Source organism: Monodelphis domestica, chromosome 4 (assembly GCF_027887165.1).
Source record: "Monodelphis domestica isolate mMonDom1 chromosome 4, mMonDom1.pri, whole genome shotgun sequence".
Taxonomy (NCBI): Eukaryota; Metazoa; Chordata; class Mammalia; order Didelphimorphia; family Didelphidae; genus Monodelphis; species Monodelphis domestica.
Window position 1 is genome coordinate 431,094,217 of NC_077230.1, and position 69,365 is coordinate 431,163,581.

At 52.0% G+C, this 69,365-nt stretch overlaps 3 protein-coding genes across 6 annotated transcripts; 1 reads left to right on the forward strand and 2 right to left on the reverse strand.

Moving 5' to 3' along the window:
- Window positions 1–20,440: 20,440 nt before the first annotated feature.
- Window positions 20,441–22,861, reverse strand: LOC130458788 (zinc finger protein 787-like). The gene is made up of 3 exons (XM_056825492.1): window positions 22,729–22,861; window positions 22,072–22,166; window positions 20,441–21,922 (listed from the first exon to the last, which is right to left on the reverse strand). The coding sequence occupies exons 2-3, from the start codon at window positions 22,148–22,150 to the stop codon at window positions 20,808–20,810; spliced, it is 1,194 nt and encodes a 397-aa protein (XP_056681470.1). The 5' UTR covers window positions 22,151–22,166; window positions 22,729–22,861; the 3' UTR covers window positions 20,441–20,807.
- A 5,399-nt stretch (window positions 22,862–28,260) lies between these two features.
- ZNF444 (zinc finger protein 444) lies at window positions 28,261–30,868 on the forward strand. The gene is made up of 3 exons (XM_056825491.1): window positions 28,261–28,995; window positions 29,317–29,652; window positions 29,722–30,868. Exons 1-3 carry the CDS (start codon window positions 28,723–28,725, stop codon window positions 30,526–30,528), a joined length of 1,416 nt encoding a protein of 471 aa, XP_056681469.1. The 5' UTR covers window positions 28,261–28,722; the 3' UTR covers window positions 30,529–30,868.
- A 5,727-nt stretch (window positions 30,869–36,595) lies between these two features.
- Window positions 36,596–47,946, reverse strand: LOC100028088 (zinc finger protein 569-like). 4 transcript variants are annotated; one of them, XM_016427384.2, is made up of 6 exons: window positions 47,795–47,946; window positions 46,787–46,851; window positions 46,437–46,537; window positions 45,608–45,794; window positions 45,427–45,525; window positions 36,596–42,583 (listed from the first exon to the last, which is right to left on the reverse strand). In XM_016427384.2, exons 2-6 carry the CDS (start codon window positions 46,818–46,820, stop codon window positions 39,777–39,779), a joined length of 3,228 nt encoding a protein of 1,075 aa, XP_016282870.1. In that variant the 5' UTR covers window positions 46,821–46,851; window positions 47,795–47,946; the 3' UTR covers window positions 36,596–39,776. The 4 variants fall into 4 exon arrangements, with proteins under 4 accessions (XP_016282870.1, XP_016282869.1, XP_016282871.1 ...); XM_016427383.2 differs by having other exon boundaries at window positions 47,687–47,906; XM_016427385.2 differs by lacking the exon at window positions 47,795–47,946 and adding an exon at window positions 47,044–47,177.
- Between the last annotated feature and the right edge of the window lie 21,419 nt (window positions 47,947–69,365).

Below are 69,365 nucleotides of genomic sequence, written 5' to 3' on the forward strand. Positions count from 1 at the left end.
TGCCCCTTCTCTCTTCTTCTTGATTCTTCTTCTGGTTTCTCTAAATCAACTCAGGGTGAATTTATGATGTCTCCAATGAAATCCTCTTTCTCTTCTCTAGCTTAAGTAAGGGACTTATTGGGGAAGACAGGAAGGGAGGAGGAATGAGGTAAGAGGGTTGGGGATTTCCCTAATACTACAATGAGTCTTAGATCAGAGGATGGTGGAATGTGGTTCAATTGGAGAAATGGCTGACAGGGCTGGAAGTTGAGTCACCATCACAGCAGAGCAAGTCAGAGAGAGAGACAGAGCTGGACTTTGTCCTTCTTTCTTCTGTCTTCCAAAATCAAAGATCAAACCAGCGTTCTTCCCTCTCTCAAGCCAAAAGGAACAGCCAACAGCTGGTCTGGCTTCCAACTGCCTTTCCCAGTAACATTCCAAATAGAACCCTTGTTTGACTGAAGGTCATCACTCAGCTGCTCCAAACTCATTCTCAATTTCTCACTTAATCAAATCAAATCTGGATTTAAATCACAAATGGGATCATTCTCCATTTTCCCTAGAGCCACCAGCTGCCAGGCTCTCCGATTCTAGGGCCCACTGCTTTCAGGGAGCTCAGGTCAGGCCTGGAGATTTCTGGGAGCTGGCGTGCATTCTCCTCTGCCTCTGGTGGGGGCTCCTGAGACTTTCATGAACTGTGGAAATGGCAAGCAGGATGACAAGACAACTGAACATCTTCCTCCCACCCAAACATGGGAACATGTGCTTCTCGTGAGCCCGCAGCGCCACGATTTTAGCATCCCTTGCCGCAGATTTCTTGCTATCATTTCCATTTGGCCAGTGTTGCAATGCAATGGAATACTGTCCAGCTTGAATTGCTAACAAGCATTTCTCCAAAAGGCTTCTCATCTCTGTCTCAGTGAGACTGAAAACGTGTCCACACCTCTTTCTAAAGGCTGAATCCTTGACTTCCACACTAGGTCAGCACAGACACAGTGCTGTCCACTCCTTCTCCTTTCCTCTCTATGTGCTTGAACTTTCTCTCTTTCCCTTCCTTGGACTTTGACCAAAGCCCTTCAGACTCCAAAAGCGGCCCCCCTTGGGACCCTCCAGCTTGGCCCTCTGCTTCCCCCTGTGAGAAAATGTTAAGGAATTGGAGATTATGCCAGCACGTGGTTCAATGTGGGAACTTCAGGAACCAGGACTCCATCTTGTGGCTCAGTCCTGGAGCTCGCTCAGTTCACTTTCTATTCCATGAAGTCTATCCAGTTGTGGGACTTGGGAGAGCCCCTTACTGCTTGTTTGAACCCGGTCCCCATGGCTGGGAGACGGAGCACCTCTCCCAGCTGCTTAGAGACCCTGAGCAAGGACCCGCCTTAGACTGACCAGAAAGGCAGTCAGATGCAAAGACGGACGGAAGGAGTTCTTCCTAATTGTACATCACGAGCAACCCTCGTGTCCTCTCTGACCCCTGGCCCAGACTGACCGATTCCTCTTGTTCCCTTCCTTATTTCCAGACGCCTGGGGAGGAGAGGGGTGCCGCTCTTTCTGGGTTCAGAGAAGTGCCCCTGTTCACCCTCTCCTTCCCCCTTGGAGAGCGCCCAATCCTTGGTCCAATTAGAGGTCAGAGTCCTTGAGGTTATGGGGTTTCCTCTTAATTAATTGGTCTTATTTGATGAATTCTTTAAAACCCGACAACTTTTCTCCCAGTGTGCTCAGGGTCTGCCCTGAAGCCAAGAAAGGGACTTGGTCCTGATTTGTGTGTAACTAGCATCTGTCACCCAAAACACTACGATTCCCAGCACCCTACTCACTTCCTGTCATGCCGGGCAGCCGTAGACAGGCCTTCTGTCTCTGGCTCTTTCCTTCCTGGAGCGCAGGTAGAAAGGCTCAGTCACAGATAACAAACTTGATAAAACAGCACATTAACCTCAATCCTACATTTGTGAGGCACTTGGCATCCATTGCTGTATAACGGAGAGACTCACAAGATCAAACTTCTGTTCCCTCAGGAATTTCCTCTTTTGTTTGCTGTCCTTTGCTGCTTTCCTTTATCCCCATCTGTATTCCCAGCACCTCCTTAGTTCCCAACCACATCCAACTCCCCGGAATCCTTCTTGCCCACATTTTCTTAGCTTTTGTATTCTGAATTGCATACTCTTCACAATCCCATTTGGAGTTTTCTTGGGAAAGACACTAGAGTGGTTTGCCATTTCCTTCCCCAGCTCTTTTTACAGAGGAGGAAACTGAGGCAAACAGAGTTAAGTAACCTGCTTACAGTCACAAAGTTAGTAAGTGTTTGAAACCAGATTTGAACTCCGGAAGACGAATTTTCCCAACTCCAGGTCCCGTACTCTATCCATGGTAATCCCCAACTTCCCTTTGAGTTGCATAACACGTTTCCATTAAGTGATTTTGCCTCTAATTTACCTAAGCAATTAAGTCCTATGAAATCATTCACATGTGAAAATATCACTTGTAAGGGCAACAGGTTGCAAAGTGGAAACTTTGTTTTGCATTCTATAAGCAATGACATGAACTTCTACTAAAACAATGAATCTATCACCTTCCTAAGAGTGATTTTTTAAAAGGGGGTCTTAGGTATTATTCACATTTAATCTTAGTTCTACAAAGCTGCAAATCCCCACCACCAAATAAAATTCCACTAAGATATTTCAGCATTTACAAAAACATTCAAACCACAATTTAGAAATGTATAGTAAAGAGATTACATTTCAGGGACACTAATGCATTGTTGGTGGAGCTGTGAACTGACCCAACCATTCTGGAGGGCAATTAGGAGCCGTCCCCAAAGAGCTATAAAAGCATGCATACCCTTTGATCCTATAATACCATTACTGGGTCTGGATTCCAAAGAGATTTTTAAAAGGTTTGGGGGGACGGGGGAAGGACCGACTTGTACAAAAATATTTCTAGCTGCTCTTTTTGTGGTGGCAAAGACTTGGAAACTAAAGGAATGTTCATCGACTGGGGAATGGCTGAACAACTTGTGGGATATGTTGGTGATGGGATATTATTGTGCTGAAAGGAATGAAGAACTGGAGGGACTCCATGTGAACTGGGACGACCTCCAGGAAGTGATGCCGAGTGAGAGGAGCAGAACCAGGAGAGCACTGTAGGATGATCAACTTTGAAAGACTTCACCACTCTCGGCAATGCAGTGATCCAGGCTAATTCTGAGGGACTTATGACAAAGGATGCTACCTACCTCCAGAGAAAGAACTGTGGGAGTCAGAACGCAAATCAAAGCATACAATTCTTCATGTTATTTCATTTGGGAGTTTGTGAATTGTCTTATAACAATAACAATCATAATACATGTAGAGCCCAGATCAAATTACTTACCGTCTCTGGGAGAGAAGGAAGCAGTCTGGATCTTATGACTTCAGAAAACAGATGTGGAATGTTCTAGTACATGTAACTGGAGAAATAAAGTATCTTTTTCAAAAAAGAAGAGGAACCTGATGGGCGCTCGGGAATCCTGAGGTTCTTCCTTGGCCTCCCAGGAGTCTGAGAATGGCATGATTGCAGTCCCTACTTCCCTTGCCCAGGCAAGATGTCCATCCCAGGAGGGAACTTCTGAGAATGGTCTTATTCATTAATATTCTTAAGTCAACCCATTTTCTCTCTTATTCTACCATGGTGGGTACACGGGGTGTTTAGAGAGGACTTGCTTCTGTCGTGGGAGGGTTTGCAGAGCTATTGAGTAACCATACTTGAGAGGTTGGCTTCGGGGCAAGAATGACAATTTACGGATTTGGCTAGCACTTTGCCAGGAAATCAATAGGTCATGATGCTCTCCAGGACCAAGATCAGGAAGTTCCTTCCTGAAGGTCCAGTTTGGACCTCAGTCTTCAGTCCCTCCCTTGGACATCCCAAGCCATCCCTGAATGGTGAGGTGGATTTAGAGAACTCAACTCCTCTCTTCTTCCCTCAGCACAGGGGAGGAGGGTCTTTGCTTAAATAAGGAACCTGCCAGCCCATCTTTCCCCAGCCGTGTGGCTGGCCCAGCTTCCTTTCCAATGGGGCCAAATTCAGCATGGCGGATAAGGCCTGCCTTCAGCCCTTTCAAGGTTTTGTCTAAAGACAAAGGATCGCAGGCTAGTTAACTAATCTGAAGTGAGCTATTTGAGCTGGACCTTGGGAAGCCAAGGGGGAAATGACCTCACCTAGCGATATTACCAATCAATACGATTCAACGAGAATTTTCATCAGAGTCCTCTACGGGGCCAATCTTCATGTCCACCTCCACCTGGCACCCAACTCTCTTCCTTCCTTTGTCCCAAGATTACTTGTTGACACAATTGGTGATATTTGTTTTCTGGCATTTTGTGCTCCATGTTCTCTCCCTTCCTCTCCCTCCTCCTTAAGAGAACAAGACGATGGAGGTTGCATGTGTGTTGTCATACCATGCATATTTCCACGTCTGTCATGTATGGAAGAAGACGCCCATCATTTACACTGGAGAAAAGTTCACGGAGGACGTGAAGTCAAGAGTGGTTTGCTTTCATCTGCGTTGGAACGCCCTCAACTCCTCGTCTGGTGGCAGGTAACCTTGTCATCAGGAGTCCCTGGGACTTGGATTACGGCTGACAGTCACATCACTCATGGGGGTCATCACGCTCTGGTAACCCTTTTACAGTGCACTGGACACTTCAGAGAAATCTTTCCAGCTTCCTGGTGATGTTCTCATTCGTCGTTTCTTCGGACACAAGAGTCATCCATTACGGTCCTGTCCCATAACTTGTTCAGCCATTGCCGAAATGATGGACGTTCTTATTGCCGACTCTTTGCCACCACAAAAAGGAGTTACAAATATCGGTGTCCAGGAAAGGTCTTTTCCCCAATCTCTGATGTCTTTGGAATACCACTGGTCGTGGTGTCGCTGGGTCAAAGGCTATACCGACTCTCACCGTGACCCCGAGCGTGCTCAGCAGCCACACCCCAACAAAACTGCCTCAGCAGACAAGCTAACCTAGGCAGAGGGGAGCTGACATGCCTCGAACAAACCCACTAGGGCCTTGGGGGTGTAAAGATTAAAATTTAGGGGAGACTGAGGCAGGTAGAAATTAGTTTCTCTCTGCAAGGAGTATTATATTTTTAGAGGTTTATTGAAGATTAAGGATTAAAGAAAATACAGGATAAGAAAAAACACATGCCTAGGCCAGAGACCTAGACAAGACCTCACCTACATTATGGAAAGAGCCACGTCTGCTCCAAAACGGAAGTCCAAGAGAGAGCTCAAAAACCTTTGCAAGCAGGTTAAATACCTTCTCAATCTCGGCCCAGGTGAGATTACAAGGCATTCTGGGGAAGTGGACCAAAGGCTTGTGGGGGTTGAAGTCCAGAGTTCGAGTCTATTTTTACAAGGGAGGTCTATGCTGAGCACATGAAGACTTACCCTGGCAAAATGGGCACATGAAAGTGATTCATGCCAAGTGTCACAGAGATCAGGCTTATGGTTTCCAGGACACCATCCATCCACTTCATTCTGTCATCCCCTTCTTCTTTTGCCTTTGATCTTTCCCAGCATCAGGGTCTCTTCCAGTGAGTTGTCTTCTTGTTATGTGGCCAAAGCTTCAGCTTCAGTATTTGGCCTTCCAGTGAATGATCTGACTTAATTTCTTAAGTACTGACTGATTTGATCTCCTTGCTGTCCAAAGGACTCCCCAAAGCATTCTCTAGCGCCATAATTCCAAAGTTTGGACAAGATAAACTTCTAGAGAAAACTCCCCTTGGCCCTGAGAAGGATCCTTTGATTTTCTGGCCAATCGAGGGTGCTAAAATCAAAGGATCCTTCTCTAGATCAAGGATATGTATTTCCTGGAGTTAATCCTATCCAAACAAAGATTTTTAAACTGGGCTCTAGAGAATTGGAAGTCTTTGAAAGGAATCTTTTCCCAATTATCCAGTTATTTTTAATTATCCTAGGTCAGTGATGGTGAACCTTTTAGAGATTCAGTGCCCATACTACAACCCTCATGCCACATGTGAACCCCCCTACTTCTCCAAAGGAGGGAGGAAGTGCTCCCATTGGGCTGGTGGGAGAGAGGTAAGTGAAATGAGAAATGTCCACAGACATGGTGGAGGGGGAAGGGGAGCAGCCCCCTCCAGCACACAAGCCATAAATTCACCAACATGGCCCTAGGAGTACCTTTATTTTTTTTCAAACCCTTACCTTCTGTCTTGGACTTAATACTGTGTATTGGCTCCAAGGCAGAAGAGTGGCAAGGGTTAGGCCATGGGGGTCAAGTGACTTGCCCAGGGTCACACAGCTGGGAAGTGTCTGAGGCCAGATTTGAACCTAGGACCTCCCTTCTCTAGGCCTGGCACTCAATCCACTGAGCTACCCAGCTGCCCGCCCCCCCCCCCCCAGGGGTATCTTTAGAATAGACTGACTACCCTAGGTTTATTTATTTTTAAATCCCTCACAGAGTCAATACTGTGTATTGGCTCCAAGGCAGAAGAGTGGCAAGAGCTAGACAATGGGGGTTAAGTGACTTGCCCAGGGTCACAGAGTTGGGAAGTGTCTGAGGCTGGATTTGAACCCAGGACCTCCCATCTCTAGGCCTAACTCTCAATCCACTGAGCTACCCGGTTGCCCCCTCTAGCCTATATTTAGAACAAAAACTTTTTTACCAGAAACATTTGAGCCAGTATCTGAGAAACTCAAAAGATGAATGCTTTGGAAACAATTTTCTGCCAAATTGGGACCACTTAAACCAATTCACTGAAATCAATTGAACTAAATCTCTCAGACGAAAATGTCTGTCAGTAATATTTCATCCTAATCATGTGCCACAATTTGTTGAGCCTTTCCCCAACTGATGGACATCCCCTTGGTTGCCACCGTAGAGGGCTGCTATCAATGTTTTGTTCTTTTCCTTTAATCTTCTTGGGAAATCGACTCAGCAATATATACACAATTTTATTGCTCTTTGGGCGAAGCTCCAACTGGCTCTCCAAAACGGTTCGATCAGCCCTGCCCACAGTGTGTTCCCACTTTCCCCATCCCTCCCAACATTACTGTGCCCGTTTGCCACTTCCGCCAGTCTCATGAGTGTGAGCTAAAGTCCCCAAGTTCATTTGCTTTTCACTTGCCTAATTAGAGGTGATTTCGAGTATTCTGTGTGTGTCTGCGGATGGCTGGATTTCTTCATCCAGAAATTGTCTGGTCGCATCTGGTGCCCGTTTATCCACCCACAACTCTGAGCAAAGTTCGAGTGGAGGCGCTAGAGAACTTCCCGTTTCTTCTGCTCCTTCTAACCTTGGCAACGTGCTTTCCCTGACCAAAAACGTGTCACTTCATGTATTCAAAAGCTACCGTTTCCATCTCGCGGTGCTTGACTCCAAGTCCTCTCCCATCCACAAATCTGAGAGGGAATGGGTTCCCCGTCCTTGTTCCCGGCTTCTCCCTGCAGGTCTAGATCAGGCACGCATTGCGGTCTTATCTGGGGGATGGCGTATGATATGGCTCCAGAACGAAATCCTACCAACAACTTTAACCAAATACTGATTGATCTCAACAGCCTGGATCTGTCTCTTGGCCAAATACAAAACTGCTACAATCTCTTATTACCGTTTATCGTGGGGCTGTTCTGTTCCACTCACCCACTGTTCGCTTCATTAATTCTTTTGCTCTCTTGATCACTGATTCTTCCAAGTGAATTTTTTCTAGCTCAATAAAATAAGTTTGGGGGGGGGGGGGGTTGGGGTTTGGTTTTGTTTGCAATTTGACTAGGATGCCATGGAATAAATAGACTAGTTTACATACAATTGTTTTGATTATGGGCTCTTCCCATTCATGAACAATTAATATTTCTTCAATTATTTATTTTTTTAAACTCTTACCTTCTGTAAGGACTACGAAATGGGGGTTAAGTGACTTTCCCAAGGTCATACATCTAGGAAGTGTCTGAGGCCAGATTTGAACCCAGGACCTCCCATCTCTAAGCCTGGCTCTCAATCCACTGAGCCACCTAGCTGCTCCCTTCTTTGGTTATTTAGATCTGACTTCATTTCTGTAAAGAACATTTTAGGTACATGTTCCTTGGCCTGTTTTATTCTATCTGTGGTTGTTTTAAATGGAGAATCTCTTTCTCTTCTTGCAGAACTTTGCTAATAATACATAAAAATGCTGATGATCTACGTGGACTTATTTTATATCCTATTACTTTAATAAAATTATTAATAGTTTGAACTGACTTTTTAGTTGAATCTCTAGAATTTTCTACACATGCCATCATATCATCTGCAGAGATACTTTTATTACCTCTTTGCCCATTCCTTTGACTTCGTTTTCTTCTCTTTTCACTGTTGTTAGCATTTCTATTTCTATGTTAAACAATATGGGTAATAACAGCATCCTTGTTTCACTGCTGAGAGCCATCAGGCCACGATGTCTTGACAAGGTTACTCATGGTAGCTAAGGAGGCCACACAGTGGCCCTTGGCAAGATGTGACGCCCACTCAGTCCCCCTTGCATGACCTCTCTCATCAATGCCCCTTACCTATGGAATTGACATGATTACTATCCCCCTCGTCTCAGAAGGAATAAGACAAGAGCAAAACACCTGCACCCAATTTCTCCAAAGCATCACCAAAAATCAGACCCTCAAACCCAATCCCAAAAGACTGCTATGGATTAACTTTTACTTAGGTACATAATTCCCAGCAAAACCGCAGCTACAGGCCAAGCCCAGAACTTCCCCACTCACAGAAACTCATTCTCCTGAAGCCAGCACACAAATCAATCATAGAGGCCCATACAAAACGTGCAGGTACACCAAGCTTCATCATGCCTCAGTGACTTGATTCTTCCCCTTGAGAAACTCCCCAGTAAACCCTGAAAAATGATCAGTCTAAGATTAAATCTGAATTGTGTTCCCAGTACCCTCAACCTCAATGATATGATTGTGGAATTGTCTTTAAGAGTTTCCAATTGATTATTTATTTTTGTTAAAAGTAATAAGTAAAGTTCCTTGATTGTTTGTAAGCTCAAAATCCTCAGAGTGATGAGAAAATTAAGCCACTTGTGATGAAATCATTCATCTTGTGTGAAACCTTTATTCTGTCAAGAATTGTAACCACAATACAAGAACATAGAATGTGAATCAAGTGATTTGTTAAAAGTTAATATATCACTTTTCCAATTATCTCTATTTAGATATGTGTGTTAGGTAATGTAACTGTGTGCCAAAAAAAAAATGGGTACAAAAATAAACACCAGGCCTGGGGATGGTGGAGCAGCTATCAGGTGCAAAGCACGCCCATGGATGAAAAATATACAGCCGTTTTCCATTTATTTTCTTGACTGACTGTTGGCCACCTGTTGGGAACCCGTGGAGTGGCAAGTGAGACTGGACCTTGCCCATGCCATTTCACTTTTGAGCTCATTTGGGGAGACTTCTAGCTTATCATCAGTACAAATAACACTTGCCGGTAGTTTTAGGTAGATACTTTGTATCAATTTAAGAAAAAGGGGTTGATCCAGTCTACTTTCCATTTCATTTTTATGGGTGAATTTATCCCATTCACATTTATACTTATAATTACTAGTTGTATATTTCCCTCCATTCTATTTTCCCTCACTATACTTCTCTTTCCCTCCTTTTGCTATATCCCTCCTAGGACATCCAATTTCTTCTGTCCTCTCCAATTTGCACCCCTACTTTATTATCCTCTCTCCTTTTGCCTTCCTGCTTCTAAGTCTACTCATCCTTTCAAGGGTCCTTCCCTTGTCCTTGTCCCTCTCCCTTTTACCTACTATTCTTATTTTATCCCCTCTTCCAAAAGTCTCTCCCTTATCCCCCCCCCCACCTTGCCCTATTTCTTGATATGCACTCCCTTCTAGGAATCCCTCTTTTCTTATATCCTTGCCCTCCTTTCTCTTAATCCCTTTACCACCTAGTGAAATTCTTAGTCTCTTTTTTTATCCTATCCCCTTATCCTCTTGTTTCTAAGTTAAGACTTGTACTCTTATAGTTATATATGTCCTTCCCTTTTTAAACTGAGATCTAATGAGGATGGGGTTCTAGTACTACCAGCCCTCTGCCATTTCCTCTCCTTCTCTACAAGACAGTTCTTCCACTCAGGCTTCTTTGAAATGTGATAATTATTCCATTTTACCTCTTCCTATCCTACTGTGTTATTTTTTAGCTCACTCCATTATATTCAACTTGACTTCAAGTATTTTATCTATCTAGGCTCTTTCAGGCTACTCAAATAATGATGTTATTTTTAAGAGTTATAGATAACATTTCCCACATAAGAAGTAAACAATTTACATTGTTGTGTCCCTTATAATTAGTCTTTCATGTTTGCCTTCTTATGATTCTTGCAGATTGAAATTTCTACTGAGTTCTGTTTTTTTCCCCCCAAGAATAGTTGAGGGGGAAGTTGGATGACTCAGTAGATTGAGAATCAGCCCTAGAGATGGGAGGTCCTGGGTTCAAATCTGGCCTTAGACACTTTCTAGCTACGTGACCCTGGACAAGTCACTTAACCCCCATTGCCTAGCCCTTACCATTTGTCTGCCTTGGAACCAATATACAGTGTTGATTCTAAGACAGAAGGTAAAAGTTTAAAAAAAAATTTAATAGTTGAAACTCCTTTAGTTTGGTAAATATCCATTTTTTCCTTTGTATAATTATACTCAGCTTCAGAATATTGTGTTCCATGCCCTTACTTCTTTTAATGTCGAAGCTGCTAAATCTTGTGTTATTCTGACTTGCTCTGCAGTATTTAAATTGTTCTTTTCCCCCTCTTGTTGCTTATCGAGTTTTCTCCTTCACCTGGTAGGTATGGAACTTACCAATGAAGTTCCTGTGCTGGTGATCAGTGGACTCTTTCAATTTCTATTGACCCTGTAGTTCTAGAACTTTCAAGCAATTTTCCTTAATAGTTTTGAATAGTATATTGTCTAACCTTTTTAAAATCGTAACTTTCCAATAGTCTGATATTCCTTCAATTGTGTCTCCATGATCTCTCTTCCACAAGTGTGGCTTTCTCTTCTTTTATCTTTTGATTTTGCTTTATTTCTTGTTGTCTTAGGGAATCATTAGCTTCCCTAGTCTAATTCCAATTTTTAACGAATTACTTTCTTCTGTGAGTTTTTGGATCTTCTTCCAATTTCGTGATCTTTCTTTCTTCGTTTTCTAGTTTCTCTTCAACTTTTCTCTTTTGATTTTTGAAATCTTTTTCAGCTCTTCCAAAACGCTTCTTGGGTTTATGGCCATTTGCTGTTATTCTTTGCTGCTTTGGAAGTGGGTGCTTCAACTTCACTATCCTCCAGATCTGAACCCATTTTCTCTGTGCCTCTGATAGCTCTCTACAGTTAGGTCCATTCTCTTTAGCACACTCGTTTTCCCCCAAAAGTTTAGTAGCTAAACTAAAGGGCTTCACTGTAAGTTGTACCTGAGTCAGACTCTGTTCCAAAGGATTGGGGCGGGGCCGAGGAGTGATGCCTCGGGTTTTAGACATTTGGGGTTTGTTATGTCCTGGGCTATACTTAGTTCCTCCAAATTCTGTAATCCAGAGCCAGGTGCAGTTCCTGCTCCCCCCCCCCCCCCCACCATCAAACCCTAGCCTGTGATTGGCCTCCAGCACTCCAGCTATAGCCAGCCCCCCGCAAAGCCCTCTGTAGTTCTGCTATTGCAAGTAAACAGCTCAGCTCTCCCCTGGGACAGCAGTCAGGGGCTCGCTCCACTATCTTGTGAATGCCACTGCTGGCAGGGGCCTGGCCCCCCTCTTTGCTGCCTGGGACAAAGCCAGTGTGTGGGCGGTGTGCCTGGGCCCCTGAAGTCCTTCCCTGTTCAGGGGCCCCCCCTCGGCTGTGGGCAAGTAGGGGGCCAGGAATGAAGGCTGCAGTCTGCACTGCTCCTCCCAGGGCTCACCAGCTGCACACTCCACTGAATCTGCCACTGGACTCCCAATAGAAGGTGTGGAGTCCCAAACCTGGCTGACAGCGCGTCGACACCTTTCCCAGGCACTTGCACCACCAAGCAATGCCAGGGCCGGAGATGCTCAGGCTGCTTCACTCCTGGCTTCCATTTCTGCTGCATTTAGATTGATTCTGTGGAATTGTTTCTGACTGTCTGTGGGGGACTTTAGAGAGTGCAGCAGCAGCAGGAGCCCCTCGGGGCAGCTGGCACCTGGAGGAGTGGCAGACCGTGGCCTGAAGATCTCCAAGCACAAGCAGAAAGAAAGAAAGGTTAGAGAGAGTATAGAGCAGTAGTGGACGAAGGCCCCTCCAATAGGACAGGGACCTCTCTGACATCTCGGTAACTGGCATTTTCCCCAAGAGTGAGAAATGAGAAAACAGAATCTATGGGCTAAACCCTCCAAAGGGACCCTAGAATACACTTGGGAAGTTTTGGTTGTATGAAGAACCCAGAGAAAAGGAGGCCAGATGTCATAAGCCAGTAAATACGGGTCTAGAGCCCACAGAAAGAGCAACGAACAATGAAAAAATGGGAGAAATTCTTTTTGGAAAGGGTGGCAAAAAATGAAATTTCCAAAAATGAACAGGACTACTTGAAGAAGAAGAAAGGAGAGAGTCTACTTTACTGACTTAGAGGAAAGAAAAAGGGGGAAAGAATTCTATAACATAAAAGCAGGAGACAGAAAGGAACTAATAAGCAAAACACCAAAGGGAAAGGTAAAAACAGAACAAAACTGAAGGAACATAGTACTGTACAGTAGAAGGGGGGATCAGAACTTTTAAAAATACAATATTAGACAAATGGAATAAAATATAACTCTAAGCCTCATAACTTTATATGTAAATGGGTTGAGCAATCCAATAAAATGAAAAAGTGTCAGGTTAGATATACCCTACAATCTTTGGCTTACAAGAAAAATCTTTTAAAAACAAAGACATACACCAAATAAAACTAAGGGGATGGGAAAAAAATTACTATGCATCAAGTACATAAAAAAAAAAGTAGGAGTCATCCTAGCTGTGTGACCCTGGGCAAGTCACTTAGCCCCATTTGCCTAGTCCTTGTTCTTCTATCTTAGAGTTGTTACTAAGTCAGAAAGTAAGGGTTGTTTGTTTGTTAAGTAAGAGCTGCTATTCAGCCAAATTGAGACTATTCAAAAAAGAAAAAGGGATAAGCCAGGAAATTACATCATTCTGGAAGGAATCACAGACAAGAAACTAACATCAGTAATAAATGTATCTGCCCCAAATGCATCAGCATCCAAATTCATAAAGAAAATACTATCTGAGCTACAAGAAGACACAGAGAGTAGCACAATACTGAAAGGAAGAGATTTCAATATTCTTCTGTTTTGGGTAAGTGCAACAAAAATAAGCAAAAAGGAAAATGGGGAAGTGAACAATTGCTGGGGAAATTAAAGGTAAAAGACTTGCAGTATGTTCCAAATGAAACCACAAAAGAATATAGATATTTCTCAGCACCATATAGAATTTTTGCAAAAATGGCTAATGTACTAGGGCACAGATATATTACAAATAAGTCTTAAAAAGCAGAAGTAGCTAACACATCCTTTATAAATCATAATACAATAAAAGCAGTCACTGGTTCTGGGACCATGAACAGAAGATCCGAGTCACTATAATCCTAAATAACAGATCAAATCACAAATCAAAGAAAGAAATAACAACTGGAAAACTGGAAAGCGGTCTGGCAGAAATTAGACGTAGACAACATCTTATACCACACTCCATAAGCCACTCTAAATGGAAACATGACCTTGATGTTAAAGACTATACTCCGCAGAATGACAAGAGAAATGGGTCTTCTCGTGCTCTGAGTAAAAGATGAATTCCCACCCAAACAAGAGATGAGAGGCAAAAGACAAAATCGGTGACCCCGATTACTAGAAACCGAAAACCTTCTGCACGAACATTAATGTATGAGGAGAATGACCATAGCTAACGTTCATATAATGATGACAATTACCTTTTGTCTCCTGCCTGCTATGTGGCCAGGCACAGTGCTAAGCACTTGAGAACTATCATCTCCTTTGATCCTCCCAGCAGCCCTAGGAGGCAGGTGCTCCTATTAGCATCATTTACAGTTGAGGAAACTGAAGCAGGCAGAGGCAAGGGGACTTGCCCAGAATGACACAGCTAAATGTCTGAGGCTGTATCTGAACTCGGGTCTTCCTGACCACGATCTCAGGCCTCTGGATATTGTGCCACTTGGCCACTCTAATGCAGACAAGGATATAAAAAAGGAAGTGATTGAATGCAGGAAAAAAAAAAGCTTTGTATCCAATTTCTCTGATAATGGTTTGGTATCTCAGATATATAAACAATTTATATGTGCAAATGCGTGGCGATTTTGTTCTTGTTCAGTTGTGTCCAATTCTTTGTGACTCCACTTAGAGTTTTCTTGTCAAAGATACCCTAGTAGTTTGCCCTTTTCTTTTCTTACTCATTTCACGGAGGAAACTGAGGCAAATAACATTAAATGATTTGTTCAGGGGTACATAGCTAGAAAATGTCTAAGACAATTCAAACTCAGAGCTTCCCCACCACCTGTGTGTGTATAATCTACATAAAATTAACAGTCATTCCTCAATAGATAAGTGACCAAGGATATGAACAAACAGTTCTCCAAAGAACTGCAAAATCTTCACAATCACATGAAAGAATGCTTCAAATAACAAATAAGAGAAATGGAAATGAAAATAACCCTGAGGTTTCACCCCACCCTCTGCAAATCAGCAGAGAATTTTTAAAATGGTAATAGTCATGTGGGAAGATAGGCACACTAATACATTGTTGGTGAAGCTGTGAAATGGTACAACCATTTTGGAAAACAATTTGGAATGATGGAAATTAAGTGACTAAACTATCCATGCACTTTGAATTAGAGGCTACAACCCTGCATACCCCTCCAAAGTCAATCAGAAGAAAGTTCCCACACAGACCAAAATATTTAGAGCACCATTTTTTGGCGCGATAGTTAGGAATCGGAAGCAAAGTCACATCCATCAAGTGAGCAATAGCTAAACAAACCACTCCCTCCTCCGGGATCCGGCCTTTTAGGCCTTCAGGACGCTGCTGTCTTCTGCTTCTTTCCTCTCGGAGCACTCCTCAGCCTCCTTTGCTGGATCAGCTCTATTTCTTACCCTCTAAGCACAGGTGTCCTCCAGCTCTCTCCTGGGCCCTCTGCTCTTCTCCCTCTGGACTACTTCCCTGGTGATCTCCTCAGCCCTAATGGATTCTGTTTTCATCTCTATGCTGATGATTCCCAGACCTATTTGTCCACCTCTCTGCTGACTTCTAGTCTGGCTCCATCTGCCCACTGAATGAGTGAATCTTGAATCGGATGCCTCACACTTGTTAAATTCAAAACTGAACTCTCTCTCTTCCCCCCCACCTTTCCAATTATTGTTGAGGGCACCAGTCTTCCCATTCCCCTAGGCTAACAACCAAGGACAGTGATGGTGAACCTATGGAAAGGGTGCCAAAAAGGGCATGCAGAGCACTCTCTTCAAGCACAAGGCCACCCTCCCAGACTCCTACCCCAGTTTGTTACTAGAAAGACATTTGGACTCTGGCAGAGCTGCTCCCCTCCCCCACTCCACGGGGCCTGAGGACATTGTTTCTCATCCCTTGCCCCTCTGCCCAGCAGCTCTTTGAGAGTTCACAGAGGTAAGGTGGGCACTCACCAGCAGCAGAGGAGAGCAGAGTGCTTGATCCTCTACCCTCCCTCTCTACTCACTGAGGACATTCCTCACTTCACCCACCCCTTCTTCCAGCAGTCCAATGGGAACACTTTCTCCCTTTCCTGTGTGGTTACTGACATGGGCACTGTACCCCAGAAACCCAGGGGAACTATTATCAGGGAAACTCCCTGGCTCCCTTCCATCCTCCTGACTGAACCTGGAAGCACCCAAAGACACCCCCCCCACCAGGGTCCTGAGATGTTGCCCTCTTTTGTCCCCTAGATTTAAGATGGACAAAGAGATGAATCCTTATGCCTCCAGGCAGACCCCAGTCAGATGACCACCTCACCCCACCAAATGCCTGAGGGACTAGCACTCTAGGATAGCATCTGTTGTAAAGAGCCCCAGAACTGATGTCCTTGGGGGGAACAGCCTTTCCTTTCATGCTGTCCTCCCAGGGTCTGCTCCCCATCTTGCTGTCCCACTTGCTATCCTCCTGGCCACTCTCAACATTACTCCCTAAACTAATAAATTTCTCTTTTTGCTTTTAAGCTAAGTTTTGGAGTCTTGCATGCTTGCAAAAGGCATCCTTCCCGAACCCCGGGGGTGCCCATCCATCCCCCAAAACAGTTACGAAAGGGGCAGAACACACCCAGGATTCACTGGGGGAAGGAGTATGGCACTTGGTCTGGGAGGTGAGGTGGGGCTGGGGCTTGGCACTCCATCTCTAAAAGGCTAACCATCACTGACGCAGGAGATCCTGAAGTCCTCCCTCTAATCCTGTGTCCAATCTCTTGCCAACACCTATTGATCTCGCTTTCATCTCTTGAACACTCCCTTTTCTCTCCTCTGGCACTGCCGTCACCCTGGTCCAAGGCCTCATCACCTCACAGGTGGACTATTGTACTAGTTGCTAGTGGGTCTGCCTACCACAAACCTCTGCCCACTCCAGCCCATTTTACTGTCAACTTGACCTTCCTAAAGTGCAGGTCAGGCCATGTCATTCCACTGCACTGGCTCCCTAGCACTTCCAAGAGCAAACACAAAATGCCCTGTTTGGCATTCAAAGCCCTTCATAGCAACCCCCCCCCCCCCCCGCCTTTGGGCTTCTTCCCCAGCATTTATTTCCTGCTCCAGTGACACTGATCCCCGGGCTCTTCCTGTACAAGACACTACCCCTCACGGCTCGGCATCACCCCCATGCTTCCCCTCCTCACCTCTGCCTCCAGACCTCCCTGGCTTCCTTCAAGTCCAGATGAAACCCCACCCTCTGCAGGGAGCCCTGCTTAATTAACTCCCTCAATTATTCCCGTTTGTCCCGGGCACATGGCTGCTTGCACGTCGTCTCCTCCCCTGGCCAATGGGCTCCTGGAAGGAAGCCTGTCCTTCGGCATGCTGTGGTCCTGGCACCTGGGCACGGAGCAGGTGCACTTGGGAGCTCTGATCGTTCCCGCCAGGGCTCCAGCTCCCGCACTGGGCTGTTCCTGAAAGCCTCTGGACAGGCGATCCTGGAGTGTGCGTTTTGGTGACGGACGTGGTCTTCTTTCTCAAGGGGGCGGAGGGGCAGCTTTCTGTTGGCGCCACTTTAACTCGGGATCTCCCCCATGTGATCTCGTGTGCCCCACCCACCATCATCACACACGTGCCACGCACAGGACGGGCGGGTTTCAAAGGCAAAGTGAAAACCCGTGGGACAGCGAAGAGCTTGCGCTCTCCAGAGGCTGGCCACGAGCCCAGGCAGGCGTCCACCAACTGTTCCTCGAGGAGGGAGGACGTGGCCCTCTTCTGAGGATCCCAAGAGGTGGTGGGGAGGAATTCGAAGGCCTGTAGACGTCCCCTCCTCGGTTCTGCCCCAAGCTCGCTGAGGCTTCTTCCAGCCATCGGTGAGTAAGACGCTCGAGTAGCTTCCGCTTGGTTGGGATAATCTGTCGAGTGGGGAGGTGCAAGCCGGGGAGATGGTGGCCAAGGCAAGCTGGATGTATCCCCGTCGTGGCCATCGGAGCTCCGCAAACGCCCACTTCCAGCGTCCCTTCTCGCCACTTCTGAGGTGAGCAGGCACGGCTCGATCAGAGGCCCGAGATCTCCGCCACGAGCCAGTGGAGGCAGGAAGGGCCTCCCTGAACTTTGCCCCTGGCCCCGAGTCCGTAGGCCCGGTGCTTTTAAGCTGAGCTGCTCTGGGTCTGGGCGCCATTTCCTGGCCTGGTTACATCTTCTGGGGAACTGTTCCTCCTTCAGCACGAGGTGGCCCGCTGGGGGCAGAGCCTACCAGACAACGGGGAATCGGGGAGCCGCCTGGCCGTGCACGTCTGGTCCACAGAAAGGATGGGGGGGGCACAGGACACGGCACGAGAGCACGGCCACTGCAGGGCACATCCGGCGCGTGGCAGATCCCCCATAGCAAAGGAGGCGGGCACTGCGAGGGCAAGGGCTCGTAAGCTGGAGGCTACTGCGACGGGCCAGGGGTGAGCCGGGAGCCCCTGCTCCTTGCATTGGGAGGAAAGGGCGGGGAGAAGCTGGGCTACACAATAAGGCAGTTCATGAGGAATGGCCTCCATTTCCTCGGGTCACCTGCTGAAAAGAAAGGCCCAGAGTGAGCGTCTCGCTGCGGAGGGATCCTCGGCAGCAGTGAGGGCCCCAGGCGAGCCGTGGCAGCCACCATCAGGCAGAGAGGAGGAAGAGGACGCTGGGCAGAGCGAGCTGAGCAGGGAAGGGAGCAAACGTTCCGGTGCCCTCTGCTGGAGCAAAGGGGCAGCTCTATCCCAAGCTCCTCCCGGCCCGTTCATCGGGGGCCCTCAGTCATCCGTGCCTCCCCCGAGGCCCAGGAGGGGCCACCCACACCTCCCCTTCTCTTCGGCGCAGCGACCACTGCTTTGCAGCTTCGACGTGGCCGGTGGCCGGCAGCCCGGCTGAAGGTACGAAGGGGGCGGCCACTCAGGGGCACCCCAAGAGGCTGGGGTGGCTTCCGCAAGCCGTACCTGGACGAGGGGAGAAAGGGCTCCAAGGCGAGGAGGCACAGGCACACCAGGCAGGGGCCTCTACGCACCTGATGCCCGAAGCCCTACCGTCCACGAGCGGCAAAGGCGCTGGGCCTGGCCCTGGCCCCAGAGGCACGACTGCTCCACTTCTGACCTACTGAGCGCAGCGGCAGGGGAGGCTGGCCGGACGTGGTCCACGCAAGCTTGCTTATCGGCCTCTTTTGGAGGCCCAGGTGCGACCCAAGGCCCTTCTCACGCCACGGGCGCTGGTCGGACCAGAGGATGTGGGTGCCCCTCCTCTACGGATCTGCTGGAGCTCCCGACACTGGGAACCGTCTCTCCCACAAGGCAGCGGGCCCTCGGGGGACAGCGGCCTTCCTACTCCTCGGGCTCCTTCCCCAGGCCGTAATTTGTGGAGGGCCCATCTCGAACGTGACTGGAGTGCATCTAGTGCGGGGCCTTCACGTCCCTGGCAGGACTCTCCTCAGGCCCCGCAGCCGCCGGGGACACGGGGACCGCCATGTCCTCGGCACCCCCGCCCGAGGCCCCGGGGGGAGCTGGGAGGAACGGAGGCGCTCCCAGTGGCCTGACTGGCCCCTCGAGGGACGCGTCACAGCGGAGGTGGGAGGGGTCGGCAACTGCCCTGGGGAGCCGAAGGGCCGGACACACACGCACACGCACGCACACGCACACACGGACAAATAAAGGGACGCACACGGACTGAGACACAACACTTTAGATTGTCAGCTACAAGGGCCCGGCCCAACCTCTCCATGTCGGGGCCCAGCCGAGCTTCCGGAGGGGCCCCTGCCCAACCTCCAACCCCCCAACAGACCCCATGCATCGGGCCCCACCGGTCCCCGCGACTTCGGGGGGATGTCGGGCCTTCGTCCCCCCAAACAGCTGCGAAGCCTGTGCTCCTGGGCGGGCTCCGGTTGTCTTTCAGCACCACGGCTAGCGGAGTGTGGCTGGGGCCCTTGGGAGCCCTCTCCACTCCTCCACACCCCGCAGGAAACGCCTCAGTGGCTCGCTGTCCCGTCCCCTCTCCTCCTCGCGTGGGCGAGGCCCTGGACTGTGGGGGTGGGGAGGGCTAGACCCCAGGAGGCTGGCACTTCCCGCTGTCGGGGGTCTCGCCACCCGGAGGTGCTGGGGAAAGTGGGCCGGGGCAGCGCAGCAGACTTGGGACGGCCGGGAGAGCCTCCTTCCTTCCCACTTGTGCCCCCGGAGATGGTGCCGCCCAGGCTGCTTCCCCCTCTGGGGTGGGCCTGGCAACAGCACCGAGCCCAGAAGGGTCTCCGGCACGGGCCACGCGGCCTCCGAGCTGGCCCTCGCTGGGCTCCCGCTCAGCCCCTTCCAAGGACTTCCTCCTTCAGTCTGAGCAGGGCCCTCGCGCCTCCGAGGTCCCATGAGCCTCGGGGCCAGCCGAAGGCCGCCACGACGCCGGATCTTCGTCCGATGGCCACAGCCCTCCCCACCCGCCGGGCCCACCTATTTCTCCGCTCCCAGGACTCGGGCCAGGGCGGAGTCTCGCCGTGGGGGGCTTCCTCTGGAGTTCTCGTGAGGGGGGGGAGCACCGGCCAAGGCCTCCCCCCTTCTTCCCGCAGGTCCCTTACCCAGACCGGCCGGCCAGTCAGGCCCCCGGGGGCTTCGGGGGCTCCGTTTGCCGGTCAGGGAGGAGCGGCGATCCGGGGAGGGCCCCGAAGCCCCCCAAAGGCTGTCCGTGCCCCTCTCGGCTCCCCGCCGGTTCCGCCATTGCCCCACAGTCTAGAGTCACTCCTGGGCCTGCCCGCTACCCCCGACTCAAGAACCACACCGGGAGGGACAATCTGATGGCTCCGTTTATTGTTCCCGACTCCCCCTCCCCCCACCTGGCTGGGGAGGGCAGATAGGAGGGGGGAGGGAGGGGGCCCTCCAATGGCCTAGAAAAGGGGGGAGGAGAACTAAAGGAAAACGCTAAGCGAGAGAGGAGCGACCCGTCCCCCGGGCTCCCCCTCGGCTCAGGAGGGGCGCCCGGCCGGCCCCTGGGCGTCTGGGTGGCCCAGACTGTGGGGGAATGGAGAAGAGGCCCGCCCCGCCGCCGCCGCCGCCCCTCGGCCGCCCCCGCTGAGTGTGTCTGGTCTGGCTCGTGTGCTCGCTCTCCCGCCCTCTGCCAGCCCGAGGAGCCCCTCCCCCCGGGCGCCGCCGCCCCTACCGGGCCCGGCAGTCGCCGCAGCGGCCCTCGTCGGCCCCCCCGGCCGCCCCGTAGTAGTTCTGCCCGCAGGCGCCGCACACCAGGGGGGCGCCCACGGCGTGCGTCTTCTTGTGCCTGCGCAGCGCGGCGCCCTGGCCGAAGCCCTCGCCGCACTCCACGCAGATGTGGGCGGGCTCCTCGGCGGCGGCGGCGGCGGCCGCGTCCTCGCCCTCCTCGGCCTTGGCCTCGCCGGCCCAGCTGCCCAGGCCGTGCTGGGCGCGCTGGTGGCCCAGGAGCTCGGCGCCCTGCGTGAAGCCCTTCCCGCACTCCACGCACACGTAGGGCTTGAGGGTCGGGGCGCGCCGCGGCCGCGCCACCACGCCGCCCGCCCCGACCTCCACCTTGATCACCCGCTCGCCCAGCTCGGCCGCCCCCCCGCCGTCCCCCGCCCCCGCCGGGTCTCCGTCCGCGGCCCCCCCCAGGGAGGCGGCGGCGGCCGCGGCGGCGGCGGCGGCGGCGGCGGCGGCCACCTCGGCCTCGACCTCGGCCACGACGGCGGCGCGGGCCCTGCGCGCGGCCGCCTTGCCCTCGGCGGCCAGCTCGGGGTGCAGGCGCAGGTGGCGCGCCAGGCTCTTGGCCTGGCTGAAGCCGCGGCCGCAGCGCGGGCACACGAAGGGCTTGAGGCCGCTGTGCGAGCGCCGGTGCTTGGCCAGGCTCTTGCTCTGCGTGAAGCTGCGCCCGCACTCGGGGCACGCGTAGGGCTTCTCGCCCGTGTGGATGCGCTGGTGCTGCATGAGGTTGGAGCTCCAGCTGAAGCGCTTGCCGCACTCGGAGCACGCGTACGGCTTCTCGCCCGTGTGGATGCGCCGGTGCTGCACCAGGTGCGAGCTCTGCGAGAACGTCTTCCCGCAGTCGGAGCACGCGTTGGGCCGCTCGCCCGTGTGCGTGCGCTGGTGCCGCGTCAGCTTCGACCAGTGGCTGAAGCTCTTCCCGCACTCGTTGCAGATGTAGGGCGCGGGCGGCCGGGGCCGGCCGCCGGGGCCCGCCGAGGGCAGCGGGGGCGGCGGCGGCGACGGCTTGGGGGGGGGCCAGCTGGGCTCGTCCTCGTCGTCGTCCAGGAGGAGGATGTCCACTGCGGGAGGGGGAGGGGAGGGTCAGCTGGAGGCCTCCCAGGAGCAGGCAGGAGCGCGGGAGGGGGAGGGGCGGGGGGAGGGGAGGGGAGGCGCCCGCCCGCCCGGCCGGCCCGCCCCTGCCCCGCCTCCCGAGGGGCCCGGACCTCACCTGGGTGCTCGCGGCTGGCCATCTGCTGCTCCGAGGAGTCCAGGGGCTCCGGGGACCAGTCCTCTTCACGCAGCTCCATGCCGGGGATGGAGATCCTGGGGGGAGGGGGGAAGGGCGGTGAGGAGAGGAGGGGGGCGCGGGGTGACCTTGGCCCAGTCACTCCACCCCCCCAGGGTACTCCGTTTCCCTCTGGGGCGTAAAGGGGGGAAGACGAAGCTGCCAGCGGTTCGGGCGGGGCCGGAGGGGGGACCTGAGGCTTGCCCCTCCCCCCCTCGGCCTCAACTTCCCCCTGAAGCCTCCACAGCAGCTTCCGGTCTCGAGGCCAGGCCTGGCCAGAGGGGGGGAGGGGCAGGGTCACGTGTCACTCCTGCCCCTCCCCTCCCCCAACATCCGCAGGAGGCGGGAGCGCGCACCAGGAGGAGCCCGCTACCTGGGGGCGCGCCCCCGAGCGGGAACGTTACCCCGCCCCCCCCAAGAGCGCGCGGGCGCGGCCCCAAAATGTCCTTCCCCTTCCTCACGCATGCGCGTCCCCGAGGCGGGGGGCCTCTATCCAACCTGGGGCGGAGCGCGCGTGCGCGTGCCCGGGTGACCACCCCCCCATGGAGCGCGCATGCGCGTTCCCCAGCTCCGTCCTCCCTGCAGCCCCCTCCCGCTCACCGGCACGGTTCCTGTTCCTGTCCGTGTAGGTCGGGCTGGGGCTGGGCTCCCGGGGCCGCCGCCGCCGCTCCGTTCTCCTCCTCTTCTTCGTCTTCGTCCTCCTCCTGGGCCTCGGGCTTCTTCCTCCTTTTCCTCCTCCTCCTCTTCCCTGACGGCGGCGGCGGCGGCTCCTCGGGGCCCGGGGTCAGGGGGACGGACGGCCAGACCGGAAGTGACCCTGACGTCACGTCCGGCCCCTCCCCTGGACCCGCCCCCCCCGGCCCCGGGCTCGAGGGCTGCTCCAGCGCTGCTGGAGGCCGAGGCTGCCGCTACCGCACGGAATCCACCGGCGCGTCTAGGACCCGGGCCGCCCGGGGGCTCCGCTGGTCGGCGCGCGGGCGACGTCCGCCGAGGTCCCGCCCGCTAGCCGCTTCCGGGCCGCTCTAGGACGCCGAGTCCGCCCAGCCGCCCGCGCGCTCAGTGGTCGAGGCCGGGGGCGGGGCCAAGGCCGGGGGCGGGGCCTCGCGCTGGCCTCTTGCCGGTCTCGGCCCCACCCCCTCAGCGCGCCGACCTTCCCCCGGGGATACAAAGTATAGGCCAGGGGGCGGGTCCGGGGCCCTTCGGCTACTTCGGAGCTCGCGCCTGACGTCACCGCCGGGCGGGCGGGCGGGGGAGCGAGCGGGGCGGGCGGGGAGTCGAGCGGCCCCTCACGGGCGCCGGGCCCTCGGAGGCGGGAGATGCCCAGATGATGTCGAACCCGCAGCCGGGGATGGTCTCGCCAAGCCCCGCCGAGAGACGTTCCGTGGCATCAGGCCATTGGCTCCCGGGCCGCTGGCCCGAGAACGTGGGGGAGGCGGTGGGAAGACCCCTTTCAGCACCCAGGCGAGGGGGCAGGGAGATCAGGCCTCTCCGGGCCCCGCTGGGCAGACACTGCAGTGATTGGCCAGTCCCTCCTGCGGCTCAGTTTACTGGAGGGAGCTGAGACTGGCCCGGGGGCCCAGGGCCTTCCTGACTAGACCCGCGCCTGGAGGACACCCGAGCCGGGGACAGGGGACCTGGCTTCCCCGGGACCGTCCCCAGAGTCTCAGTGCGGAGAGCAGCCCTGGGTGCCCCTTCTGAGTCCCCTGCACTCACCCTGGGCCTCTGGGGAGCTCCTGCTTGGGCCGCTCCCCCTCTAATCTGCAGGGTGTTCCCCCGCGGGGCGAGGGGGTTCCTGGCTCTCCCCTCTCAAGGGAACGAGACCCCCAACCCCTCCCAGGTACCCCGAGAGCCCCGAGGGGTGCAAGAAGCTGGCCAGGGAGAAGCTGGGGAGTCGGGTGACCCCCCCCCCCCCTCGCTCGCTCCTCTGGGGACACGGTGAGAGGAATGAGGGCAGAAGGGAAGAAGCCTCCAAAGGCTTGTAGCCCGGCTTCCTGCCCCGCTTCAGGCCCAACATTTCCCTACCAGTAGGGGAGCCCGCCGGACCTCTCCCTCCCAGCCCATCCTGCATCCCCTCCTGCCCTTCTTCCTTCCTTCCATGGCGGAAGCGCCTGGGAGGGCAGGGACAGCCATTTGGTGATCCCCGGAGAGAGGCGGCCGACCCCCCCCCCCCCAGCTCTTCTGTCCCTTCCCGGCTGCCCAAGTGGCAGTTCTCTGGTTCCCCATTTCCTTCCATCCCCCGCCTGCCCTCCCCCATCTCTCTGGTTTCCTTGAAAAGGCCACTTCCACAGCTTGTCTCCAGCAAGAGGGGCTCCTCCCTCTGGGCAGCCTTTCAGCATTATCCAGGTATGGCCTGGCCAGTCTGCTGCCCCCACCCCAGCCTGCGATCTCCAGTGGGTAACAGTCAGTCGCTTTCTGGAAGGCACTTTTATTGAGCTCTGCAGGGCCAGGCAGCCTCATTCACCTTCCTCAGATACTCACTAGCCATGTGACCTGCACAAGGAATTTAATCCTCTTTGCCTCCATTCCCCAGCTGGAAAATGAGCCACAAGAGGAAATGGCAAACCTCTCCAGTGTCTGCCAAGAAAATCCGCCAGTCAACGGAACAAAGATCTCCCCCACCCCCATCCTTCCTCCTCCCAGGGAGCAATCCTGCAAAGAAAAAAACAATAAAATCTCGTCCTTTTCTATGCAGCCTCCTGCGGAGGCTTTTCCTGCTTCTCTATCCCCTTCAGCAAGCCATCAAGGGCACCCACCCCACTGGCCCCCTCAGGCTCCCAACCAGAAGCCATTCCAGACCACTCCCTTTCTCATCCCCCCCCCACCCCATATTCAATATGGTGCCTTTCCAGCCTTTCTTGTCCACTTCACCTTCGGCCACTTCTCTTGTGCATTTCACCTCTGCAGCTTCTCCTGTCCACTTCACCTTGGGCCACTTCTCTAGTCTACTTCACCTTGGGCCACTTCTCCTGTTCACTTCACCTTGGGCCACTTCTCTAGTCCACTTCACCTTGGGCCACTTCTCTTGTCCACTTCACCTTCGGCCACTTCTCTTGTGCATTTCACCTCTGCCGCTTCTCCTGTCCACTTCACCTTGGGCCACTTCTCTAGTCTACTTCACCTCTGCCACTTCTCCTGTCCACTTTACCTTGGGCTACTTCTCTTGTCCACCTCACCTTCGGCCACTTCTCTTGTGCATTTCACCTCTGCAGCTTCTCCCGTCCACTTCACCTCTGCTGCTTCTCCTGTCCACTTCACCTTGGGCCACTTCTCTAGTCTACTTCACCTTGGGCCACTTCTCCTGTTCACTTCACCTTGGGCCACTTCTCTAGTCCACTTCACCTTGGGCCACTTCTCTTGTCCACTTCACCTTCGGCCACTTCTCTTGTGCATTTCACCTCTGCCGCTTCTCCTGTCCACTTCACCTTGGGCCACTTCTCTAGTCTACTTCACCTCTGCCACTTCTCCTGTCCACTTTACCTTGGGCTACTTCTCTTGTCCACCTCACCTTCGGCCACTTCTCTTGTGCATTTCACCTCTGCAGCTTCTCCCGTCCACTTCACCTCTGCTGCTTCTCCTGTCCACTTCACCTTGGGCCACTTCTCTAGTCTACTTCACCTTGGGCCACTTCTCCTGTTCACTTCACCTTGGGCCACTTCTCTAGTCCACTTCACCTTGGGCCACTTCTCTTGTCCACTTCACCTTCGGCCACTTCTCTTGTGCATTTCACCTCTGCCGCTTCTCTTGTCCACTTCACCTTGGGCCACTTCTCTAGTCTACTTCACCTCTGCCACTTCTCCTGTCCACTTTACCTTGGGCTACTTCTCTTGTCCACCTCACCTTCGGCCACTTCTCTTGTGCATTTCACCTCTGCCACTTCTCCTGTCCACTTCACCTCTGCCACTTCTCTTGTCCACTTAACTTTCGGCCATTTCTCTAATCCACTTTACCTTGGGCTACTTCTCTTGTCCACTTCACCTTCGGCCACTTCTCTTGTGCATTTCACCTCTGCAGCTTCTCCCGTCCACTTCACCTCTGCCACTTCTCCTGTCCACTTAACCTTCGGCCATTTCTCTAATCCACTTTACCTTGGGCTACTTCTCTTGTCCATTTTACCTTTGGCCACTTCTCTTGTGCATTTCACCTCTGCAGCTTCTCCCATCCACTTCACCTCTGCCGCTTTTCCTGTCCACTTCACCTTGGGCCACTTCTCTAGTCCACTTTACCTTGGGCCACTTCTCTAGTCCACTTTACCTTGGGCCACTTCTCCTGTCCACTTCACCTTGGGCCACTTCTCTTGTGCATTTCACCTCTGCAGCTTCTCCCGTCCACTTCACCTTGGTCCACTTCTCTAGTCCACTTCACCTTGGGCCACTTCTCCTGTCCACTTCACCTTGGGCTACTTCTCTTGTGCATTTCACCTCTGCAGCTTCTCCCGTCCACTTCACCTTGGGCCACTTCTCTAGTCCACTTCACCTTGGGCCACTTCTCTAGTCCACTTTACCTCCAGCTTCTCTCCAGTGTTTCCCTTTCCGTCCTCCAATCCTATACCCCCCCCCCCCAGACCCTCACCACTTCACACCTGGATTTTTGCAATAGTTGCTGGGGGAGTGGCCTTCCCTCAGACCTGCCCCCCCCCCCATTCTCCACACAGGTGCCAAAGTGAGCTTCTTAAAGCCTACAAAAGGCCTTCCTGCACCTGCTCCCCTTCCTTTCTCCCCATTTCCCCCAGTTTCTCTCCTGGGCTGGCTGTCTCTTCTCCCCCTCTCCTCTTTCTCTTTCCCCCTTCTCTGCCTCCCATCTCTCTCCCTCCTGGGTCTCTTCTATGGCTTCCTTAAGAAGTGTTTGTTGGAAGGTGAGAGGGAGCTAGAGGCCCTCCTAGGAAAGGAGCCCCAGGACTAGATAAAGGAAGGAGGGGTTGGGGAGCACTAGGAGAACAAGCCCTGAGGGGGACTAGGAGGAAAGAGGACTAGCTGAGAGGGAGGACAGCTGTGCCACTACCCTACTCAAAAAGCTGCCTTGGCTCCCTCTGGCCATTAGAAATCAGTACAAATGCCTGGATTTGGCCATCTGGCTCCAGGGCCCCATTGTTTCCCCCCATGCCTTCTTGTCCGGCCCAACAGGATTTATACTCGAGCCAGCTGGGGCGTCCGATGGGTAAGAACCACTAGAAGAGCTGAGTTCCAATCCTGCCTTGGACGTGAGGCTCTCATTCTGATGGCTTTGTCTGTTTGGTCTGTAAAGGGCATCATTGGAGCACTCACCTCCCAGGCAGTGGGGAGGAGCACCAGAAGGAATATGGGAGGAAGCGCTTAGAGAAGCTCAAGCTAACAAGGACAGGATGCTGACCCGGGCCTGGAGTGGCCTCCTCTCACCTTTACCTCTCCTGACTTGCCCTGGCCAGTCACTCTGCACCCTGAGGGTACCTTCAGCCCCACCTTCAGGAGGGCAGGGGAGACCTGAGAAGACAACCCACTGGCCTGGAAGTCCTAAGACCCGAATTCAAATCCAGCCTCACTCCGAAGACCTGTGACCTTGCCCAGACATAAGCTCCCCCAGGCACCAGCTGGCTGTCCTCCTTCAGGCTGGAGGCCGACTGGGGCCAGCTGGGGACCAGCGGGGAATTCTGGGCCTTCTGCAGCTCCTGCTTCCGCAGGGTTGTGGCCCTCGGGACAAACTGGGACAGACGGCCCAACTGAGGGCGCCTAAGCCTGGCTGTGTGCCAGAGGGTAGGAAGGGGCAGAGGGAGGCCTCCCTGGACATCCGCACTTGGGCCACCAGTGGGAGGAAGGGAGGCGCAGCCATTCTCTGAGAGGGGCCACCGGGCTCCCGAGCCTCCCCGTCCTGGGGGGGGGGGGGGCCGAGGAGCTGCGCTCTCCAGGCTATCCCCCACCCCAAACAAGCCCAGCTCCTTCCCCCCACCCCACCCCCCTTTTCGGGCCTCTGGGCGGCCCTCCGGAGGCGCCACATCACCAACTTCTGCGTCTGACAAAAGGGGATACTGAGGCGCACACGGCGGAAGGGCCTGAGCCCAATCTGGGCAAACACGTCCCCAGTCCAAGGCCAGGGCCCAGGCTTCTCCGGGGGCGGAGATGGGCAGGCTACACTACAGGAACGCAGGCGCGTAAGTAGGCAAGGAGCCTGGAAGGCCACCTTAGGCAAGCGGAGGGAGCCCTGCGGGGATGGGGTCACCTCGGGGCTGTGGGCCTTAGGCGCCCAGGAACCCCACCCCCTCGGCCTCTTCGCCCTCCCCCTAGGGGGCGGGGAAGATTGCGAGCGGTCGTCAGGGCGACCGCCATATCCTCCTCTGATTGGTTGGAGCTTCGAGCGCCGCAGCTCGGGATTGGCCCACGCCACGCCAGATACCGCCCTTCTCCAATCCCTCCTCCGCGGCGCGGTCACCCCGGGGCCCCAGCTTCCGGAGGAGCCACCTCCTCCCTCCCTCTGCCGTCTCCCCGGCAACCGCCCCTCCTTTCTGGGCCCCGCAGCGCACGCCTGCGCCTACCCCGGCTTCCCGACAGCCCCTCCCTCGCTCAGGCCTGGGCAAGCGCGCCTGCGCACTCCCACCGCATTCCGCCTCTCACTGGCGGACGGCCTATGAGGACCCGGGCCACCGAGCTAAGCTTCCTGGGAAAGGTAGTTCCCGCGGGGAACTGGGCTCCCCGCGCCGCAAAGGCTGACGGGACATGGAGTCCGTGGCGTGCTTGTGCGCATGTGCGGACGACTGAGGGGGCTTTCGGGGGCGCAAGGGCGGGCGGGCGGGGGGCCCGGCGGCGGACACGGACGCGGACGCAGGCGCGGGCGTGGGCCCCGACACCGAGTCGGACGCGGGTTGAGAGGGAAGGGGGCGGACGGACAGACGTGCCCGCGGTGAGCGATTTGGGGAGGGGGTGGGGGATAGGGGGGACAAAGAGGAGGGGGCGGGGCAGCGAGGGGGACTCTCGGACCTCGGACCCCCGCCCCTCCCCCTCCCCTGCCCCGCCCCATGCTGTCCCCCTCCCCCTCTCCCCGATCTGCCCCTCCCCCTGCCAGGTTCCCGCCTCTGCCTCTCCCTTCCCTCCTCGCTCCTCCCTCTCTACCCCGGCCTCTCCCTTTCCCGGGCCCCCTCCCCCATTCTCCTTCCCGGGCCTCAGTTTCCTCCTGTGTGAAATGGGGGGGGAGGGGCTGCGCTAACCACTGGCCTCTCCCCAGGCTGCCATGGAGGTGACGCCGCCGCTGCTGCCCCCGCAGGGGGGCCCCGTGAAGCAGGAGGCCCGGCCGGGGGAGGCCCTGGCCCCGGACTCCCCCTGGTGCCGTTTCCGCCACTTCCACCTGGGCGACGCGCCGGGCCCGCGGGAGGCGCTGGGCCTGCTGCGCGCCCTGTGCCGGGACTGGCTGCGGCCCGAGATCCACACCAAGGAGCAGATGCTGGAGCTGCTGGTGCTCGAGCAGTTCCTGAGCGCGCTGCCGCCCGACATCCAGGCCTGGGTGCGAGGCCGGCGGCCCCAGAGCGGCGACGAGGCCGTGAGCCTGCTGGAGGAGCTCTGGGTGAGGCAGCGTGGGGGGGCGGGCGGGCGTGGGGGGCGGCGCTCGCTCTGACCCGTCTCCTTCTTGCAGGGGCCGGTGGCGGCCCAGGAGCGGCCCCAGGAGCTGCGGGGGCAGCAGCGAGACCCGGCGGCCGGCGTGGCAGCAGGGAAGGACGACGTCGGCGGCAGCGGCGGCGGCGGCGGGATGATGGCGCTGGCTGAGCCCGGGAGGGCCGGCCGGGGCGCCGCGCCCAACCTGTGTCTGCCCGCAGGAGGAGAGCCGGCCTCGGGGGCCGCGGCCGGGCCGGCCCCCGGCGGGGCCTCAGCGGAGCTGGCGCGGCCCTACAAGCAGGAGCCGGGCAGCCCCCCGGCCCTGGCCGCGCTGCCCTCCTGCCTGCCCTGCTTCCTGGGCCCGGCGGCGGCGGCGGCCGTGGTGGCGGCGCCCGCCTCGTGCCTGGAGTGCGGCAAGGCCTTCCTGAAGCCGGCGCACCTGCTGCGCCACCGCCAGAGCCACTCGGGCGAGAAGCCGCACGCCTGCCCCGAGTGCGGCAAGGCCTTCCGGCGCAAGGAGCACCTGCGGCGCCACCGCGGCACCCACCCCGGCCCCCCGCCGGGCCCCGGGCCCGCGCCCCCCCTGGGCCTGTGCGCCGCCCGGCCGGCCCGCGAGAAGCCGCACGCGTGCCGGGACTGCGGCAAGACCTTCTACTGGCGCGAGCACCTGGTGCGGCACCACAAGACTCACTCGGGCGCCCGGCCCTACGCCTGCTGGCAGTGCGGCAAAGGCTTCGGGCGGCGCGAGCACGTGCTGCGCCACCAGCGCACCCACGGCCGGCCCCCCGCCCCCTCCGGCCCCGCCACCGCCGGGGGGGGCCCCTTCGCCCCGTGGCCCGTGGGATAGGGGCCCCGTGGGGAGGCGAGCCGGGCCCCGGGCAGGGGGCGCCACGAGGGAGCCGGGGAGGGCGCGCGTGCGGCCGGGACGGAGGCCGGGACGCCCGAGGCCCCGCGCCGGACTGGGGGGGCCGCACGGGCCGGGCCGGGAGGACGGAGGGCCCCGCCCCCTAGGATTGGAAGCCACGAACACAATAAAGTCATTGAAGCTGCGTGTCGCCGGCCACGTCCGAGCCTCTGTCCCGGGGAGGGCCACGAGTTGGCGCAGGCCAGCAGCCGTCCGCGTGCCCAGGAGAGCCCGAAATCACCCCAGCCCCAGAGGAGGGGGTCCCGCCGCCCGGCTGGGAGAGCCCTGGAAATGGGGGGGGCGGGGGAGGCAAGATCTGAACCCAGCCCCCAAGTGAGAGCGGAGGGGGGTCCTTCCCACCCCCCTTCCTGCAGGGCCTGGCTGGGGGAGAACGGAAAGGGGCCGGAGTGAGGGAGCTTCCCAGGGGTTCCCGAGGCCACGCTTCACCTCAGGCCAGCCCCTTCCCCAGCTCTCTGGCTCTCTCTGACTGTCTCTGAGTCTGGCTGTCATTGGGTCTCTCTAGGTCTCTTTGGCTGTCCCTGGACCTCTGATTGTCTCTGGGTCTCTGTCTCCGTGTCTCTTTAGGTCTCGGGCTGTCTCTGGGACTCTCTAGGTCTCTGTCTCTGGGTCTCTCTGGCTGTCTCTGGGTCTCTCTGACTATCATTGGGTCTCCCTGTCTCTGGGTCTCTGACTGTCTCTGGGTCTCTCTGGCTGTCTCTGGGTCTCTCTGACTATCATTGGGTCTCCTTGTCTCTGGGTCTCTGACTGTCTCTGGGTCTCTCTGGCTGTCATTGGGTTTCTCTGACTCTCTGGGTCGCTCTGGCTGTCTCTGGGTCTCTCTGACTGTCTCTGTGGCTGTTTCTGGGTCTCTCTGGCTGTCTCTGGGTCTCTCTGGCTGTCTCTGGGTCTCTCTGGCTGTCATTGGGTCTCTCTGGCTGTCTCTGGGTCTCTCTGGCTGTCATTGGGTTTCTCTGACTCTCTGGGTCGCTCTGGCTGTCTCTGGGTCTCTCTGACTGTCTCTGTGGCTGTTTCTGGGTCTCTCTGGCTGTCTCTGGGTCTCTCTGGCTGTCATTGGGTTTCTCTGACTCTCTGGGTCTCTCTGACTGTCTCTGTGGCCCTGCCCAGCCCCGCAGAGGCATCTGGGAGCCCAAGGGCGGCTCTACTCTAGGAGGGAGCTTTTCCGGAGGCTCCAGGACTGTTCAGAGCCAGCAGTGCCGCCCTCTGAGAGAGGCTTGGATCCCGGATGCAGAGAGAAGCCTGGCAGGAGGCTGCCCACACTTCCCAGCCAAGAGACCCTGGGCAGGTCCCTTCCCCCATGGCCTCCTGGGCAGTGATGGTGGCTGAGGCATCAGGCTGACCCAGGCACAGTCCCTTTTGCTACTCTGTAAAATGGGGCTCATGCAAGCTGCTGCCTCCGGGGCTCTTTCCTGGATGTGGAGGAAGGAGCTGAATGACCCTGGGTGAGCCCTGTGGCCTGGCTGGGCTCAGTTTCCCCAGGCATCCACCTGGCTCCTCTGGAATCCCACGGGGCCCAGCCATCATGAGTGCCACAGTGCACACCAGAGGTGCCTAATAAGTGCTGGGGACTGAGTAGGCTGCACTTGGCCCTTGGCTTTCAGAAGCTCTCCCCTTGGGCTATTCCTCCAGGCTGCTTGGACTTATTTGTCATGCTAACTAAGCATAGGAGAGGTAGAACCCTGGAGGAGGTCCTGGGTTCCAGTTTTGACTGACCCTTTCTATATAGCTGTTTGTGGGTTGTCTTCCCCCCCCCCCCTTAGATTATGAGCTGGAAGGCTGGGAGCCTCTTTTGCCTTTCCTCCACTGAATCCCCCTGCTTCAGCTTGGCATTATGCACAAACTTACTTCCCTGAACCCTAGTTTCACTTTCTGTAAAATGGGGACAACAAAACCAGGGAGCTTAAATGATTAGAGAGAGACAATGAGCTGATCTGTGCAGAGAGCTTTGCAAGCCTTAGGATGCCATCTATGTAAATATGGCTTGGGATTCGCTTTCATTCACAGGGAGAGCCTGAAGCTTAACCACTCCATTTCCTAGTGACTTAAACATCGTATTACTCTCTTTGGCGCTGGTAGGTTTTATTGCCCATTGAGTGGGATAACGGTGTTTTTCTCAGCACCATTTTATTAGCCCCCTGACTTGTATCCCAGCAGTTTCAGGACCCCACTTATACCTCATGAATAAGCCTGCCCCAGCTCCTCCAATTAGATGTCTGGCTTGTCTGTCCTCTTCTTGAGTAGAAGCTTATGTGGCCCAGGAAGAATGCCAGCTCAGAGAAGGGACAAGAGAACCAGGAACAGGAGGTCACCCACCCAAGTCTGGGAGATACCACGTTCCCTGCATATGCATCTCCTGCCTACCTGCGGACAGAGGCTGAGGAATGGAGCAGGGAGCTGAGGGTTCCATCACGTCACGTCCTCGAGATCATAAACGGCACCGGACAGGGTTGGACGAGGAGATGGGGGGTGGATCTCGTGTCAGGATCACTGTGGAGATGTCTGCTTTATACACAGACGCCGCATCTTGCCACTGGAACAATTCTGCCACGTAGGGGTCACAGGTGGAGCCAAGATAAACTTGCTGTCTTACTTCAGTCCCAGCCTCCAGGATGTACTGATCAAAGTGAGGGGCCCATCCTTCAAGACCCCGTCCCACCCGATCCAGTTTCCTCCCAGAGATAGTCAGAAGTCAGAACCCTTAGATCATGCTTGCTTCAAAGCCCGGCACCACAACTGATCTAGAATTCGGTGTGTTCTTCCAGGCTTGATGTCTTGTTGCTGCTCCACTTATATCCACTTTGGTGTTCCTGAGGAACAGACCTTCCATTCCCTGTCCCTGCTTAGATTCTTCCTCGTGACTGCACTTGGCTGTTCTCACCTTTCTCTGCTGTCATTTTTGTAGAATCCTCGTTCTGCAGTGGTCTTCCTTATTTCTTTCCTTTCTTTTCTTAATTCTGGAGTTTCTTGCTGTGGCTCCTAGGGGTTTCTGTCTCTCTCATCTCTCTGTGTCTGTGTGTGTGTGTGTCTATCTGTCTCTGCCTCTGTCTGTGTGTGTCTCTCTGTGTCTGTCTGTCTTGGTCTCTCCCTCTCTCTGTCTCCCTCCCTCCCTCTCTGTCTCTCTGTCTCCCTCCCTCCCTCTCTGTCTCTCTGTCTGTCTGTCTCTCTGTCTCTCTCTTCACTATGCTCTACAGCTCATAGGCTTGCTTTGGTCCCTCCGGTGACTGATGCCCCTCTGTTGGCATAGGAGACAGTGGATCCCTGAGGAGCCTCGTCTGTGCAGCCTCCCTGAGTGTTCCTGGCATTGTCAGAAAGAGCCTTGCACACAGTACCCAGCGGGGCCTTCCCCCGCTGCTGTCCCTTCCTCTTGCCCCAGTCGGCCGGCTCAGTGACTTCAGCGGGGTCAGGGTGAGCTTGGCCGGAGGTGGCCTCATGCAAACTCCTCGGGCTGGAGACTGGCTGGGTTCTCTCCCACTCCGTGCCCCATTGCTGGCAGCAGGGAGCCCCTTCTCTTTGAAGCACATGGGTGTCCAGGGTCCTCTTTGGAAACAGGACAACCAAGCACAATCAGTGGGTTCCCGGACCTACCCCTCCACCATCAACCACCTTCTCCACTTGGGACCTGGGCCACCGTCATGTCTGCTTCCCAGTTGGAACTCTCCATCCATTGTCTGGGAGCTGCTGCCATCACCGGCCGAGCACTGGGTGGCCAATGGAGCACACTTTCTGTCACCTGGGAAGACGGTTAATGGGGTCCTTGAATGCTGGCTCTAACACCCCTGCCCCCACACGATGGAGCCTGAGGGATCTTTGGCAGTCCTCATGGGGCGCCACCAGGAAACTCACTGAAAGGTGTCAGCCCCTCCCCCACTGTACCCACCCAGCCCCAGAAATGATTTTAGCTTTCCAGGATTCTCCTTCTGTAGTTGTTCCAAGCTGTCTCCCCTGGGGGGGAGGGGCAGCAGACTTTCAGCTCTCTTCAAGGCCTCCACTGAGTGCAACATTTGGCGACCAAGATGCATCCTGCAGAGTCCCCTGTGCGGTCTGCAGGAACCACTCAGAGACTCTCCTTCAGGGCTCCAGCAGGTGGGGCCTCGCCCGGGAGAAAGACTCCTGGACAGAGGAGGGCCTTCTGTTCTTCCCTCTGTGTCCGCTTTTGGTGCTTCCTAAACATCGATGGCCCAAAGCAACTGGATCCAAACCTTTGCTGCCAGGACCTTGATCGGGGCTGGGCAGGTACTCAGATGCCATGGCTACCTCCATGGAGGTCCTGGCTGCGGGTTCCCCCAAATAAGGTCCAAAAAACCTTGGGGGAAAGCCTCCCCAGGACAGCCTTTGTCCAGGATGGCTGCTGCCAGGCACCCCGTCCACCCACTTGTGGGAGCTCCCCATGTCTGGATCTGGGGGGCCTTAATCAGTCGGGTCCCACAGAAAACCACCCCTGCTGAGCCCTCCGTGGGGCTCTGAGGGCTTCCAAGCTCCTCCCATTTGCAGCCCCCCACTTGGCCAAGATCCTGCAGATGGCCACCATCTGAGGCTGGATTTGAACTCTGCTCCTCCTGTCTCCAGACCCAGAGCTTTGTCCATTGGACCCTGCGGCTATCCCATTTCTCGTCCTAAAGCCTAGGAATCCCAGCCGTACAGATGAAGGAACTGAGGCAGAGGTGAGGCCCTTCCACCAGTCACAGCAACTGAGTCAGGCTAGGTTTGAACTCCTCCAGATTCCTCAGCTCAACCAAGATGCCTCAGTTTACCAGCCGCCCTTAATGTTCTGGCCACTTCCTGGGACACCCTACCTCATCTGCGCAGGCACAGCCAGTGGCTGGCTCAGTGGATGAGGCAGAGTCACCCCTCGATCCCTGCCCTGCCCCATCGCTCCCTCTTTGGCCCACAGTTGGGACTCTACCCACCCCTTTCTAGCTAGCCCTGGGGGGGGGGGGAGCAAGTGAGCAGTGAGAGAGGCCCAGGGTGGCTGGGGGAGGGGCCCAAATGTCTCAGCTCTTCCTTATGGGGGAAGCGGCTCAGCCCCAGAATTCCTCTGCACTGGGGGGGGGGGGGGGCTGTCTTCCCAGCACTTCCCAATCTGCGAAAAGGTGTGCAGAGGAGCCTGGAGGGGCAGCTCCGAGGAGGGTGCTCCCCAAGGGCCCAGGGGACCCTCAAACTCAGACCCAGCCAGGCTAAAGAGCCCCAGTTCCTCCTCCTCCTCCCAAGAGTCCACTGGGGCCTTCTCGAGTCCTCTGCTAGGGGTGGGGGTGGGGGGCAGACGGACGTGGGGGCACTGGATCAGAGTCCAGGAGGGAGTGGCTTCGGGCTCCACCTGGGGCCAGGGAGAGACCTCCATGAGATGTCAGACGACCAAGGGGGTCCACTGAGAGTGGGGGCTCCTCTTCTAAAGGGCTCTTGGATTTCGGAGGGCCGGGCAATGGCAGTCCAAGTGACCTGCCCAGAGAGGGGGCAGGGTTGATGTGACCCCTGACCCCAGACCACACTAGGGGAAACAATGTAAGCAGCAGGGAGGGGACCAAGGGAGACAGACAGGTGCCTCGGGGAAACCAAGTCATGCACAGGATCAGTGGTAGCCCTTCGGGCCTGGCTTTGAGCAGCAGATAGAGCCGAAGGGGGCCGGGTTGAGCTGTCGGGAATGAGAGACAAAAGAAGGAAATGGGAGAGGCGGTGCCCTAGGGGTCACATGGGCCTGCCCGGAAGTCAGGAGGCCACCCTGGAACCCAAGCCCCGAATTTAGGGTTGGGGTTGCAGCATGTAGCAGTGGGCTGCCCGCCTGAGCTCTCTGCCTAGGGAGCCCCACAGCTACCAGTGTCTGGTGGGACTGGAACCCAGTTCCCACCCAGGATCTGGACGCTGCCCTCAGGGAGCCCCCACTGTAATGGCGGGGGGTGAGGGGGGGACAGGCAAATGAGGCTGGAGATGGGTGAGCCAGGAATCCTGGAAGCCCCCCCCCCCCCCCCACGGCGAGGAAAACAAAGCAGACACAAGCTGGTGAAACGAGCTTTAATTGGACAAGTCAGCGAGCAGCCTCGGGCCCACGTGGCGGCCACGCTGCCATTCACCGGCTCACCGGCTCAGTAGTTCACTAAGTAGGTCGTCGTGTGCATCCGGGATGGGAGTCACTAAGCTGAGTTACAGACAAACACGCAGGCTAGCAGGAGGGGGGGAGGGGTCGGGGCATGAGGGGCGGGAGGGAAGGAGCAGGAGCCCACGAGGGGGCGGGGCGGGCGCAGTCGGGGGGCGGTTCCAGCGGGCCACGATGGCTTCCAAGTGCTCCTGGGCCCAGCATGCGAGGGCTGGCCATGCACGGGAACTCCACGGCTGCTGGCCGGCTCCAATGGAAAGGGCTGCCCCGGCCGGGGACTCCTCTGCGCTGGGCCCTCTTGGGGCTCTCCGGACAGAAGCATAGACACGCATGCACGTACATGGTTTATATACCCCCCCCCCCATACATACATATATACACACACGTCAGTGGTTTCCGCCTTGCGCAGTGGAGGCACTATTTAATTCAGACGTGGCAGCGCACGTCCGCCGCCGCCGCACTGACTTCCGCAACTCTGCTGCCACCTGAGGGCAGCTAACGGAATGAGCAGATGCCGGCCAATCTGTCCGGCCTGCATCCCCGAAGGTCTTCGTGTGGGCGTACCAAGATGGCCCGAGGTCGGTCCAGATTCGAGAACCACGTGATCGCCTTCTATGGCTGTTCTTGGACATAATCGCTTCCCTCCGAGTCATTCCTCGCCAGCAGAGCCCAAGCCCTCCCCCCACCCTTAAATTCCCCGCAGTTTAACAAGAACAACCAGCAAACCAGAGGCAGCAAAGAACAGCACACGGAGCCCTGCAGTCGTTGGCCAACAGCTCCGAACACGGAGGAGGAACCCGGTTCCCTCCCAAGTCTCCGCTCCGGCCTCGTCTATGGCTCCATACACAGGCCTCCTGGTTCCTCGGAATACGGATTCGAAGACAACTGAATGCTGCAATTTGCTCCGTTACTCTCCTAACTGATGGGCATTTCCAGTTCCTCAGTCAACTGCAAACTATAAACTGGGGCCTAGTGGATCGAGTGCCAGGCCTGGAATTGGGAGGTCCTGGGTTCAAGTCTGGCCTCGGACACTTCCCAGCTGTGTGACCCTGGGCAAGTCACTTAACCCCCACTGCCTAGCCCTGACCACTCTACTTCCTTAGAACAGATACCCACATATCTATTCTAAGATGAAAAAGGTTAAAACAATATTTTTTAAGTCACTAATAGTTCGAGGAATTCAAATGAAAATAACTCCTCTCACCTTACAGACGCAAACCGGCAAAGTTAATAAAAGACATGCTGGATGGTGGCAACTGGGGGAAGATGGGGGCCCTGAGGCACCTGGGGTGAACCGTGAAGTACTCCAAACTCTGGATTTCCACTTGGAACCATATGAGCAAAGTGGCTAAACTGTCTCCACCTTTGTCACTGCTCGGGCACACAGCCCAAGGAAGCCAAAGCCAGAAACTAAGGATCCGTACATGAAAACAAACTCAGCCGTGCTCTTTGTGCGAGCAAAGCCTGAAGCAGGGTAGTTGCCCCCTCATGGGGGAATGGTGCGACGAACTGTAGAAAATGAGTATGATGGAGTGTTCCGGGCACTGGAAAATGGCGGGCATGAAACAAGTGAAGGAAACAGCACCAGGAGAACACTACACAGTGTGCCAACCACATAAGCGGAACGATCGCTCCAAGTGAGTCAACTGAGCAACAGAAATGCAATGTAGACGGAATGAAACCAAACTTCCTCCCTTCGTGGCGACAAAGGAATGCAGATCTAAGATGTGGTCTAAAGGTCGGTCAGCCGGGGTGTCTCTGGGAACTCTTTCCTGAATTGCTGTTATGATGGAGGCTTGAATGTTGAAGGAGTGGATAGCAAATAGCTGTGACGCGCCAATGAACCAACAAAATATTTCAAAAGATGGAGATTCCCCAAGTCCAAATAACGAAACGGAACTTCAGGAGAGAATACCCTGTAGTCACCCAGGTTACGGTGTTAGCATCCACTTTCTATAGAATTGTTTTTGTCAAGACAGTGTTCTTTTGGGAAGGGTAGAAAATTACTGTGCTGCAAATACAAAAATAGCAAGAAAATGAGGATAATAAAAAGATGTGATGAATATTCGGGTGCCCACTGGCCTTTTCTTCCAATGTCTTCTTGGGGGAACAAAACCGGTGGTGGAAGAGCTAGACCAAAAGGGCTTCATGAAAAGCTCCACAACTTTCCCGATATGATTCCAAGCTGTTTTCCGGAGTACTTGGCCCAAACTATGACTTTGCCCACAGTGCATTAGGTTGCCTGGCTTCCCAGAACTCTTCCAGTATGGATGGCTTGTCATCTTTTAACCATCTTTGCCAACTTGATAGGTGTGATACCTTGTTGTTGTAATTTGTGTTTCTCATTATTAATGAATCTGATTATTTTCCTGCAGTTGTCGAGTTTGTTGTATTTTGAAAATCTTTTGACCGCTTATCTACAGGGAATGAATTTTGAACAATTCGGGGCATTTTTTTTTTGGTCAATCCCTCATTCTGAATATTTTTCAGAATTGTTTGACACAAATGTTCTCTCCTAAATCAAAAGCTTCTTACCTTATTCCAGTTGCAGTGATTTTGTTACTGTAAAATATTTTAATTGTAAACAACTGAAAATGACTAATTTTTCACTCTTGTAGTTTTCTCTGTCCCATACCTGGTTGTGAATTCTCTCCAACCATATTAGTGTTGAGTACTTTCTTTTTCCAGTCATTAATTTTTTTTATACTGAGATCAGTTATCTTTGATATGTCTGACATCCAGAATCCATTGGGTATTGACAAATTTACAAGCTAGAGGGAACCTCCAAGATAAATGGTCAAAGGATATGGACAATCAATTATCATCATTCCACCGCCAAATCATCCTCTCCACTATGGCATAGAAGCAAGCCTTGGTAATGGAAGGAGTGAAGGCTGGCAAGTCATACACCAAGGTGGAGAGCTACAAGCTAAGTCTGCTGAGGCTCAGAGCCAGACTGGCCAAAGCAAATATTAACACACACACACACACATACACACACACACACACACACTCTCACTCTACTTCTGAGTCACAACAGTTGTCCACACTAGCATAGGCAGTACCCAGACTGATGAAGCACTGATTATCTGATGCTTCCTAAGGAGTCAGCTAGTGCTGCTGGGGTTCCTGAATTCATTGCATTTATTAACTTCTCACCAGCATGAATTATCTCTTGTTCATTCATGGGTCTTATCTGGTTGAACGGTTTCCCAAATTCGTCACACCCAAAGGGTTTTTCTCCAATGTGGATTTTCTGATGTTTTCGAAGGCTTCCATAACGGCTGAAAAGTTTCCCACATTCGTTACATCCAAAGGGTTTCTCGCCAGTATGAAGTCTCTGATGATGAAAAAGGGACGATCTGTGGCTGAAGTTTTTCCCACATTCGTTACATTCGAAAGGTTTCTCTCCAGCATGGGTTCTCTGATGTTCGGTGAGGTGTACCTTCTGGCTGAAGGCTCTTCCACACTCAGTGCATTCAAATGGTTTCTCTCCAGCATGAATTCTCTGATGTTTCGTAAGGTTTCCTCTCTGGCTGAAGGACTTCCCACATTCATCACATTTAAAGGGTTTCTCTCCAGTATGAATTCTTTGATGTTTTGTAAGGCTTCCACTCTGGCTGAAGACTTTCCCACATTCATTGCATCCAAAAAGTTTCTCACCTGTATGAATTCTCTGATGATAAAAGAGGGATGTTCGGTGGCTGAAGTTTTTACCACACTGATTACATTCAAGTGGTTTCTCTCCAGCATGAATCCTCTGGTGTTCAGTAAGGTGTCCCCTCTGGCTGAAGGCTTTTCCGCATTCATTACATTCAAAGGGTTTCTCTCCTGTATGAATTCTCTTATGTGTGTTAAGGTGTCCTCTCTGGCTAAAGACCTTCCCACATTCACTGCACTCAAAAGGTTTCTCTCCAGTATGAATTTTCTGATGCACAGTAAGGCTTACCCTCCAGCTAAAGGCTTTCCCACATTCACTGCACTCAAAGGGTTTCTCTCCAGTATGAATCCTCCTGTGTGCATTGAGGTGTGCCCTCTGGCCAAAGACTTTCCCACATTGATTACACTGAAAAAACTTCTCCCCGTTATGGCTTCTCTGATGTAAAGCAAGGCGTGAGTTGTTGCTGAAGGCTTTTCCACATTCATTACACTCAAAGAGTTTCTCTCCAGCATGAATCCTCTGATGTTCAGTGAGGTTTCCACTCTGGCTGAAAGTTCTCCCACATTCATTGCACTCAAAGGGTTTCTCTCCAGTATGAATTCTCTGGTGATAAAAAAGAGATGTTCTATGGCTGAAGTTTTTCCCACATTCAGTACATTCTAGGGGCTTCTCTCCAGCATGAATTCTTCGATGTTCCGTCAGGCATATCCTTTGGCTGAAAGCTCTCCCACATTCATTACACACAAAGGGTTTCTCTCCAGTATGAATTCTTTTATGTGCATTCAAGTGGCCCCTCTGACTGAAGACTTTCCCGCATTCATTACAACCAAAGGGTTTCTCTCCAGTATGAATTCTCTGGTGCACAATAAGGCGTACCCTCCAACTAAAGGCTTTCCCACAGTCATTACACTTAAAGGGTTTTTCTTCTGTATGAGTTCTCTGATGTATAGCCAGACAAGAAGCGTTGGTGAAGTTTTTTCCACATTCATTGCATTCAAAAGGTTTCCCTCCACCATGAATTCTCTGATGTTTAGCAAGGTTTCCCCTCTGGCTAAAGGATTTTCCACATTCATTACACTCAAAAGGTTTCTCACCCGTGTGAATCCTCTGATGTTTAGAGAGGCTTCCACTCCGGCTAAAGACCTTCCCACATTCTTTACACGAAAACGGTTTCTCACCAGTATGAACCCTCTGATGATAAAAAAGGGACGTCCTTTGGCAGAAGCTTTTCTCACATTCAGTGCACTTAAAAGGTTTTTCTCCAGTATGACTCCTCTGGTGTTCGGTAAGGCTTCCCCTCTGGCTGAAGGTCTTTCCACACTGCCGACAATGGAAAGGCTTGTCTCCGGCATGAATTCTCTGATGTTCGATAAGGCTGCCCCTCCGAATGAAGGCTTTCCCACATTCGTTACACTTGAAGGGTTTCTCTCCAGAGTGAATTTTTTGATGTACTGTCAGGTTTCCCCTCCTGCTAAAAGCTTTCCCACATTCATTACACTGGAAGGGCTTCTCTCCGGTGTGAATTCTTTGATGTTTGGTAAAGTTGCCCTTATGATTGAAGGACTTCCCACATTCAGTGCAGTGAAAGAGCTTCTCTCCTGCAGGTGTTCTTTTGCGTTCATTAAAATAGGGTCTTTGACTGAAGCCTTCTCCACATCCATTGTATTCAAAGGATTCCTCTCCAGTATTCATTATGGGATGATAAATAAGGGGTGTCCCTGGGTTGAAAGTTTTCCCAAATTCATTATATTCATAGGGTTTGTTCCCAGGATTTACAGCCTGGAACTGGAAAAGATCTGGGGGGTAATCGAAGGGCTTCTTCCACTTATTGTACTTACAATGTTTATTCTCTAAGGACATTCCATTATATAAAATCAGATCTGAAAACTGATCAAAGCTGTTGCCCAGAGGATCATATTTAAAAAGATTTTGTCCTGAAGGAACTCTCTGTTGGGGAACAAAGATGGACCCCAGGTCAAAATCTCTCCCAAATGCATTACTCCCAGGGATATTCATCTCCTCAAAATGTTTCACATTAACGGTTTCGAGCTGACTATACTGATTCTCAGAGGCCTTCTGCCTCTCTAACATCATTTCATACTCCCAATCTTCTCCCATCTTAGCCTCCCAGAAACCCTCTTTAGGGAGTTTCTCATCAGCTGTTTCCATACAAATGATGTGCTGCGGAATTGGGTCCAAGGCTTCGCACTTAATCTCCTGAGCGAGGGAATCTGAAAGAAACACAGAAGGGTCAAATATTCCCATTCTCTGCGAGGGGAGAAAATGCTCGATTCCGTGTCCTCCATTATGGAGAAGGTCAGGCATCCAGAAAAGGGAGGAAAAACACAATTCAATTTGATTCAGAAGCCCTCACCCAACATGGGCGGGGGGGGGGGAGGGGGGGTCAACAGAAGCTGCTTCCAGGAAGCAGCCCTGCCCCACCCCCTTCTGCCCCACCCCCCTCTTCACTTAGCCCTGCTGCCAGGCTCAAGCCTGACTCAGAGGGGTGAAAATTCAGAAAAAGATCCAACCCACAGTGGGCTCAGCCATTCTGGGTGGGCTCCAGGGGGTTCTCTGGACCTCAGGGACCCCTGGGGTACAAGGTGGCTGCTCTCACTGGCCCCATTCAACAGATCAACGAAGCTCCCACAGAGGGCTCCTCGGCTCCTCCCAACACCCTGGGGAGGGAGGTCCAGCGATGCGTGTCCAGAGCTGGCCTTCCCGACTGACTGCCGGCTGCCCCCGGTTCCAACCGTCTATCTCAGAAAACCTTCTTGGACCCATTTCTGGATGCACCAGAGAAGTCTCAGGACCAGGGCCTGCATCTGCATTGGGGGAATGGCCTTGTCCCAGGAGTGGGTTTTACATCAGCAGGGATATTCTGTAGGGCTGAGAGCCTCAGGAAAGGCACAGACTGACAGTCATGCAGTCAGACCACAAACATCTCCTGAGATCCTATTACACGCTGGGCGCCGTTAGCTGCGAGCTTTCCCTGGGGGAGCCCATGGGGGGCAGTGGCCCTTGTTCCCCTGGTCAGGGAACTCGGTATTTCCTGGGGCTCCAAAGTGAAGAAGAGCTGGAGGTCCAAATAGGTCAGGGAGATCCAGGATCTGGAGCCCCTTGAAGATGGGAATGAAGCCTGAGCAAGGACACCAGGGAAGAAGAAGCCTTGTAATTCCGGGGAGGGGGGGGGGTAGGAAGAGGGGGAGAAGAAGGGAGGGGGGAGAGAGAGGGAGGAAGACGAAGAGGAGGGAGTCCAGGATCTCTGTCAGGAGCTGTGGGGAGGAGGAGGAGGAGGAGGAGGAAGAGGGGCAGAGGAAGGGAGGGGGGAGAGAGAGGGAGGAAGAGCTGTTCTTGGAGACAGATCAGAAAACTGAGGCCAGCAGAGGTGATTCAATGATTTGCATAGGGTCTCCTGGTCCCATTGGTGACATGGATGTCCTGGGTCAGGGTGGATGGCAGGGCCTCACAGGACCTCAATGACCCCCAAAGTGCTCCAGAGATGGTCACTGTGCTCCCCCACCCCCACCCCTTGTTGGGATCCCGATCAAAACCACTGAGCTCCCTGTGCCAGACCCCAGCTGTGGTCCGCGTCACGCCGTACTCCACAATCTGTGATCTGGGCAGCAGGAATTCCCCTCCCACATTCTCCTCAGCAGGCACTACCCTTCCACGCCCTTGGTGGGCACTACCCTATCCAAGCCCCCTCGGCGGGCACCACCCTTCATGCCCTTGGTGGGCACTACACTTTCTAAGGCCTCCTCAGTGGGCACTACCCTTCCACACGCTCAGCGGGCACTACCCTTCATGCCCTTGGTGGGCACTACCCTATCCAAGCCCTCCTTGGCGGGCACTACCCTTCCACACGCTCGGTGAGCACTATACTTTCATGCCCTCGGCGGGCATTACCCTTCCACAGGCTTGGTAGGCACTACCCTTACATACGCTCAGCGGGCACTACCCTTCATGCCCTCGGTGGGCACTACCCTATCCAAGCCTTCCTCGGCAGGCACTACCCTAAGCCCTCCTCGGCGGGCACTACCCTTCCACGCCCTCCTCGGCGGGCACTACCCTTCCACGCCCTCCTCGGCGGGCACTACCCTTCCACGCCCTCCTCGGCGGGCACTACCCTTCCACGCCCTCCTCGGCGGGCACTACCCTTTCTAAGCCCTCCTCGGTGGGCACTACCCTTCCACGCCCTCCTCGGCGGGCACTACCCTTCCACGCCCTCCTCGGCGGGCACTACCCTTCCATGCCCTCCTCGGCGGGCACTACCCTTTCTAAGCCCTCCTCGGCGGGCACTACCCTTTCTAAGCCCTCCTTGGTGGGCACTACCCTTCCACGCCCTCCTCGGCGGGCACTACCCTTCCATGCCCTCCTCGGCGGGCACTACCCTTTCTAAGCCCTCCTCGGCGGGCACTACCCTTTTTAAGCCCTCCTCGGTGGGCACTACCCTTCCACGCCCTCCTCGGCGGGCACTACCCTTCCATGCCCTCCTCGGCGGGCACTACCCTTTCTAAGCCCTCCTCGGCGGGCACTACCCTTCCACGCCCTCCTCGGCGGGCACTACCCTATCCAAGCCCTCCTCGGTGGGCCCTGCCCTTCATGCCCTCCTCGGCGGGCACTACCCTCTTGACCAGCTCCTCAGCTATCCCTTGGTCGGTCCCCAAGCGGGTACCAGAATGAGCCTGCAGAGAGCGCCAGGCACGGGGGGGGCAAGGGGGACCCCAATAACCCGAGGGTGCTGAGGGCGAGATCCGTGACCTCTGGGAAGTGCCAGGGCTCGGAGGCAAGAAGCCTCGGGACGCTCCCCTTCCCCCAGCCAGCCCCACCTCCTGCCCATGCCCGGCGAGGGCTCCACGAGGGCCACACACGGGGCGGCTCGGGGCACAGAGTTCGATTCCAGCCTCGGAGGCTCCCCCCGGTGACGCGACCCTGAACCCCAAATGTCCGCCAGGCGCTCCCGCCCGCTCTCCGCAAGGCCTCAGAGAGGACCGGTCCCCGCGGCGGAGCCTCTGCGTCCGGAGGGCAGCCTGGAGGCGGCGTGAAAGTCCCCGGTCTCGCGGGCACTCACCTGGGCAGGCGCCGGCGAAGAACTCCGGCTGCTCCGGGAACGAAGGCGCCTCGCCCCGCTCGAGCTGGCACACGACGTCGGGCTTGGCCACGGGGAGCCCTGCCGGGAGAGAGGAGCCGCCTGAGCGCCCGCCGCCCCGGCCCGCGCGCTGCCCGCCCCGGCCCGCGCCCGCCGGCCTCACCCAGGAAGAGCAGGTTCTCGTAGTTCTCCAGCATCACGTCCCGGTAGAGCGCCCGCTGCGCCGGGTCCAGCTGCGCCCACTCCTCGGGGGTGAAGTCCACCGACACGTCCCTGAAGGTCAGCGGCTCCGCCATGACGGGCGCCCGCGACACCCAGCGCCCGTCGGGCCCGAGGCAGCTGGGGGCGACCTGAGGGCACAGAGAGGCGGCTCGGCCGGGCCCGACGCGGGCCCCGCCGTGCCAGGGCCTGCCGTGAGGAGCCGCAGGCCTGAGGAAGACCTTGGGGGGAGGGCGCCGGAGGACCCCGGACGGGCGGGCACCGGGCGCAGCAAGCCCCCAGGTGAGGGAGTCGTGGAAGGCGATGATGGGGGGCGCCGGGGCCGGGGAGGCTGCACGAGGCTCCCCCTCGGAGAGGTCCTCCCAGATGACCCCAGCGGGCACAAAGACCTCCTCCAGGAAGCCTTCCCGGGCTTACACTGGCAGGGCCCCCCCCAGAGGCCGAAGACCAGAGCCGGAGGCCACGACCACCTGGTGACTCGGTTTCTCCACCTGGGATGTCCCCCTACTGAGGAAGCCATTGATGCCCAGTTCCGGAGGGAGGGAGGGTAACGCCTGCAGCTCCCCAGGGTCTGCCTGCCGGGGAAACTGAGGCAGAGCCAGGCGACTCCCCGCCCCCACACAAAGTGCTGGCAGGCCCCTAGGAATGGCGCCCAGAAGGGACTCCAGAAGGGGCGGGGCCGGCCTGGACGGGCCACGCCCACTGAGGACCCAGAAGCAGGAGGCTCTGGGCAGAGGGGGGAGGGGCAACAGGGGGGGTCTGGGGCATCTGACCTGGAGGACAGCCGCCAGCAGCCCGGGGGGCTTGGTGTCCTCGGAGCCCCTCCCCGCGCCGCTCCTCTCTGGCCATGACATCATGTCTTCGAAAGGCGGGGCTGGGGAAGGAAGGCGGAGCCCGTGAGGGGGAGGGGAGGGGCACTCCTCTCCCCGCCCCTCCCCCACACAGCCTTCCCACCTCCTGCAGGTCCAAGCCGGCACTGTCGTCCGCCCCCTCCCCCGACTGGGGACCCCCGCAGGAGGCCCAGGAGAAGATGCGCCTCTCCGACCCCCCCAGAAGTCTCTCCGCCTCGGAGGAGGCCATGCCGGGCCCGCGGCCTCCCCCTCCCCCAGGCCGCTCTGCTCACCTCGGGCCGCCAGCCCGGGGGCCGAGGCCTCCATGGTCTTCCTAGAAGGGCCTCCCCGCCTCCAGCTGCGGACAGCAGGGGGAAAAGGTCAAGTACGAGCGAGCCGGAGCCCTAATGGACCCCAAGAGGCCGCCGGCGGGGGTCCCACAGGGGTAGGGCCTGGCGGGGCGCCCCGATCTCAAGTGACAACCCCCCCACCCTCCACGAGCCGCCGCGGGCGGGGGGCAAAGATCCGGAGGGGGCGGGGCCCCTGAGACCTGGGTCGGGGGCCCCGGCGGGAGGTCGCGGGGGCGGGGCCCGGCGGGGAGGGGTGGGGAGGGGGTGCCAAGGACTGGGGCGGCCACAGCCCGCGGCCTCAGCTCCTTCCAAAGCGACTCCCCGCCCCCACCCCCCGCAACCCCACTGGGCCTGCGCACAGTCATCCACCGGACCACCATTCCCACCGTGCACCGCGACAGCTATCGTCTCAGAAGAACAAAGGCCTGAGACCCGCGGGGAGAACTGCACCTGCGCACTGTAGCAACTGGAACTACATTTCCCAGAATGCCGAGCACAACCCTGAGCCGCGACCACACTTAGGGGACAAAAGCCCTAGGGCGGCGCCCGGGGCCAAATGGGCATGCGCAAAGTCAAACCATGCCTCCCTTCCCCCACCCTAACTACACTTCCCAGGGTACCACGAAGCGACGCTCCTAGCGTCGCTCAGAGGACAAGAGCCCTAAAGCGATTGGGGGGGGGAGGGGATGGCTAGACTGCGCCTGCGCGGACTAGTGTTTCCAACTACATTTCCCAAGATGCCGCAGACATCCCCACCCCTCCCCCGCCCCCGCGCCGCTACCAGAAGCCCCGCCCGAGAAGCCCACTCCCCGCCTCGGGCCGGGCCGCGCTTGGAACCCGAACCTGAAGGTGGCCCTCCCCCTTCTGCTGGGTCCGTGCGAGAAGCAGCGAACGAGGGTCCCCGACTCGCTCTCCGTCCCGTTCTTTCCCGTCCCTCCGGTCGTCACTCACCCGCCGCTCTGCCCGCTCGCCCGCCCGCAACGAAACAGCAACACTGGCCCGCGGCGCTCTGCGCCTGCGCGCCACGCTCGGCCTGGAACTACCCTTCCCAGCGGGTAGCTCGAGCTGATCTGAACTGACTTGCAAGCCAGCGGTGCCCAGGACTGCGCGAGGGAATGCTGGGAAATGGAGTCCCGGGGTCCGCAGAGTCCCGGGAGCGGAGCAGCGCGCCCCGCTGCGGTCGGGCGGAGGAGGCGCAGGTCTCTGGCCAGACGCCCTTTCCTTCTGTTTTACTGGGATGGCAGGGTTGGGTGACATCCAAACAAAAGTCATCCACGAAGAGGCCCCTCGTGAAAGAGGGTAGTGAAGGGCCTTGGGGGAGGGACTTCCAGCCTCCTGGGGCAGGGAGGGCCTGAGGCTAGATTTGAACTCTTGTCTGCAGCTAATTTGTGGGAGACACCCAAGTAGCCAATAGGGGAGCTGCGGGTCACCCCAAAGGAGGAGGGATCCCGGTGTACCGACTTCTCGTGCCACTGGACCCAGGCTTCCAACGCCCCACCGACTCTTCCACTTAAATCTCCCTCACGCAGCCTCGGGAGAGACTGCTACTACTGGGCTGGGTGGACCCGAGTTCAAGTGCAGCTTCACCCTTCCTAGCCCAGTGGCCCTGGCCAAGCCACTTACCCTCTCGTTTGCCTTAATTCCCTGGAGCCACCGGCAGAGTCTGCCCATCTTGGCTTTCCTTCACGGTCCATGTGGAGCCCCGCGTGCGTGTGCCCTTCCCTCCTCTGAGCAGGCTAAAGGAGAGTTTCCGGCTCCTTGTGTGGCTCTCTCCAGCCTTCCTCCCCTCAGGAGGAGGAGGAGGAGGCACGGAGACCTTGGCCACTTACCTTCCCCTCCTGTCTCCATGAGGCGGTCAGAATGGAAGCCTCAGGGGCAGCTGGGTGGCCCAGAGACGGGAGGTCCTGGGTTCAAATCTCAGCTCAGACACTGCCCGGGCACTTCCGGTCACCCCCCTCGCCCAGCCCTTACTGCTTGTCGGCCTTGGAGCCAAGCCTCGCTATGGATTCTAAGGGGGAAGGGGAAGACTTTATACTGGGGGAGGCCAACCAGGCAGGGCACTGGATGCGAGGTGGCCTCGCACCCTGTGTCTCCTCTGGCAGGGCTTATCGTGCTTGCCCAGAGCCCAGGACTGCTCTGAGCGTGCCCTAGGGTTCTCTCCGTGTGTGTGTCTGTGCCCAACTCAAGGCCCCAGGACGGAGATGGCACCAGAGGAGCCCGCCGGCACATGCCTGCACCTCAACCTCCCTCAGGGGACATCCAAGACTCTCTCTCCCTCCCTCTGTCTCTGTCTCTCTCTCTGTCTCTGTCGTCTTCCTCTCTTCTCCCTTCTCCCTCCCCCCTCTCCATGTCTCTCTCTGTGTCTCCATCTCCCTCCCTCTGTCTCTGTCTTTCAACTCAGCCACAAAGCACTCCCTTGGGCTGAGAGCAGGGACTGGTCAGACAGCAGTCCAGGCCAGTGCCAGGGCAGGGGCTCCACTTCTCGGTCCCGACCCTCCCCTGGACAAGAGGTTCAAGACATCCGTTCCATCTCCTTTAAGTTTCATAGTGGTATGTGTACGCCGCAGAGGGGCCCCTCAGAACTGGGTCTCTGCGTGTGTCCATTGCCGCCTTCCTGGGTGCCCCATGGCCCAGTGGGCTGTGAACTTTAGATTATTCCACCCCGCTTAGTCTAACAAAATCAGGAATGTCTACACCCCTACTGAAGGATTAAGTGTTGAGAAGGACGGCCTATGACAGATGTGTGCTAGCAAATGACAAATCAGAAACAACTGCAGACCCCTGGGCTGTCCTAAGTCAAGCTTAAGCTCCCATTGGTACTGTGAGATGCAGGAAAGTGATGTAAAAAATGGTCTATATATTTCGCATCCCTTCCTCCCTCCGGCCTCTTTGACAGCAGAGAGGTGACTGGCAGCAGCGTGCTGAGCGTTTCGGCATCTTGGCGTGGCGGTTGCTATTGTCCAGTTTGGCGGCGAGTTTTCCTTGATGCCCTACTGGAGGAAGCTGAATAGCCTAGTTCAGGTGAGGCATCTTACTGAGCTCTATCAGAGTTTAGGCTGATTCTTTCTCCTTTACCTTCCAACACTATCCTCTTAGAAAGCCTCAAATCTTCTTCAAAGACCTTGTGGCAGAGGCGGGAGAAATCCTACACTCTTTCCCTCTCTTCTCCTTGATTTCTTCCCTCTATATTAATTAAACCATCATAAATTTCCAACTGACTTGGGTATTTTATTTGGGATTTTCTCTGGTGGCCAAATTAATTTAGATTAAGTCACAACCCTAAAATTATACTTATAGGGCTGTACTTTGGTGGTCCCAAGGGAGGCCTTGGGGAGCAGGGCCAGGGCTGGCAGTTCTGCAGTGCTGCTATGTGCTGAGTGTGTTTTAGGGTTGCCTCTCATGCTCACAGTAGCCCAGGGAGGCATGTGCTATGATGATGCCCATTTTCCATGGAGGAAGCTGAGGCCAATACCACTTGAGTGACTTGCCCAGGGCTACATCACCAGTGAGTATCAAAGGCTGGATCTGAACTTGGGTCTTCCGGACTGTGGGCCCAGGCATTTGGCCCAGGGCTACACCACCTGCTTGGCTCTGGGCAGTGGGGCTCCCCAAGGTGGCCCACTGGCCCAGGACTAAATGCAGTTGTTTATTTCTTGAGGCTTCCAAGGAGCAGCTGCTTCCCTGAATCCTCCCGGTACTTCTTAGAGTCCCCAGAGCCAGGCAAACCCAGAGGGAACGGCACGGCCCATCCTCATGGATCCCTGGGGGCTTCTGTGGGCTCTGGGTAGTCACAGGTCCAGGAGTCTCCCCCATCTGGGGAAGCATGAGGCCTTTCCTGTGCTCAGAAGTCAGCTGACCTGAAGAACTGCTCCCTTGTAGTCCCTTGGCCCTGTTTGACAATAGTTCTCAATGCCACCAGCCTGGCTCGCCCATATGTGGGATCCAGCGCTAAAGCTGAGGGGGCTCCTGGCCCCGATTTGCTCAATGGAGGTGCTTGGAAGCTTGAACCTTGGCTTTCTCAGTCATTTCATCTTCTGCCCAACACACATGATCTGCCATTAAACTATTTTGTGTTCCCCCTGGCAAGTTTGTATTCTTTAGACCAGCAATGATGAACCTTTTAGAGATGGAGTGCCAGGCCCTGCCCCACCCCAGAGACCATGGACGGTGCCCCCCCCCCTTAACCGACACTTCCATTGACAATTGGGCAGAGGGACAGGGGATGAGAGAAATGTCATCAGATGGGGTGGGGAGAGGGAGGGGGCAGTTCTGGGGGAGAGCACTCTGCGTGCCATCTTTGGTGCCTGTGCCATAGGTTTGCCATCACAATCTCTGGCAGATAGCTCTCCTTTTGGCACAGGGGGCACCCTGGACATAGGGGAGTCCCCTGGGTCACTTTCTGGGGCGTGGCCCAATCAGACCCTTGTCTGGCTTCACGTGGTCAGCTACAAAGCTGAGGAAAGCATTGGGATCCGTTCCAGACCTCCTCCTCCAGAGAGAGCTTGTTCCCCGCTCTCTCGGGGATGGGGTGGGGGGAGTCAGGGGCTCTTCCCAAAGCCTGGAAGGTTCCGATCCATTAGGATCCTTGGAAATGCTTTCCCCGTGGCTTCTGCCCAAGAAGAGCCTTGGGTATGTTTCACCAGGAAGCGTGTCGGATGGTCCATTCTCCTCCCCAGAGCCCCTTTGCCGTGGCCTGGCCCCCTCAGAGCTCCAGCGGGCTGCCTGCTCTCTGCTCTGCCTTGTCCGCTCTCACTCTTTCTGAAGGGGGTCATTGGGCTTCAGCTGCTTCAGGCCTATCTTCCCACAATCCTCCACTGATCCATTGTAGACTTCCACACCCTAAATGCAGGCTTCAGCTGCCCCTTTGCTTGTGCCACAAATGAGGAAATGGAGGCCAACAGGGCAAAGTGACTCGCCCAGGGGCACCTGGAGCCCAGCCAGGAGCTCAGGAAGGCCGGTCTTCTGGGCTTCATCCAGCATTCCTCCTGGCTTCCCCTGGGGACACCACTGACCCCTGATGGGGAAGGTGGCCACACTGCTGAAGAGGAGAAGGTCCTTCCAGACCCGTCCTGCTGGCTCCTTGCCTTCCCCTTCACGTCAGGGCAATGACGGGGCAGGAGAGGAGGAGGCTTGGGAGGCCTTCCTAGGCCCCGGCTCAGCCACCCCGCTCTCCCCTTGAACCCAGCCCCCATCTGGAGTGGCCAACTCTCGGAGAGGCCTCCCCACACCACTGACCGGGCTGCCCGTCCCAGGCCATCTCTTCTCCAGAGAGCTCTGCCCACGTCGTCAATGTGGGATGGGCTAGAGAGCCTCGGACCCCATCCCCACCCCAGGTTCAAGTCCTTCCCCGGGCTCTTACTGTGGGCCTTGTGCCCAGGCCATAGGCAAAGCCAGAATCCGGGGAACGAAGGGAACCCCCCTCCCCAGGACCCTGTCCTGGCGTCGTGTCTGTCTCATGACAGCTTTCTGTCCCAGGACAGCGACCTGGACGAGAGGGCACGAGTAAGAGGCTCAAGACCTGGAAATACTCGCCCCGTTCCCGGGCCGGACGCGGAGGTCAGGCCAGGCTGAGAGGCTCGACCAGGCTTCCTCTCTGTCCATCTGCCGCCTCTGCCAAGCAGACTGGAGGGCAAACGGAGGGCCAGGATGGCCCTTCACCCAGTTGCTCCGCTGTGTGATATGGAAATCACTTTAAAAGACTGATATATACTAATTTAAGGTCGCCAAGGAATTCAGCTATGTGATTCCTAAATGAAAACTCAAGTCAGCAGTCAACCTTTTATGGAGTTTAATTACAAACAGGAGGAAGAAAGGTATTAGAGAGAGAGAGAGAGAGAGGGAAAGAGAAGGGAATAGGGCTTAAATACAAACTCTGCTTAGGTTGGGCCAAAGGCCCAAGGCCTTGGATAGCCGAGGCAAAGAAAAGAGATCAGTCCCTATCACTCATGTAACCAAAATGGAGAAACAGTCTCAGGGCCTTCACTCCAAGCACCAGGCACCAACGACCTCCTCTCCTCCACACAGGAAGTCCCCAGACTCCTCAGCTGTCCTCTAACTCACTTCCTGTGTCTCCCCTGTGCCAATGATGGCTCTAGCTTCACCCAGGACTGCCCAGAGGACTGTCCCCTTTGCACATGTTTGTTGAAGGTCATATTCTCAAATAATTAAATCTTGAGCTTTGCTGCAGCCCTCCCTAAATCCTGTTACACTGAGTAGGGTGGAGATTATAGTTTCCAAGACCTGATTCTGTCATTCCAAGTATCTCTATTAATATTGATCAGGAAATAACCAAATCCCATATCCTCTAAAGAATGGTTTGAACAGGGTTGAGTAGTTTTGAAATTCACAATCCCCCCCTGAGGCCCAAGGAAGGCTAACCTCTCTGATGGGTCTTGTAAACATACTAGCTATGAAATTACAATAGTTAGAGATAAAGGAAAAATAGGAGAGATAGAGAGAGACAGCAAAACCAATGTTTTGCTGGGCACATTGACAAAAGCCAATTAGGGGGCAGTCCCCTTTGGCAGAAGAGTGTACATTCAAAATAAATTCAATCAACCTTCAGTTCAAGCAACCACACCCCAAGGTTCATTCTTGATCTTGATGTAATTTAGGTTTTCTGGCATCTTTCTGTAACAGTGCATTCTCTGGATTTAGGAGTTAGCAAGCTTCTTCCTTGAAGATGTTTCTCAAACAAACAAAAAAAAACTTTTCAAAATCTTGGAGTTTTATTAAAATACAATCCCCCCTGAAGAGGGTGTTAAAAAAATCCAGTTCAGCTTAGGATGCATTGTTGAGTTATGGGGGTATATGAGTCAGTTATTAAAAGAATTCAAAAACAATAAAAACAAAACAAACAAAAAACAAAAATATATAAAGGGAAAAATATGGAAGAAAGTTAAACTTTTGGGAGAAAGGGAAGAAAAAAATTCAAAATCAGAATCAAAATACCAAAATCTATGTATAAAATGTTGAGTAAACAACAATAACTTCATAATGGGCCCTTGTAAAGGTCCAATTTACAGTAATTTCTATCCCACAAGTCTGTAGGACAGAATGCAGTAATATTTCACTTACCCACTTGCAGCCAAGACTACAGGAAGTTGTCATATTATAGGAAGGAAAGGAACTAGAATTTTATTTTGATAGGGAAGAGTCATTCCCTGGTCTGACTTTTTTCATTCTCAAGGATATAGGGAGCCAGCATGATAGTCAAATTTTTGTACTTGTATGAGTACTTCATAAAGAGTGTAGATACAAGGAAGTCCTACGACTTAATGTATGTCAAGCGTTGCAACCTCGAGTCCACATTAGTATTTCCTGTGTGCTCTTTTGGCACTATTCAGGTAAAGTCTGTGCTCCTTGTTTTTATCCCATTTCCTGGAATAAGACACAAACATTAATCATAGTTCCATAACATTTTATCAATAAATGGCAGGTTCCCACAGTCTAAAGCTGTTTGGGTATGTATATTTAAACTTATATTACTGCAGAGAGAGAGAGAAAAAAAAATTTAATTGTACGAACCTTTTGTACAAGAAATGAGGAAAGGGGAAAAAATTCAAATATTCAGAAGAAAAGCAATAATAAAAAAATAAGGGAAAGAGAAGAAAAAAAATCAGGAATTCAATGTGTTTTTTTAAAATAATATTTTATTTGATCATTTCCAAGCATTATTCATTAAAGACAAAGATCATTTTCTTTTCCTCCCTCCTCACCCCCATAGCTGACGCGTGATTCCACTGGGTATCAGATGTGTTCTTGATTCGAAACCATTGTCATGTTGGTAGTATTTGCATTAGAGTATTTGTTTAGAGTTTCTCCTCTGCATATCCCCTCAACCACTGTAGTCAGGCCGTTACTTTTCCTCGGTGTTTCTACTCCCACAGTTTGTCATCTGCTTATGAATAGTGTTTTCAATGTGTTTTTGAAAAAACAGCATCCACTTGTCAATGGATTATTATCTTCAATGCATGTGATAGGATACAGTCAATCAGTCTCAGCAGAAAATGCTCTCTTTACATGTGAGCAATGAATCCAAGAGTCCTTTTCTCCAACCTTTATAGATGTTGGAGTAGTTAACAATATTTGGAATGGTCCTTCCCACGAAGGCTGAGTTGCTCCAGTATGCTGGAAATTTTTAATATACACCTTGTCTCCTGGGTTCAGGTCGTGAAGTGAAAAGTCTAGTGGTCCAGCTTGTACTGCAGCTCCAGATTCATGAAGTTCACACAGTTTATGCTGTAATTCCTGTATATAGGAAGCAATAGTAGTATCTCCCCCTAATAGTGATGTATATGCTGGGGAGAAAGGCTTAGCCTGTATAGGCAGATGTCCAAAAAGCATCTCAAATGGTGAGATGTGTAGATCTCCTCTAGGCCTGCTTCTGAAATAAAATAGGGCCAGAGGGAGAATTTCAGGCCATTTTAAATGTGTCTCAGTGCATAATTTGCCAATCATAGTTTTAAGTTCTTTATTCATTCTTTCAACTTGGCCTGAGCTCTGGGGATGATATGGAACATGGAATTTGAGAGTTATCCCCAAGCAAGAATATATTTGGTTTAAGACAGAATCAGTAAAATGACTTCCTCTATCAGAGTCAATATGTGCTGGCAGGCCAAAACGAGAAGTAATTTCCTTTAAAAGCACCTTAGCAACAAAAGCCTCTGTGGCTCGGGTCGCAGGAAATGCTTCTGGCCATCTGGTCAGTATATCTACTATGACTAGAGACAAAATTTATAATGTCCGGCCTTTGGCATTGTTATGAAATCTATCTGTAGGTGTTCAAAAGGTGTGTAAGCCAGAGGACGCCCACTGAAAGCTTTGCCACCAAAGGCGTGTTGGTTATATGCCTGGCAGGTAGAGCAGGCTGAACACACTTTAGAGGCTGTGGTAGTTATACTGGGGGCTATCCATATTCTTTTAATAGAGTCCATGATGCCCTGGGTACCAAAGTGACCATTTTTATGCACAGATTGGCAAATTTGGTGATAGAAACTTCTAGGGAGCAGGGGTTTCCCTTCAGACGATACCCATACTCCATTAATCTGTTTTGCTTTAAAATTTTGTTTCCATTTTTCCACTTCCTTTTCATTATAGGGAAGTGATCAATTTAAATCATCAGTGGTTGTTAATGTTAAAATTAATCCAGGTCCTTCTATGTCTGCTAGCTTTGCAGTGGCATCTGCTCAGTCATTTCCCCTAGAGACAGGGTCAGAGCCACCTGTATGGGCAGAGCAATGAACTACAGCTAGGGCTTCAGGCAGTTTGAGAGCAGAAAGAACTTCATTAATAATTTCTGCATTAGCTATGGATTTTCCAGCTGAGGTTAAAAATCCTCTCTGGAGCCATAGCATCCCGGCTGAGTGACAAATGCCAAAAGCATATCTAGAATCCATATAAATTGTTGCCTTTTTTCCCTTGGCAATTATACAGGCATGTTTCAGAGCTATGAGTTCTGCCCCTTGAGCGCTAATATTAGAGGGCAGCAAAGCTGACCACTCAGTGGCAAATTCTATGACTACAGCAGCTCCAGTATAGCGTATGCCATCTCTCATCAAAGAAGAACCATCAGTAAATAAGACCAGATCTGAGTTGTTTAAGGGAGTATCCAAGAGATCATCTCGAGGCTTTTCTGCCATGGACGCTAGTGTTTCACAACTATGTAATAGTTCTCCTGAAGTTGGTAAATCTGGAAGCAAGGTGGCAGGGTTAAGAGTTGAACAGCTCTTCAAGGTAATGTTTTCATTGTTTATCAAGGTTATTTCATACCTTGTAATTCGCTGATCAGAAAATGCCTGTGTTCTATGTCTTAACAACAATGCTTCTACCTCATGTGGGCACATAATTGTCAATGGGCATCCCAATACTAGATCAACAGTTTTTGTCACTAGTAAGGCTGTAGCAGCTACTCCTCTAAGACATGGTGGTGCTCCTGATGCTACTGGGTCCAGTTGGGCAGAATAATAGGCAATTGGGTGCTGAGAAGGTCCCAAAGTCTGAGTTAAAGCACCTGAAGCTACCCCTCTTTGCTCATGTACATACAAAGTAAATGGCTTGTTGTAATCTGGGATGCCTAGAGCGGGGGCAGACAGGATAGCCTCTTTTAGATCTGATAGAGCTGACAGGTGTTCTGGTTCTAATTTGAGGGGTTCAGGGACCAAATCCCTTGTTAGTGCTATAAGGGGTTTAGTAATTTCCCCATAGCAAGGAATCCATTGTCTACAAAACCCTGTTGCTCTCAAAATTGCTCTTAACTGTTTCTTAGTGGTAGGAGCACTTAAATTTTGAATATTCTCAATTCGTTTGGGAAAAATCAAGCGGGCACCGGCAGACAGGATGAACCCCAAATATTCTACTTTAGGGAGGCACCACTGAACCTTATCCTTCGAGATCTTATGACCTCTTTTGTGCAATTCCAAAAGAAGGTGCTTGCTATCTTCCTGACATGTTTCTGCATCTGTTGAGGCCAAAAGTAGGTCATCTACATACTTGATTAATTTGCTGTTTTTAAATTTTATATTATCTGTATCTTGGCTCAAAATTTGCTCAAATAAGCTCGGGCTGTCTACGAAACCTTGTGGCAGACGACTCCAGCAGTATTGACGGCCCTGTCAGGTGAAAGCAAAGCTATGCCTCGAGTTCTCATGTATGGGTATTGAAAAGAAGGCTGAGCACAAGTCTACTACTGTAAAGTATGTAGCTGTGCTAGGAATAGAAGAAATAATAGTATTGATATTGGAAACTATGGAGTGTCTTTTTATAACATGATTGTTCACAGCCCTCAAATCCTGCACGAATCTATAGAGGTGTTTGCCATCGGGCCCTCTTTTTGTTTTTTTAACGGGCAGGATGGGCGTGTTGTATTCAGATTTAAAAGGAATTATTATTCCCTGTGCAATTAATGAGTTAATTACTGGGGTAATTCCCTCAATTGCCTCTTTTGAGAGGGGATACTGAGGAATGGAAGGAGGTGGGCTAGATTTAGTTTTTATCTGCACAGGAACAGCCGACTTAAGTAAGCCCTCATTAGAAGAAGATGTGGCCCAAAGAGACTCTGGTATATCTTCAGGTATTGCAAAGGTGGGGTGCTCTTTTTTCTCCTGACTCTCTGAGAGAATTACAGGGAGTAAATTTAAAGATTCTTCCGGTACTTCCAATGATAAGGAACCATCTGGGGAGCAGGTTATTGTGGCTCTGAGTTTGCATAGAAGGTCCCTCCCCAGCAAATTTAAAGGGGAGTCAGGCATCAAAAGGAAGGAATGTTGTACCTCCAGGGGTCCTACAGACACCATTCTAGGAGGAAGTCTTTTAAATCTTTGGGTTATTCCTGATACTCCCATTACATTCTCTGAGCCAATAGAATAACATTGTAAATCAGGTGTTCTCTTTAATACAGACCAGGAAGCTCCAGTGTCTAATAGACAATCATAATAGGTGTTACCCACTTTTAAAGTAACATGGGGTTCATTAGTAGGGGAGGGTAGTGGATAGGGACAACGGGTAGTAGGACATCAGGGTCTGGAAAATCAAAGGTTGTATCCTCTAATTCCTGTGCCCCAGCTCCACCCCGGACACCTTCATTGTGTTTGGGAAGTTCCTTGGGCACCCCCCTGAAAATCACCCCCCTGAAGGGCACCCCCTGAGGGACATTCGCACCTCGAGTATTTTTTGGTCGAGCACCATTTTTTATATTTTGTTGGGGAGTTATTTCATTTGAGTTATCATTTTTCCAATATCCATTCCTATAGTCATCATTCCTAAAGTTGTGGTTTTCATTGTCATAATTATATTTATTTTTATAATTATCACTTCTGTAGTTGTTATTAAACTGAGTATTCCTTCCTATAATCTTGAGAAAAGCTCTACACTGTACCATATTGTGGCCCTTCTTCCCACAGAAGTGGCAGGTAATGGATTGATAATTAGATTTCTGGAGAGGGGCAAGTGTCGTTGGTTCATTATCATGCCCACTTTCTAATTTAGTTATCCTATCTATTACACATCTCATTTTTTTCTTCATTTCCTCCATGTCATCATTATTTTCTTCCTCCTTTTCTTTGTTTCCCTTTAAAACATATATAGCTGTTTTTTGCAATTCTTCAAGGTCCATCTCTGACCATCTTGGGCATTGTGTTCTAAAATAATTCTTAATTGCTTTGCAAGAGTTACTGACAAAGATCCTTCTAACTTGTCTTAAGCTAGTTTCTTTAGTTAGGTCCCAATCCAGGTATCTGTCCCCAAACTCGATTATTCTATCCATGAATCTGGAGGGTGTTTCTTCCTCCTTTTGCTTAATTTTTTCAAGTTCCATCCACTGATCTGTACTGTCTGCACATTCCTTCATTGCCGTAAGGATGGCCTCTCTACAATGGTATAGTTGTAGATAATCCTCAGGATTGTTATAGTCCCATTCGGGATCCTGAGATGGCCAATGTGCTGCATTACGCTCCCAGGTTTTGTTGACATGAGCAATTATTTTATTTTTTTCATGTTCAGTTAAAAAAGTCTGTAGCAAATTCTCAACGTCCTTGTAAGACGGATTATACTGAAAAAATACGTCTGTCATCTTTTTTGCTACTAGAAAGGGATCTTGTTCATATGTGGGGATATTTCGTGTAAATTCATTTATTTCTTGGGGAGTAAATGGTATCCTATGTCTTAAAGTCACCACATCCCCATTCCTTCCTATTTCAGGCACTTCTCTTAGAGGAAACAGGCCTCTAGTTGAATTTTGTACCTGTGGGTCAGTTTGACAAGGACAGGTTTCTCTAGGAGGACGAGATCTCCTTTGCATTTGAATTTGGTTTTCTGTCAGAGAGGGAACATGAGAAACTGGTATTGTAGGGGAAGGGTTTTGGGGATTAAATTCAGTCAAGATTTGCACTACATGCGAGAAGCAGTCTGTTAACTTAGCTATAGGAAAGGTGTTTTCCATCTCTATTTCAGGGAAGGAAATTTCCTCACTCAAAGGCTCCAAAACAGGTCTGTTTCTGGTAGTGTGGGTGTTTGCCAATTGATCCTGTAAGAAACATTTTAGATCTTCTAATTGGGCTTGCATTTTATCCTTAATTTTTTTCATTTTAGCATCTCTAAATACAGTATTGAGGAGTACAAAAATGACAGTACATATTAATATAAAAAATTGGAGGTATCCTGCATTCCTCAATGCCCCTAATTCTTCAGCTGCCATATAAATGTCAAAGAATGTAGTACTCATTTATATATATATATATATATAAATAGTACTATATATATATATACATATATATATATAGTACTATATATATATATATATAGTAATTATTTCTCTAACACTCTTCACAAAACACGTGGGGAGCAGGGCAAAGCAAAAAACTTTCCACAGGGTTTTTTTTTCTAATCTAGGAAGTTGTTCCTTAAGGGAAAGGATATTTAGAAACAGCTCTCCCAGCCAGGACTTTAGGGTCCTGTTGCTGAGATTTAAAACAGTTGTTTTCTATATAACTATCAGAGTCACACAGCTGGGAAGTATCTGAGGTCCGATTTGAACCTAGGACCTTCTGTCTCTAGGCCTGGCTCTCAATCCACTGAGCCACCCAGCTTCCCCTTAAGATTAAAGGGAAGAAAAAGAAAAACTGCTGATTCCAATTTAACTTAAGGAGAAAAGAGAAGAGAGAAGAAGTTTTTTATACTCACTTGTTCTAGCAGCTGTGTCTTTAAGCCGAGTTTGCTGTTAAAAGGGACTAAGTGGTGAGAAGGTAGAGTAAAAAGGCAAGGAAATTCAGAAGTTTATTGAGAGAATTCTTTAGACTCCCATGTGGTCAGCCACAATGTGATATGGAAATCACTTTAAAAGACTGATATATATTAATTTAAGGTCGCCAAGGAATTCAGCTATGTGATTCCTAAATGAAAACTCAAGTCAGCAGTCAACCTTTTATGAAGTTTTTAATTACAAACAGGAGGAAGAAAGGTATTTGAGAGAGAGAGAGAGAGAGAGAGAGAGAGAGAGGAGAGAAGGGAATAGGGCTTAAATACCCACTCTGCTTAGGCTGGGCCAAAGGCCCAAGGCCTTGGATAGCAGAGGCAAAGAAAAGAGAACAGTCCCTATCACTCACGTGACCAAAATGGAGAAACAGTCTCAGGGCCTCCACTCCAAGCACCAGGCTCCAACTACCTCCTTTCCTTTACACAGGAAGTCCCCAGACTCCTCAGCTGTCCTCTACCTCACTTCCTGTGTCTACCCTGTGCCAATGGTGGCTCTAGCTTCACCCAGGACTGCCCAGAGGTCTGTTTCCTTTGCACATGTTTGTTGAAGGTCATATTCTCAAATAATTAAATCTTGAGCTTTTGCTGCAGCCCTTCCTAAATCCTGTTACCCTGAGTAGGGTGGAGATTGTAGTTTCCAAGACCTGATTCTGTCATTCCAAGTATCTCTATTGTTATTGATCAGGAAGTAGCCAAATCCCATCCTCTAAAGAATGGTTTGAACAGGGTGGAGTAGTTTTGAAATTCACAGCTGGCCAGGGCAGAGCCGGCACCATTCAAGATGGCGGCCTTCGATCTTACTCGCAGATGCCCAGGGCTGGAGGGCTAAACAGTGGAGAAGGCGAGAGTGTGCCGCCTGGCCCCAAAGCCACAAAAATGGAGGCGAGCCTTTTCCTTCTGATTGGATCAAATGTCAAATACATGTAGATGACATGAAAATACATGCTTCGATGCAAAGGGTCAGAGGCAGGGCAGCGGGGGGCTCAGTGGGGGAGGAGACAGGAGGTCCTGAGTTCCAGTGTGGCCTCAGCTACTTCCTAGCTGTGTGACCCTGGGCGAGTCATTGAACCTCCATTATCTAGCCCTCGCTGCTTTTCTACCTTGGGACTGGTGTGTCCTATAGAGGCCAAGACAGAAGGGAAGACTTTAAAAGTCCCTTCGGCCCAAGGAATAATATGGCAAAATGCTCCCCTGCTTGCACGTGGGGAGTCTAGATGAAGGCGCTCGCGGGGCTGGGGGTGGCGAGGGGGAAGCAGAGAGTTCAAGTCTTGATTTTCTTTGAAAGACGTTGGAAGCGGTTTTCACATGAAATTGGAGGAAATAAAATGAACTTTAAAACTGAAAAGACGATAGGAAAGAGGTGGAAGACAGAGGAAAAGCAGATGGGCTGCGACCTGGACTCGGGCTCCAAAGAATTATTTCGATTGGCCCAAATCCTTGGCTGTTGGATGTATTCGAATTCTGCATGAAGCACGGGAACTTCTCGCCCCATGACTTCGCTGTGAACAACCCATGTCTCCCATGGCAAGGTGAGCTCCAGAGTGTGCCTGCAGCTTTGGACTGGCCTTCCAGTGTGGACGATGGGACGGCTGGGTGCCCTCAGGGCTCAGGAGAGACACTGAAGAACGTGTCCCTGAGCAGCTGCCCATCGGTACCCAGGACAGACTTTTCCATGCTGGGATTTCTTTGGAGAGAACAAAAAGCCCGAGACTCCATGGAGCAAAGCCCTGGAGACGGCAGGCAAAAAGCCAGAGAGAGACCCTCAACATGACTGAAGGCAGGAAGCCATGGAGGCTGTCCCCAGTGGGGCGCCAAACTTCCTCTGCAGGACCTTTTCCTTGGGGAGCCCAGCCAGGCTGTCGGTGTGCAGAAAGCACTGGGTAGGCGCAGTGAGGCAAGCGGGGTCCCATTGTGCCGCTTTATCCATGATGCACTCTCACTGTGAGCGAGGACATTGGGGCTTCATCCCAGCTCCCTTCCCCCTACAAAAACTGAGGCCCCTCCAATAGAGCCCTTCTGGCTGCTCCCAGCAGTGTCTGCGCCATTCCCCTCACTGCTCTGGGGGACCCTGGTAGAGCGTGTTGCACTCATCAGTTCTAGGTATGAGTGAAATGAGCAGGCAGTGGTGCACGTGTGTGTCTGTCCATGTTGTAAGAAAGAGCATTTGGCTTTTGGACCCAGTCTGAGAGTCCTAAAGTAAAAGAACTTTAAAACTGTAGCTTGAGTCATAATTCCTTTTAGCAGTTTTACTTACAAAGAGGTGGGAAGAGTGGAAGTGGGAAATGTAGCTAAAGACACCATTCGAACAAGCCTGCCAGCCCTTCTCCATTGAAGTCTGACTCAGCCCCAGCAGGAACTTCCCCAAGGCCAATCTCCACATAGATTTCCCAATAATCCTTAGCCAGAGGTCCCGGTGGTGTCTTCAGCCAGGGTTCCACCAAGGCAGCCTCCTCCAAAGCCAAAGAATCTCAGCCACTCACTCAGCAAGCCGATGCAGGATCTAGGGGAAAGTCTCCTTCAAGCCAGGAAAGGAATCTCTGGAGCCAATCTCTCCAAATGCCAGGAAGGGAACAAATGCTAGACCAGGCTGGTCTCTTCTTTTATGCTTCTTTCTTCCATGTCACTTCCTGTCACTCCCCCTTCTTCACAGGAATCAATGGCAGTCTAGCTAGCTAGCTTTAAGAAATTTTAGGAAATTAAGTTTTACTTATAGAAAAAACAGTTTCTAAAGGGAAGTCAGTTAGGTAAGGTTGGAATATTCCATCCCCACTCTGAGAGTGATACATTCCAAGGGTGGGGGCCAGCAGAATTCCAAGACTCCAGCTAAGGGGGTAGAGACATTTAATAATTAAATACATTTTTACCATATGCTTTAGGTGGTCATATTGGGGGCAATATTGGAAATTTTTTTCAAGTTTTCCCTTTTAGTAATTGTAAAATTATTCACAGTGGATTATAATAACTCTTATTCACCTATATTATCCTTAAATGTAAACATGTCTGGAGACATGATCATTGATGTTTTGATGGTATTGTGGGAGAGCACTTTGCATATCCCATACATTGTGTTTGTGTTGTTCCCTAATGTTTGTTATGTAGGCTTGGATTATAGATGGATGAAACCTTTTATGGATATCACAATGAAAACTGCCCTGTCTCATGACCCCATAGTTTGTATCTGTCTTTGTGTCCTGTATAAGTGCAGACTGGCATTATTTCTCATTGGTAAATGGTTTAAAGTAATTATGATCTGGTTAACAAAGGATTCAGAGCTCAAACTAATGGTAATGCATATGAAAAAACAACTTGATCAATTGGAACTATATATAAAATATAATAAGCTTCTAAACACAGAATATGGATGGGGGGAAATGGAAACACTGGTGCAAAGGAAAATCTAAACAGGTTACAACAAGAAGAGTGGGAATCTTAAAATTTCTCAGATTCTACCTTGGAACATTTGGTTAAGGCTAGTCCCCATTTTAAACAATGAAGGTACTTGGTCAGGAATGTATTGAGAACTTTACATTACCCCACCCATATTTAGGCACACTTCAGGGGAAGATAAAGTTGTAAACTCCTGATGGAACAATGAAAAGTCCCCAACTCATACTTATAGTGAGGCAAAAGCCCTTAAGCTAGGTCTATTTTTGGATCTAATACAAAAGGGTGCTAAGTGCCTATAAAGGTCAAATTGATCACTAAAAGGTCAGGCAACTTACAAAGGGCGAGCTTAGCAAAGAAGTGTGAAGTACTCAGAAGATATAATCTACACAGACAAGGTGAGAACTAAAGAGTGGTGAAAACTATGAATGATCAGTCCTGGGGAAAACGTCTACTGTGATTGGTAGACGTGAAAATTTAGGGGAGGTGACACAAGAGAAAATTTTCTTTAAAAGGAAGGAACTTGAAGCCTCTGGAGTAGTTCAGCTTTGGAAGCTGAATTGGAGGTCAGGAGTCAGAGGAGGCTGCTGGGTCTCTGAACACTAGAGTTTTGCTTGGAAAGATCTTGTGGTGAAGTGATTAAAGACTGACTTAGTTTCTCTCTTAAAGAGAAGGCCTAGGTCAATGGCCTAGGCCCTAGCCTTTTCCTACTATTTCCTCTTACTCTGTCTCTTTCCCTTTCCTTAATTCCTTCATTTATATTAATTAAAATCTCCATAAAACCCAGCTGACTTGGGTATTTCATATTTGGGAATTTTTCCCATGGCAACCACTTATTTTTTATATAAAATCAAGACGCTAAAAATTATCTTTACAGTTTGGGCAATTCATAGTCTTGAAACCCATATTTTTGTGGTCACAAGAGGCTAGAGGGATGGTTACTCTATGTTCTCTAAGAGATCTTCCTGTAGTCTCAAAGAATGAAATATTCCAGGTTGACACACAAAAGATTCACCCTAGAGGACTTGGAGTCCATAAAGAAAAGAACCCCAGCCTTTGTAGATAAACCCAATAGTGTAATCAAAGATATGAAGAGGGCTATAAACATATTTGACATCAATTATAATGATTTTGCACAATTAATGAAGGAACTGTTAAAAAGGGAATGTAATAAATTTATTGAGGAGACAAGATCAGATCCTCTATTAACACCCTGGCCAGAAAGATATGACAAGGACATGAATGATAAAGTTCAATATGATGTGATGAAGGAATGTAGGCAAGCAATTTTGGAAGTCATTGGTCGGTATACCAAAAGACCAAATGCTTGGTCAAAATTTGAAGGAATAAAGCAAAAGCACACAGAAACACCAACATTTTTAGATTGAATCACAGATGCTGCTGAGACATATCTCAATATGGATGTACTTGAAGAGGAGACAATTTCTCATATAAAAAGAGTCTTTGTAAAAAATGCCAGGCCAAAAATTGAACTAGTCTTTAAAAATAACTATCCTGATTGGGAGGAAATAGAGCTGAGCGACATTAGGCAAAAGGCAACATATTGGACCATGGATAATGATGGAAAATATGAAGATATAGAGACAGGAAAGGAGAGTTCTTAAAAGAAAGCTTAGGGAAGTACAATTGAAAGTTAAAGAAAGTGAAATAAAAGAGGTTAAGGCAGTGGCTGCATTGAGATCAATAAAGCCTAATAATAATAACTACTATAAGCCAAGGGAAAGGAGATCAGATCCACAACATTGTTTCCTCTGTAATAGGGTTGTCCATTTTGTGAAAGAATGCAAATATAGAGGCCAGTTTGCAAGACAAATGAGTAGATATGGAGGATATAATAGGAACAATTGGAATAACAACAATAATAATTATAACAACATAACAATGGTTGGAATAATAATTATGCAAGGAGAAATAATGGGAATGAGTGCCAAAATGCCTGTTGCCAAGGAGTCTGGAACAAGTCCTAAATATAGTCAGATGGTTAAGGGTGATCAGAACAAAGGTGCCTGTTCCTTATGAAGTATGTACTTCTGTAATTAAATCAAGGGATAATGAATGGAGAGTAAATGAAAATGAATGTAATGGTAATAAGATTAATGAAGATATAGATGAATTTATTGAATCAAATAATATAATTAGTGTTAATTGTAAGGAAAAAGAAAATTGTAATATAAAATTAGCAGAAAATTCTAATGAATGTAAAATAAGGGAAAATAGTGAAGAATGTAAATTGGATAATGATAATGAAATTGTAAATGAGAACAATGATACCAAGATGTATTGTATAAGGACCAAAGGGAGTAGTGAAAAAGCTCATGATGGAGTTAAAGATGCAAAAATCCTGGGAATGTCATGTAGTTCAAGCAGATGTAAACTTGGATGGACAGGAAATGACTGAGCTTTGTACTGATGTTACTGTGCTAGCACCAGTATTAGAAACATTTCAACCTCCAAACACTAAAGAACCATAAGTATCTATGACTATAGGTGATCAAATATATGATCTTTTAGTTGATACTGGAGCCAGTAAATCAGTTTTGCAAAGCCTTCCTAAGAATTGTAGAGCTGTGGGTACAATGGAAGTAATAGGATCTACTGAGAAACCAGAGAGAGTAGCAAAATTACAACCTAAAATGATTACTTTAGGTCATTTATCTGTGGAGCATGCATTTCTTTGTATACTAAACTGCCCCATGAATCTTCTAGGTAAGGATTAATTTTGTAAATTATGGGCAACAATCCAATGCACTGATACTGGTGATATTTCATTACATCTACCAGAAGAATCTGAAAGCGTTTCCATTGTTGTTCTTAGATTCAGTCAGTACAGAGGGTGACTTGGATTCAATCTATCCTATACCTAAGGACATCCCTGAAGATTTATGTTCAAAGTCTTCCACAGATGTAGCTCTATTGAAATCAGCTACACCTGTAAGGGTGAGGACTAAGGAAGAACTAAGAAGACTTGTGTGCCTCAATATCCCTTGAGTAAAGAAGCAATAGAGGGTATCAGACCAATCATTGAATCTTTAATCCAACAAGGGATCATAATACCTTGCTTCTCAGAATATAATACACCTATACTTCCAATCAAAAAGCCAAAGCTAGATCAAAATGGCAAACTAGTCTACAGGATTTAAGAGCTGTAAATGATCATGTGATAATGACACATCCTATTGTACCAAGCCCAACTGCTATAATTTCTTCCATTCCAAGTCAGGCAAGATATTTCACTGTGGTAGATTTATGCTCAGCATTTTTCTTGATACAAATTCATAGGGATTCTCAAGAGATCTTTGCTTTTTCCTGGGGAAAAAACAAGTGGTCTTGGACTCATGTTCCCCAGGTTGGCTGAGCCAATTTTCACATTTTTTAAATAGAAATCTGAAAGCCATTACATTCAAGCAAAGTAAAATAGTGCATTTTGTAAATGATATCCTCCTTGCATCCCCAAGTGCTAAAGTGTGTCTCAGAGATAGCAAGATTCATTTGATAGAATTAAATAAACATGGGCATAAAATCTCTGAGGCAAAACTACAGTGGGTTTTGCCTCAAGTGCAATATCTTAGATTTGTGTTATCAGAGGGTTCCAGAACACAGAAAAGAATAGCAGATATCCAGAAACTGAGTGCTCCTAAGACCAAAAAGTAACTCAGAGCTGTTCTCAAAACAACTGGTTTCTGTAGGCAATGGATACTTGGGTATAGTGATTTAGCAAAGTGTTTAACAGACTTAACCAGAAATACAGAACCAGAACCTCTGAAATTAAAACCTGAACATCTGCAAGCCTTAAGTAAGCTTAAAGAAGTCATTTTATTTGCACCAGCTTTGGGTATCCCAGACTATATAAAAACATTTCATGTCAATGAAACAAAAGGTTTTGCTTCTGGTGTACTGACACAGATTGTAGCATCCCAAGCATATTCACATCTAAGAAATATAATTGATGTATGGATATTGTATCTTCAGACACAAGGCTTGAACCATGATATCTGTGGGTGGACTCTTGACCTAGCCATGCGGCCTTTGTTCAAGGCAAACTCATTAACATTTGGTGTGGAGTCAAATTCCTTTGTAAAAATGTGGGTTGAATCAACATGCCCAAAAGGTGTCACCATTACCTTCCCATCCAATCTGAATTATCTATGCTTTGTTACGTGGTCATTGATCCTGGCAATCCCCAATAAAGCCTGGGGTAAAGGTGTGATTCCTTCTTCTTGTTGCTGCAATCTTCAAGTTCCCACGACTGTCTCTCCCTTTACTAAGGCCTCTCTGGGCCACATGATTTCTATCTCAGAATCCTTACTTCCACGTGTCTGTAAACTTCTCACATTTTCCTTTAATTCTTCTTCCAGGTAAAATGTCATAGGGATCACGCCTGCCCTATCAATTACTTTGACTTGTCTGTGTCTCTCATTCTTCGCTCATATTCTCAGACTCCTCGATCCTTCTCGAGTCCCAACTGTGACAAGGAAATCACTTTAAAAGACTGATATATATTAATTTAAGGTCGCCAAGGAATTCAGCTATGTAATTCCTAAATGAAAACTCAAGTCAGCAGTCAACCTTTTATAGAGTTTAATTTCAAACAAGAGGAAGAAAGGAATTAGAGATAGAGAGAGAGAGAGAGAGAAAGGGGAGAGAAGGGAATAGGGCTTAAATACCCCTTCTGTTTAGGCTGAGCCAAAAGGCCCGAGCCCTTAGATAGCTGGGGCAAAGAAAGGAGATCAGTCCCTATTACTCACGTGACCAAAATGGAGAAACAGTCTCACGGGCCTCCACCTCCAGCTTCCTTTAGAGCAAGCTTCTCAGAGCACCTCTCCAACCACTCAGAGCCAAAACTCTCCAACCCCTCCATCCTCAGACCCCTCTATCTTTAAGGAAACCATCCAAGTTCCCTCCCCTCAGTTCTCACATCTACCAATCACTGTCCATGTCTTCCCTGTGCCAATGGTGGCCCTAGCTTAACCCAGGACCGCCCAGAGGTCTGTGGCTTTGCACATGTCTGTTGAAGGTCATATTCTCAAATAATTAAATCTTGATCTTTTGCTACAGCCCTTCCTAAATCCTGTTACCCTGAGTAGGGTAGAGATTGGAATAATTAAATTTTGATCTATGCTGCAGCCCTTCCTAAATCCTGTTAGGACTGAGTAGGGTGGAGATTGCAATTTCCAAGACCTGGTTCTGTCATTCCAAGTATCTCCATTGTATCAATTCTAAAATCAATCATGACTCAAAGAAATTCCTGTTCTATGCTTAAGCATAGGTCAAAGCCCTTTCCATTGTTCAGCAAAAGGTTTCTGTCCTAAAGTAATCTTAAGAAGGGAGGAGGAGGAACCTCCCATGCCAATGGGGTTCACATTCCAAT

Coding starts and splice junctions, on each gene's coding strand:
- LOC130458788 (XM_056825492.1), bottom strand. CDS start 22,150: ATGGAGCTGCGTGAAGAGGACTGGTCCCCGGAGCCCCTGGACTCCTCG. Junction 21,923..22,071: donor GGCCAGCCGCGAGCACCCAG/GTGAGGTCCGGG, acceptor CCCCTCCCGCAG/TGGACATCCTCCTCCTGGAC.
- ZNF444 (XM_056825491.1), top strand. CDS start 28,723: ATGAGGACCCGGGCCACCGAGCTAAGCTTCCTGGGAAAGGTAGTTCCC. Junction 28,996..29,316: donor GACGGACAGACGTGCCCGCG/GTGAGCGATTTG, acceptor GCCTCTCCCCAG/GCTGCCATGGAGGTGACGCC. Junction 29,653..29,721: donor GCCTGCTGGAGGAGCTCTGG/GTGAGGCAGCGT, acceptor TCCTTCTTGCAG/GGGCCGGTGGCGGCCCAGGA.
- LOC100028088 (XM_016427384.2), bottom strand. CDS start 46,820: ATGGAGGCCTCGGCCCCCGGGCTGGCGGCCCGAG. Junction 46,538..46,786: donor CCCCGGGCTGGCGGCCCGAG/GTGAGCAGAGCG, acceptor TTCCTTCCCCAG/CCCCGCCTTTCGAAGACATG. Junction 45,526..45,607: donor CGAGAACCTGCTCTTCCTGG/GTGAGGCCGGCG, acceptor CTCTCCCGGCAG/GGCTCCCCGTGGCCAAGCCC.